Source organism: Haliotis rubra, unplaced genomic scaffold (genome assembly GCF_003918875.1).
Source record: "Haliotis rubra isolate DU_JTF1 unplaced genomic scaffold, ASM391887v1 Scf481, whole genome shotgun sequence".
Taxonomy (NCBI): domain Eukaryota; kingdom Metazoa; phylum Mollusca; class Gastropoda; order Lepetellida; family Haliotidae; genus Haliotis; species Haliotis rubra.
The window spans coordinates 754,716-824,963 of NW_025767170.1; the positions used below are offsets into that span (position 1 = coordinate 754,716).

Consider the following 70,248-nt stretch of genomic DNA (forward strand, 5'->3'; position numbering starts at 1 on the left):
AGTCATGGTTTAGTCGTAATCCGACAATGGAAATTGTTTAGTCATATATTGTAACCTTATTAGGCCAGACCAATTTATTTCTTGTTTTACGGGTCAGCCGGTCATATTTTTTCAAGAATACGGAAAAAAAAATGTAAATTAATTTTCCCCGCTCACAAAATGTAATCGTAATGTTGATGTGATATAAGTGAAATACTCTTGAAATCAGTGTGAAACCTAAACTCAGTCTAAACTCCAAAAGTCAACTTATTTTTTTTGAGTCAATATAAACAAACCAAAAAAAGAGTTAACATGGAAACTTACTTGGAATGTGACTTTTGCTTTGACTAGTGATTTTATAAAAAAAATTGCCCTCCTGCCTGTAGGTTTTCTGAGGACATTTTATTTTATACTAAATTATGACACTAGTGCTAACACCATGACAACTGGTCCACACCATCAATTAGGGTCCAACTAGTAAATCTAAAAATAAAAATCAACAAAAAATCATCTGTGGTCTGGAACACCACTAATTATTTCTTTCACCATAAATTCAAGCTATAAACACTCAAAAATCATTTAAATGCCCAAATTTTGAATTATGACATGGACATATTAATTTTCTATTTTTTTTATTTCCAAATTTTCAAAATAAATGTCAACCTTAAGTGCCATTATGTTTGCCATTAGACAAACTAGCATTGCCTTTGCCATCACAACCATTAAAATATTCCTGACGGATGACACACCAGTTTGAAATAATCAACTGGTTTCTCGTCATCAACAAATTAGCCTTCGAGCGCTTAAATACTGGCCATCTTGGCAAGAGCAACCATAACCTTAGGTTGTCTCCCCTGAGACCCATAATCAACCACGCTGCTTAAGACGCCACTCAAAAGAAACACATCTGAAGGCTTTCAATTTACTGCTTGCAGCTTGCAAAGATACAAACCTCTTCATTTTTTTCACAACTTTTTTTTTCTGAGTTTCAGGAATTCACTGTCTGTGTAGTAGAGAGTCCAGTCACATTTCTGTTGAATTAATTGTCATGCCACGGACTCCGGGTTGTGTCAAAAAGTGGCAATGTCATACTTAAAGAACTGTATTTTCGAGGAAACGTTTCCTTCCTCTGTCGACTCTGTATGATAATATGACAGTTGCCTTATCAATTTAAATTGCTATTGATCAATTCTCATTTAAAATGGCCTGACTCATGCAAGAAATTAACAGGAATTCCCTTTAAAAATTGGAATTTCAATGTCATAAGATTTTGACATGTTTGACAATGACCACTGCCTGAATTTCTGTAGAATTACTCAGCAACATGTATTTTGAGTAGTTTTTTCTCCAACTTAAAATTCACATCACCAGTTGCGGACTCAAATAGATTTCACGGAAATCTTGGATTTTTACAAATGTAAATTACATCATTTACAGCTGTTAACAGGAATTACCTTATCAAAGTCATTTTGTTCTGGATGACACCTTGACATTATAGAAATGACATGGATGAATTCAATGAAAAATGAATTAAAAAAAACACTTACATGGTGCTATCAATCATATATGTTAATACAAGAGTTCTTCACAACTGTCATGTGTGCACATGACTTGGTAGCAAACCCTTGAGGTACATACTGACCTGATAACATACCCAGAAATACGAAGAATGAGGGTCGAAAAACCTGTTTTTGTTTGTTTGTTTGTCGTCAAATGCTGTCACTCTGCAATATTTAATCAGTATGAGGCATGAATACACATGAGATGGGACTCAACCTCAACAAAAGTACTGGAATCTACTTGATTGAAAAAGTGTAAAGGACCACTTTCTAAATGACATTGTGTTTCTGAATCTTTCAACTGTGGGAGATTTGTCACTTTACACTTGTCAGAGGGATACAAAAAGTGTGTGATCTAGACTACCAGTTGTCAGACTTCCATTTTTATGGGAGCCATAGTTGCTGAGTGGGTTAGATTGCTAACTTTGTGTCCTGTTGATGTTGTGTGCTGTTGATAAGGCAATTCACTCTGACAGTGTGGGTTCTACTCCCAGATGGGATGTGCACATGACTTGAGAGCAAACCCTTGAAGTACTACATACTGACCCGATAACGATACCCCGAAATACTCAGGATGAGGGCGGAAGAATTTCTTTGTTTGTAAATATTTCATCTGCAACACTTCATCAGCATGAGACTTAATTACACATTGAATGTGACTCAACTTAAACAAAAATACTAGATTTTGTACTTTACTGAAAATGTTTATGGTACATTTGACCACTTTTTAAAATGTCATTGTGTATTCATAGCACTCGACTGTGGGATGTGAGGTGAGGTGAAATTGGGTTTAACGTCGTGCTTGAGATTATTTCGCTCATATGACGACATGCATGCGTGTATGTGTAAGTGCGGATGCTTGTACTAGCCCAGACTGAAGCTGGTTTTATAGTGCTAGCCCACTGAGATACCATGCCGCAGTGAAGCATGAATACCCCACTCAGACACATTATACTGACTCCGAGCTGACCAGTCCTTGTTGTACCCATTAATGCCGAGCGGCAGGCAGGGACCAACAAGTACCATATTTAAAGTCCTTTGGTATGACGCGATCGGGTATCGAACCCACGACCTTTCGCTCTCCAGGCGGATGCTCTAAAAACTGTGGGAGGGGTACACAAAGGAGGTGATCTAGACTACCAGTTGTCCGACTTCCATTTGTATACAAGCCAAGATGGCTGAGTGGGCTAGACTGCTGACTTAGTTGACTGCTGATTAGGTGATCAACTCTGAGAGTGTGGGTTCGAATCCCAGATGGGACTCAACCCCAAAAGTACAAGAATCTGTATTTTACTGAGAAAGTGTAACATGTCATATCAAGAGGCAACCAGTACAAAATCAACCCTGGACCAGACAGAAGATGATGTAATGGGCAATGTTAACCCAATCAGGTTATGATCATATACTACCAACAAGTCACCAACCCGGATAAGCTGAGCCTATAGTCACAACATGAATAGCAGCGACTGCTTAGTTCAATCCCATAACAATCTTGGGTATCTTCACATAACAGCATGCAGGTTACATGTACATATAGTTTTATTAAGGGGCTCTTAATTCATAAAGCTATTAGATTCCTTGCAATAGATTTTTGTTTAACAAAAGGGACTCCCTGTACAAGTATCAGTTTAAAATAGATTATCATGTGATTGTGGACATACATAGCTGTGTCTTTGCAAACAATTTATTACAGAATTGCTGAATGTGTAAATAAAGAAACTATCTACAGACAGCTTAGCATTCTAATACAGTTGCAGGGTCATAGAGTCATCCCATCGGACACATCTATACCTTGTCAACTTGTTAACATCTTTAGTCATGTGGACAAGGTGTCCAGCCTCGGATCAGAAGGTCCCTGGTTTGAATCTCATCATCAGAATTGGAAATGACGCAACAAGGTTTTTTGAGATGGAGTGGTTGTTGGTTGAGTGAGTGAGTGAGTTTAGTTTTACGCCGCACTCAGCAATATTCCAGCTATATGGCGGTGGTCTGTAAATAATCGAGTCTGGACCAGACAATCCAATGATCAACAGCATGAGCATCGATCTGCGCAATTGGGAACCGATGACATGTGTCAACCAAGTCACCGAGCCTGACCACCTGATCCCATTAGTAGCCTCTTACGACAAGCATAGTCACCTATTGTGGCAAGCATGGGTTGCTGAAGACCTATTCTACCCCGGATCTTCATGGGTCGGTTGTTGGTTGACAATAACTGATGGTGGTGAGTAAAATAAAATGAAGTCCACAATTGTGTTTAGGCATTGCAGTCAGCAAAATGGCAACTTTATGAATGCAACCTGTAAATAATTGAATGACATAAATGTTATTTATTTTTTTTGTTGAGATTGAATATTTTTGCGCTTAGTGTTTCAAGACAGAAGGAGCAAAACAATTCTTCAAAGAACTCCTTTGAGAACATATGGCAGATCCAGGGAGTGATTTGCAAGCGTATATCTGAAACCTTGGTACAGATTATCACAGGTATCACACATCAAAAGGTGAAAATTGGTTCCTTGTAGACATAAATTTCATCATCATGCTCGTGCTATTTGTTCCCCACATGGATACAATGTGTGTAGCCCATTTCTGGTGTCCCAAGCTGTGAGATTGCTGGAATATTGCGAAAAGCAGCGTAAAACTAAACTCACTCACTCACTAGTGCTATGTTTCCATAATGGTTCTTTCACCAACTACGGTACTTATAAATGAGTTTCATGTCAGGATAATATGTTCACATCAGTCCTTGGATGGGTGACCGTGTTTCGCAGCTTGACTCCTGAGAGTTTCTAGGACTTCAGTCCTGCCCCACAACGAAGCACATGTGACACATGTGGTCTCACCTTAGGCAAGTGAGTTTGTTCCAAATTGCCTCTGTCCACCCAGCAGAAAACGGGTACCAGGTTAGATAAAGTCATGTGACTATAACCTTCTAGCTCTTAACAGGCAGCTTTGGTTATCCGGGGTAATAAGAATCAGATTCTGATTAAGCGCCGCAAGCAATCACTTGGTGTTTGGAGACTGTGCGCTATAGAAGACTTATTATTATCAGTAAATGTTATGAAGTATATTAAGAAACACATCACATGCTATGGTAAAAAATTATACTGTTAAATGCATCATGCATTAAAACCTTCATATTTCACAAAATGAACAAATTACAGTGTTCCATAGAGATAAATCATTTTATTATTGTTCTTTGACGTTTTTAAAGCAGTCTTCTTTGACATTTCCAAATATTTTTAATCCATATTAATGGTAGGTTAATAACAGACTGACAGAATGACATAACTTATAGCAACAAATTTCAATTTTTCACTTATTTCTTGTACAAAACACATCAAACTATCACTGAGCTGACACGACTTGATAAGGAAATATGTACAACATATGGACATTTATGGAAAGATTCACATGTCCTTGAAACATAATCACCCGATATATCAGTTTGAGAAGGTCAGCCATCAGCTGCTTCACTTCCTCCTCGGCCAGTGGCAAGTTGGAGTGATGGAAGCTCGCAATTCAACAACATTAAAGTTGGATAAAAACAACATTTCAGAGTTGGTTCAAGCTTGCCTGCATCCCTTGGCAGCGAGAACTGATACAGTGGATGACTTGTCGCTTCATTACAGAATAAACTGCCATTCTGGACCGAACGATATTTTCTGACCACCTGATAGCCAGGACCCAATTGCGTTAATGTCTTCTAAATTTTCTCAAAATAAAATATCCTGTTCATGTCTCTGGCACGTGCTGTGCACAAACGTCATATTAATTTTGTCAGGGATTGTCCTTACAGCAAATGTAAAAGGCAATTCACACTACAAAAATAAATCAACTTCTTTAAACGTATTGATCTGGGACTATCACAAGGTATTGGAAACATCACCATTGAATGAGGCCCTGTTTGGGTGGGACTGATCTCGGTAATAGCATGTTGACACAGGAGAGATACATGGGACTCATTGTGACTTACTTGTGTTGGAATTGGCCTTTAATGACTCTCTCAGGTCATCAATAACTTTTGCGCGAGTACTTCCAGGAGACATGTGTGGCTCAGTCAACTGAAGTTGTGTGAGTTTATTGCTACACTGTCACACACTTCAACAGTGATCTAACTGCTAAAAATATGTCACACAGTGATCTGCTACAACTGTCACACTTCTAGAGTAATCTGAGAGATTCAACTGTCACACTTCTAGAGTAATCTGAGAGCTATAAATGTCACACTTCTAGAGTAATCTGAGAGCTACAACTGTCACACTTCTAGAGTAATCTGAGAGCCACAAATGTCACACAGTTATCTGCTACAACTGTCACACTTCTAGAGTAATCTGAGAGCTACAACTGTCACACTCCTAGAGTAATCTGAAAGCTACAAATGTCACACAGGGACCTGCTACAAGTGTCACACTTCTAGAGTAATTTGAGAGGTACAAATGTCACACTTCCAGAATAATTTGAGAGCTACAAATGTCACACAGTAATCTGCTACAACTGTCACACTTCTAGAGTAATGTGAAAGCTACAAATGTCACACAGTAATCTGCTACAACTGTCACACTTCTAGAGTAATCTGAGAGCTACAAATGCCACACAGTGATCTGCTACAACTGTCACACTTCTAGAGTAATTTGAGAGCTACAAATGTAACACAGTTATCTGCTACAACTGTCACACTTCTAGAGTAATCTGAGAGCTACAAATGTCACACTTCTAGAGTAATCTGAGAGACACAACTGTCACACAGTTATCTGCTACAACTGTCACACTTCTAGAGTAATCTGAAAGCTACAAATGTCACACAGTAATCTGCTACAACTGTCACACTTCTATAATCTGAAAGCTACAAATGTCACACAGTAATCTGAGAGCTACAAATGTCACACAGTTATCTGCTACAACTGTCACACTTCTAGAGTAATCTGAGAGCTACAAATGTCACACAGTGATCTGCTACAACTGTCACACTTCTAGAGTAATCTAGAGTATCTGCAACTGTCACATTTGACACACTTCTAGAGTAATCTGAGAGCTACAAATGTCACACAGTTATCTGCTACAACTGTCACACTTCTAGAGTAATCTGAGAGCTACAAATGACACACTTCTAGAGTAATCTGAGAGCCACAACTGTCACACAGTTATCTGCTACAACTTTCACACTTCTAGAGTAATGTGAAAGCTACAAATGTAACACAGTTATCTGCTACAACTGTCACACTTCTAGAGTAATCTAAAAGCTACAAATGACACACTTCTAGAGTAATCTGAGAGCCACAACCGTCACACAGTGATCTGCTACAACTGTCACTCTTTTAGAGTAATCTGAAAGCTACAAATGTCACACAGTGATCTGCTACAACTGTCACACTTCTAGAGTATTGTGAAATCTACAAATGTCACACAGTGATTTGCTACAACTGTCACACTCCTAGAGTAATCTGAAAGCTACAAATGTCACACAGTGATCTGCTACAACTGTCACACTTCTAGAGTAATCTGAAAGCTACAAATGTCACACAGTGATCTGCTACAACTGTCACACTTCTAGAGTAATCTGAAAGCTACAAATGTCACACAGTGATCTGCTACAACTGTCACACTCCTAGAGTAATCTGAGAGCTACAAATGTCACACAGTGATCTGCTACAACTGTCACACTTCTAGAGTAATCTGAAAGCTACAAATGTCACACAAGACTGAAATAAAATAATCAAGGTGACAAATGCAGAGGTTATTTACAGCAGCTACACTGAGACATTGAGGGTACAATACTGACGTTTAGCTTCATTTTAGTCAATTAGGGCACGCTGCTGACACAAAGGGATAAATGTTGAGGCCAATCTGTGATTTGATATTATTCAAAGGTGGAATTATAACAAACTTGTTAAAGGCTGGACCAGTCGATGATGGGGTTTGGAATATATACATACTTATATCGACAATTATATGCCAAGAAATCACTCCTCAGCTGAATTGCACTCAAAATGGCGTTCATGCTGCTTCTTTTTGTTCAGTCTATGTGTGTTATATATTTTTAATGTGATCGTTTCTTAAAATCCGGATCTTAAATAAATACAATCATCAAAAAGTGACATACTGAACACTTTTGCGCCGGCCATTTGATATTCTGTAGTGGGCGATTACAGCTTCTTTCAAACAAAGAAAAATGTCTTGTTCCCGAATATGACAAGATCGGCCATTTCAACAAAACCTTCGCGGGTGTGTTCAAGAATGTGTCTTGAAGTTTGTACGTTCTGCTCGTTTTAGAGACAATTAGCATTTAGAAGCAGTTTCCATCCACTGAATTTACCCACCTGACCTTGAAATTAAGGAGACAAAATTGAGACTGTGTTTCATATCTACTTCTGTGCATAAAGATTCAAAAATTCTCAGGTGATGTGATAAGGAGGGATGACTTCACAGCTATTTTGCCCTTTACATAGGAAACGGAATATGTTTCTGCAAGGGATAACTAGAGACTGTGTAATGCTTTAGCACAGACGTTTATATTTCAACAGGCTTCTCAAATCTATTGTAGTAGCACAATGCACCAAGTCAAGAATTGTAAAAATAATTCTTTGTGCTTTTATAGATGCTTCTTAACCGCCACTTTGTACATCCTTGATTGATGACGAAACATCACTTTTGATTACCCAATAAGGGAGTTGTTCATCCACATATCACTATCTTTAATCTGAAGTGTCCTCATGTCAACTGACGTAATAATGATGTAGTGAATATTGTTCCGACGTTTGGTAAAGGAAACAAAGCAGCAATTAGAGATCCAATCATCATGGCGTGACTCGATGAACACTGTATGAAAGTACAGCAGCAGGTACAAGGCGCAAACAATTTTTAAAAAGCAACTGTTTGGTAAATCCTTATGTGTTTCCTCTTTGTCACCACTAACGCAATCCCAACATGCGTTTTGCATAAGACGTGTTTGGCAATTGGTCAATGTAAAGAATATTGTGCAAAAAGCAAAGGAGTATATATAACTGGAGTATTGTGAGAATGCGGTTAACACCAATAAAACTGCTCGGATAATTTCAACAACATCACGTAGCCACGAGAAGATCCGGGTTAGGAGTGATCTCCTGTAACCAATGCTTGTCCTAAGAGGCGACTTACGAGATCGGGTAGTCAGGCTCGCTGACTTGGTTGACACATATACCAATTACGGATGACCAACGCTCATGCTGTTGAGCGAAAATTTGGTCCTGGACCCGATTATTTACTGACCACCGCCATATAGCTGGATTAACAGACATAGAAAGGAATATGCCCCAGCAAGTTTAGTATATATGTACCCTAGATTGTCTAAGGTGAACATTATGGTGGGCGAAGGAGCTGTCTCATGAGCCAGGCTGAGTGATCCAACGAGTTTGCCGGAGGTGGGGATCGAGCACACACCGGGTGTAAACAGATGCAACTTTACGTACAGGTGGCAGATTCCCCTTCAGTGCCGTCACAACCCCTAGAGCAATAATCACTACACAACCCCAGTACACAAAGTTAAACCCACGAATCCGTTATTAGTATTTGAACGAGATGGTACAATAAACACCTAGTTGCGGAATTTTGGCAACGTGCGAGTAAACCGACAAAGTACTGTGACAATGTGTCCCAGTCCTCACCCAGCTGCCAATGGGTACCCTGTAAGATGATGAAAGGCGCAATATCTCGGTGCGCCCTAGTGGCCGAGGAGTTGAGATTGATAATACGATGTGCCGTTGAGATTGAAATCTAGTGATCGAGAGGAAAACATATCAGCGCGCGAGAACATGCGGTACCAGGGTGCGTGAATTGATATTACGTTGCATAAATATCATAAATATCATATAATATAGAATAATGTCAAGGGCATTACCTAAAGTTGTCAATGGCAGCGAGTCGCACCACCACTTGAAAGGTCGATTGTTTTCTTTGTTAGATAATATATTAAGTGTTCGACCAGCCAATGCACTAGTTTATATTCTACCATAAACCCTGAATCGACCTAAAGCGTTGTAAGTATTATGCCTCTCCAACTGGAATAGATGATGACTAGCCAAGACCGTTCAACGTCAGAATGAACTTTTCGGTGGCTTTAAACGTCTTACTCAATAGTTTTCAGCGTAAAATATTTCCGTTGAAATATTAACCTTGTTGATGCTGTAATCCATATAACATTAATCAGAAGTTATTTCTCTTTCAGGTTTTTCCTCCGATCATTCACTTCTTGCCACCTGCGGTGCACCTGGTCACCAAAGCAATGCCATTCACCAGTATAAGTGAGTTTACAAACACACTCAGGCGAAGGATCAAAACGCCATTAGCTTAATTACTAATATTCAATATGGTTTCAAGGAAAATCGTGGTATGATTGGAAACCTATGTTCAGAAAGCGATTTGCATCTAAACAACACACAGTGTATCAAATTTCTTTGATTTGGGATTTTGGATTTGGAGAAAGCCTACGATACTACCTGGAAATATGGCATTCTTAATGGGTCTCACATGTTTTAGCTTAAAGGGGTCGTTTAATTCTTCTTTATATCGTAATGTATATCTTTATAACAGACAGGCAATTTCAAGTCCGATTGGGTTCATTTAGACAAACTTATACAAGAAAACAGAAGAAAAAAATAACTGGAAGTACATTTAAAAACCCTGGTCTGAAGGCAAATTGCATTTTTACTTAGCACAATTATGATAGTGCCATCATGCACTGGCTAACATCAAGAAATATATTATTTCCCCCAGCCCAAGAGGTTTAGACGTAATGACTGTAAATTGTTTGAACATTAACAAAAAGTATAAACTGGGTCAAAGGTTTGCCTGAACAATAATATACAAAAATATGGGAGATGATAATTCCTAGACAGTAGACAAGTAATTGATATCATAATCATTATGATGTATTTTACAGGGCCTCCCCAAACAATTGCATAGCTTCTAGCTTTTGTTTACTAGAAATGTCCAAATAGCGCAAATAAGCATTGCTTCTCCAAAAACCAAGATCGTGAATTACCTCGCCAGGTAAACCTACATCAAAGGCCCAACAAGAGCCACCTCGTCTATAAGAGTGCCCAGTAAGGCGAACAGAGATACCATCTTGCTGCAAGATGTAATTATCAACATCTAAGAACTTGTGATAGGTTAATACCTGACAGCTATTGTCACACAACAGGGGATGTGACATGTCATGATGGGTATGAAATTTAAGAACATTGTCGATGGCCGACACTGGATTGAGAGGATGGTCACAGATGGCCAGCTAGTAAACATAAACAATCTTTTCCCTAAACTGGAGAGTTTTTGTCCAATTCAAAGCAATAAGGTAGTATGTACCAAACTGTTCAATATAATCGGAGTCTGCTCCAGTATTACTGATGATTGACATCATGAGCGTCGGTCTACGCAGTTGGGATACGATGACACGCATCAGCCAATTCAGCAAGCCTGACCACCTTGATTCAGATAGTCACCTCTGGCGATCAATATGGATTGCTGATGGCCAAATCGAACCCGGATATTCGCTGAGGAAAATCACATTCACTCACGTTGTCAACGTAAAGTGCTGGGGTACTTCAGTACAATTCTTCTGCAGCATAGAAATCATTCGTTGAACATGCGAAATCAACACATCAACTATTTAACACCCAATTTGGACATATGATGACGGTGTTACGGTGGCCTGTGTCTGGACCTTAGACAATATAGCTGGACCTGTGTGTCTGGATCTTAGGCAATATGGTAGGGTCTGTGTCTCGCCCTTAGACAATATAGCTGGACCTGTGTCACGGATCTTAGGCAATATGGTTGGGTCTGTGTCATGACCTTAGACAATATGGTACGGGGTCTGTGTCTCGACCTTAGACAATATGATAGAGGGTCTGTGTCTGGACATTAAAGACAGTATGGTAGAGGCCTGTGTCTGGACGTCAACAATATGGTAGGGCCCTGTGTCTGGACCCTCGACAGTATGGTAGGGCTAATGTGTCCGGACGTCGACGGTATGGTAGGGCCTGTGTCTGGACGTCGACGGTATAGTAAAGGCCTGTGTCTGGACGTCGACAGTATGGTAGGGCCTGTGTCTGGATCTCGACAGTATGGTAGGGCCGCAATGATCTGGACATCGACAGTATGGTAGGGCCTGTCTGGACGTCGACAGTATGGTAGGGCCTGTGTCTGGATGTCGACATTATAGTAGGGCCTGTCTCTGGACGTGTCGACAGTATAGTAGGGCCTGTGTCTGGATGTCGACATTATAGTAGGGCCAATGTCTGGACGTCGACAGTATGGTAGGGCCTGTGTCTGGACGTCGACAGTATGGTAGGGCCTGTCTGGACGTCGACAGTATAGTAGGGCCTGTCTGGATGTCGACATTATAGTAGGGCCTGCGTCTGGACGTCGACAGTATGGTCGGGCCTGTGTCTGGACCTCGACAGTATGGTCGGGCCTGTGTCTCGACGTCGACAGTATAGTAGGGCCTGTGTCTGTGTCATGAGTTAAGAAATACAGTTCGCTCTACCACCATCCATTGTGTAATAATACACACCTTCGCCCTGAAATATAAAGTTAAAAGTACTACTAGTTAAAGCATTGGGACGCTACCCTCACCCATAATGTATGACGTAGTGGTGCTAATACATTGTGACGTAATGCAAAAGTACTGTCGGCGCCTTTGATCTTTCACCAAAGCATCTTAGAATACTGATAACAGCACTGCTGCGACACATTTAATCAGACAGGTGACGACAGGTGTTTGTCCCTGATGACCCTACACAGATGACAACACAACCTTATATTCCCAACACGTGCAGGTTACAAGACGTTGTTTCTATACAATAATCCCCATAGAGGCAGATTCCAGTGATGATGTGATCATATCTGTCTGAATTACTGACACTGTGATACAGGAGAGTTTTCAGCAGAACCTGTTTACTTGTGCAAGCTGATATAACAATTCTTCCCAGCGTCACTAGTAATATTGATTCGGCTATCTATTTGAATGGTAAATGTTGCGTTGTAACAATAATGGATTTCTGTGGCGCCTGGTATCCAACTCGAAACTGTCAACGGCGCATCACGAGGTCTAGGAGGTACTATCCTGTATAACCCAAGCTGCCTGTGAGGTTAGAAGGTCAATAGTCACATGACTTCTTCCACCGGGTACCCTTTTTCTGCTGGGTGAACAGAGGCAATTTTGAACAAACTGACTTGCCTAAGGTGAGCCCACATGTATCACATGTGCTTCGTTGTGGGGCGGGACTGAAGTCCTAGAAACTGTCAAGAGCCAAGCTGCCAAACACGGTCACCCATCAAAAGACTCTCCGTTAAGCACGTTTTCACCGAACCAGGGTAACATTATATGGGGATTACCCCGGAAACAACCTCAGACCAAACACTCACCAAACAGGACACACCATAATAACTTAACGTCGTATTAAATCGTATTGTCGTAAAAACGACATGTGACACTTTAAATATACCTTCAGTTTCTAAAATATTAAAATCATAATTGGGTAGACTTCGCCATAATTCGTGTAATGAGCTAATTTGTTTTCAATTTCAATGATGACTTAATTTGTTGGGGTCGGTTTTGTTAAACGGCACACTAAGGAACATAACTTCTTTGAGTGGTAATTATGAGTTCCTGTGTGCCAGTGCCGACCAGGTGTTTTGTGAGAGGGCGACAACAAAATGCGACAACACGACAATGTACCTTCTCGGATTCCATAGGTAAGACACCACGTTAGCTTGGTTACGTTCCGGGACAAAATAAGTGTTCGCGATTTGAAGAAAATGTTTAGATGCCTTCTTTCCAAAGAAAATGTTTGTCTGATAATTAAGAAACTGAATATTTAGATCAGTCACTGATTGAAGACATACAGTGATGTATTTTCGCAAAGCAAAGCTAACATCCAGCTATGAACTGTGGCTCAATGATACATTCTGGAAGAAAATAGCCATATTCGCGTAAGCGACACCAGGCAATGCCATCACACTATATACCTGAAGCGATAACACGAGACGAGAAAGCGATAAGGCTTCTCGGCCACAATATGTACCCAATATGAGAATCGAACCCGGGACTCGGTGGCTTTAGCCATGAGGCTACATCACTGCCAATTAATGTAAAGCCAATACAAGGCTTCCCCAGAATTCAGATCCATTGGGTCAGGGAGGCTAGTTTAGCGTTTCTATAAGCTATTATTGGCAACCGCCCCAAACACACACCAAACCAGGGAGTGGGGTTCCCACAGATTGTTGCCACACTGCATTAAACACAATCATCGGCCTTGCTGGGAGTCGCTTGAGCTGTGCTTGATCCCGAAGGAAATAAAGACATAAACATGCGTTGTCGTGAAGGAGTGAGTGAGTTTAGATTTACGCCGCACTCAGCAATATTCCAGCTATATGGCGGCGGTCTGTAAATAATCGAGTCTGGACCAGACAATCCAGTGATCAACAGCATGAGCATCGATCTACGCAATTGGGCACCGATGACATCCGTGAAGGATGTGTCAGTGATCACAAATACACATGGAGTCGTTGTCAGTTCATGTGCCAGGGTTAACATGGTAGTTACATGGATGTAAGTATTAGTTAGGCATTATTGGGAAGTAGTTACAAGATTGCATTTACAGTGCAGAAAATTGTCACAGAGTTACAACTACAAGGTACTTGTAAAGATTGTGGTTACATGGGTGTAGTTACATTGTAACATTAGAGCGGTAGTAGTCGCAGGGTTGTAGCTGCAGTTAATCTAGGACATGGCGTAGTCCTACTTCTCCCGCTGACATTATCGCTCACTGAGGTAACTGTGTCAGTATTTGTGTGTCCGTCTGTTCAACGACGTCTGGCTTCCGCTCCACCAGAGCAACGACGACTGTTATACGCTTCTGCTGTGGTTACACACTCATTGGCAATGATGTTGCTTACTGTCTACACTTATATATTTCGTAATGGCCGAAACGAGTTTCAGAGATACATGCTGATCATGTCAACAACAGATTCGCTGTGTGTAAAAATAGTTCCCCTTAACAGTGATTGCGTTATCGTTCTTACAACTTGAAGGTTATAAGATCAGTGTGGTAGCTGAGTGGTGGTGGTTGCAGGGTAGCATTTACCGGTACAGTGTAGTTACAAGGTCGTCACTACAGAATGACAGTTATAATTACATATTGTTTTCAGTAGTCACAATCAAACAGCTTATGATTTTCTTATATATACCTGCGTCATGGCTAACTTTAGCTGTCAATGTGTTATCATGATATATCACAGTGTCGGTGTCGTTATCATGATATATCACAGTGTCGGTGTTGTTATCATGATATATCACAGTGTCGGTGTTGTTATCACGATATATCACAGTGTCGGTGTTTTTATCATGATATATCATAGTATCGGTGTTGTTATCATGTTATATCAGTGTCGGTGAGGTGATCATGATATATCACAGTGTCGGTGTTGTTATCATGATATATCACAGTGTCGGTGTGGTTATCATGATATATCACAGTGTCGGTGTTGTTATCATGATAAATCACAGTGTCGGTGTCGTTATCATGATATATCACAGTGTCGGTGTTGTTATCATGATATATCACAGTGTCGGTGTTGTTATCATGATATATGACAGTGTCGTGTGTTTTTATCCTGATATATCACAGTGTCGGTGTTGTTATCACGATATGTCAGTGTCGGTGTGGTGATCATGATATATAAAAGTGTCGATGTTGTTATCGTGATATATCACAGTGTCGGTGTTGTTATCATGATATTTCACAGTGTCGGTGTTGTTATCATGATATATCACAGTGTCGGTGTGATGATCATGATATATCACAGTGTCGGTGTTGTTATTACGATATATCACAGTGTCGGTGTTGTTATCATGATATATCACAGTGTCGGTGTTTTTATCATGATATATCACAGTGTCGGTGTTGTTATCATGATATATCACAGTGTCGGTGTTGTTATCATGATATATCACAGTGTCGGTGTTTTATCACGATATATCACAGTGTCGGTGTTGTTATCATGATATATCACAGTGTCGGTGTGATGATCATGATATATCACAGTGTCGGTGTTGTTATCACGATATATCACAGTGTCGGTGTTGTTATCATGATATTTCACTGTGTCGGTGTTTTTATCACGATATATCACAGTGTCGGTGTTGTTATCATGATATATCACAGTGTCAGTGTGATGATCATGATATATCACAGTGTCCGTGTTTTTATCCCGATATATCACAGTGTCGGTGTTGTTATCATGATATATCACAGTGTCGGTGTGATGATCATGATATATCACAGTGTCGGTGTTGTTATCATGATATTTCACAGTGTCGGCGTTTTTATCACGATATATCACAGTGTCGGTGTTGCTATCATGATATATCACAGTGTCGGTGTTTTTATCACGATATCTCACAGTGTCGGTGTTGTTATCATGATATATCACAGTGTCGGTGTTGTTATCATGATATATCACAGTGTCGGTGTTGTTATCATGATATATGACAGTGTCGTGTGTTTTTATCCTGATATATCACAGTGTCGGCGTTGTTATCACGATATGTCAGTGTCGGTGTGGTGATCATGATATATAAAAGTGTCGATGTTGTTATCGTGATATATCACAGTGTCGGTGTTGTTATCATGATATTTCACAGTGTCGGTGTTGTTATCATGATATATCACAGTGTCGGTGTTGTTATCACGATATATCACAGTGTCGGTGTTGTTATCGTGATATATCACAGTGTCGATGTGGTTATCATGATATATCAGTGTCGGTGTGGTGATCATGATATATCACAGTGTCTGTGTTGTTATCATGATATATCACAGTGTTGGTGTTGTTACCATGATATATCACAGTATCAGTGTGGTTATCATGATATATCAGTGTCGGTGTGGTTATTATGATATATCACATTGTCTGTGTTGTTATCATGATATTTCACAGTTTCGGTGTTGTTATCATGATATATCACAGTGTCGGTGTTTTTATCATGATATACGCGTTATCACAGTGTCGGTGTTGTTATCATGATATATCACAGTGTCGGTGTGGTTATCATGATATATCACAGTGTCGGTGTTTTAATCATGATATACGCGTTATCACAGTGTCGGTGTTGTTATCATGATATATCACAGTGTCGGTGTCGGGTTTTATGTCTGATGAGCTGGACGTGTCGGTGAGTTGATTTGTTAATACTGGAGTTCTGTGTCCTCATCACTATTACCATCAATACGGTAGCTGAGTATTGAGCAGCTATTTAAACGACCAGACAGTTTTCTACTCAAATAAATCCCAAGTTCAGGTGAGACATAACTAACAGGTATGACAGGGTAGCAGTGCCCTGCACCCGATAGTACACCGGCGGCACACATCATCAGCGCTAATAATAGATGTAGCGATAGACTTGATCCTTGTATGGTTTGAGAGTAGACGTGATCTTGATAGATCCAACAGTGGATATATGAGTCATACAGCAGTGACCTATATCACAGGCTGCCCCCATTTCCTACTTCGCAGGACAGAAAATACGTAGGTACGTGTGATGTTTTAGTTGCCAGGACGTTGTTACAGGGTGTATGTAACATGTATGTGACCACAGTACCATGGTAGTTGCAGAACTTACAGTCAAATGACCCGCGTTTCTAGTTTCTGGCTGATAGTTACCTAATGTAATCAAATGCATGTAGTTACAGGGTTGCCCGCTCGGATACAATGTGTGAAGCCCATTTCTGGTGTTCCCCGCCGTGATATTGCTGGAATATTCATAACAGAGGCGTAAAACCATATTCACTCACTCAAACACTTAAAGGGTCGTATAAAATAACGATATTGAAGTTAAAGTTTGTTTGTTGTTTAACGCCACACTCAATCATACGCCAGTTATGTGGCGGCCGTCTGTAAATAATCGAGTTTGGACCTAACAATCCAGTGACCAACATAATGACCTCTGATCTACATAATTTGGATATGTGTCAACCAAGTCAGCGACCATGACGTCACCTCTTACGTTGCTGAAGGCCACTTTCTCACCCAGATCTTCACGGGTTTCATAGACAGAGTGAATGTTTGAGTTACAGGATGGAGTTACATGGATGTTGTTACAGAGTTGCTGTTGCTGGCTAGCCTTTCAATATCACAATGATACAATGTGGAGTTATGGGGTAACAAAATAGTAGTTACAGCGTCCTAACAACATGGACGTAAAATACCCGGGTATTAGTTGCATGGCAGTGTTACACTGTTACATTACATTAGTAACACGGGTGTAGTTGCAGAGAGATAGATACAGGTAGATATTTCAGGGTAGACGTTACCTGGCAGTGGTTACACTGTTACATGACATTAGTAACACGGGTGTAGTTACAGAGAGATAGATACAGGTAGATATTTCAGGGTAGAAGTAACCTGGCAGTGGTTACACTGTTACATGACATTAGTAACACTAGTGTAGTTACAGAGAGATAGATACAGGTAGATATTTCAGGGTAGAAGTTATCTGGCAGTGGTTACACTGTTACATGACATTAGTAACACGGGTGTAGTTACAGAGCGATAGATACACGAAGATATTTCAGGGTAGAAGATATATGGTAGTGGTTACACTGTTACATTAGTAACACGGGTGTAGTTACAGAGAGATAGATACAGGTAGATATTTCAGGGTAGAAGTTACCTGGCAGTGGTTACACTGTTACATGACATTAGTAACACTAGCGTAGTTACAGAGAGATAGATACAGGTAGATATTTCAGGGTAGAAGACAATTGGCAGTAGTTACACTGTTACATGACATTAGTAACACGGGTGTAGTTACAGAGAGATAGATACAGGTAGATATTTCAGGGTAGAAGTTACATGGCAGTGGTTACACTGTTACATGACATCAGGAACACGGGTGTAGTTACAGAGCGATAGATACAGGTAGATATTTCAGGGTAGAAGTTACCTGGCAGTGGTTACACTGTTACATGACATCAGGAACACGGGTGAAGTTACAGAGCGATAGATACAGGTAAACATTTCAGGGTAGAAGTTACCTGGCAGTGGTTACACTCTTACATGACATTAGTAACACGGGTGTAGTTACAGAGCGATAGATACAGGTAAACATTTCAGGGTAGAAAGTTACCTGGCAGTGGTTACACTGTTGCATGGGATTAGTAACACAGGTGTTCTTACAGAGCGAGACATACAGGTAGATATTTCAGGGTAGAATATACATGGCAGTGGTTACACTGTTACATGACATATGTGACACGGGTGTATTTACAGAGCTGTAGGTACAGAGAAATAGTTCAGGGTAGAAGTTGACTAAAATACCAAACATTTCGCAGCCCAAAAATAACACGACCAGTACACTACACATTTTCCACCTTAAACTGTAGAGGTATGTCATATGTTCCAGTTCTAAAATGTTTAACACCTTTCATAACTCATCTTTACAAACAGTCCCCATTGAACTAGTGAGTGAATGTTGTTTTGGACGCCAACCAGCAGTTTTCCAACAACACCCTGGCAGCTCCTTCTATTTACACAGCGTTAGAAATGTAACCCCTGAAGTGGGACACTTGTGAAGAGCATCCTCATCGTGGTGAGTGCTGGGTAACGCTGATAGCTCTTCCCCTGCAAAACATTTGCCAATATTGAGGTAGCTGTGTCCGTGCACAGGACTCTCAATTCTTGCCGCGGTATCATACAAGAGAGGGCTCGTTGTCTCTATGACATGTCAGAAGATGATATTGCCGCGGGGCCTGTTGATCAAGGTGTCACGGTTGTAGTGAGTGAGTTTAGTTTTACGCCGCACTCAGCAATATTCCAGCTATATGGCGGTGGTCTGTAAATAATCGAGTCTGGACCAGACGATCCAGTGATGAACAGCATGAGCATCGACCTACGCAATTGGGGACCCATGACATGTGTCAACCAGGTCAGCGAGCACCCGATCCCGTTGTTACTGAAGGTTCATTCTAACCCGGACCTTCACGGTTGTAAAACGTTTCACCGTCAAGAAAGAAGGTATCATTACAAAAACCAACATCAGGATATTTTGACATCGGAGTGTCCAGTCCACTCCAGAATCTGGTCATGGATCAAACTTTTTTCATGGCTCTGCGATCTGTCATCGTTGTGGTGAGAGCCATGAAAACACAGAATGTGAAAAAGATTTTAAGTGTGCTAACTACCATGGTCCACATGGTGCATCTTCCAAATCCTGCCCTGTCTTGCAAAAGGAGTAAAAAATAATGAAACTAAAATGCAAGAAAAAACTATCCTACTTTGACGCTAAATAGTCACTAGCCACGATTATGTTTTTGTCAGCACCTTATGTTTACCTGTTGTGAAAATAGGGTTACAGCCTATTGACACAGGCTCCTCTTGCCAGGCAAATATTGTGGTCTTTGTCAGTGTACCATTACGTGGTGTTTGATTATACTGAGTGTTCTATATCTGTAGGTCTGTTTTCTTATTAATTACCGCAGAACTACAATTGTCTATTTTCTTTCATTAAAAGTAACTAGATACACGAAATGGATAAGTTTTGGATACTAAAAGCAATAACACTTGAAAATTGAAAAGTAGCGATGGGCTAGTCTTCTGGTTAAAGTGTTCGCTCGTCACGTCAAAGATCCTGGTTCGATTCTCGCATGGGTACACAGTGTGAATCCCTTTTCTGGTGTCCCCCTCTGTGATATTGCTGAAAACGGCGTAAAACCATACTCACTCACTGAACATCGATCGAGATGAACAAACCGTGGAAACACAAGTAAAAAACATGTTGACATGTATGCATATTAGTCCTTCTTTGCGGTTTGAATCCAATGCCAATGGGACCATTATGTTAGCTGTATGAGACAAGATGTTTGTGGACTTACAACACTTCGGTGAAATCCCCGAGCGCTGCTATGCTCTTGATCCTACCACTTCAAAGATCACAGCACAACCAGTCCCAGTTTGAACTAACCCACACGAATACCCGACTCGCCCGATACCTGTAGGTGATATGTTATTTCATTTTCCATAAGACTGTCTGTGTCACCTTGACCTGGTGAACAATATCACATGCCCGGGATATCAGCACAAATGTAGGTCATTGAAATACGTGCCCCTGAAGGTTATCATTCAGGTCAGTAAACAGAACGTTTCGCAAGAAGACGAGCTATTTTTCATAATACCCACTTTCTATATAGAGACACATCAACGCACGCTCTGTCAGTGTGTCCACGGGTACGTCAACACCGAGGTAGGTATTTAGTCGTATATGGAGCTCATCCAATGTGACTCGACAAGCCATCAAAGGTTCGTTCAGTTTTAGCGACTACAGTATCCTGGGAACGTTGTCACAAAAGCTCTATGTTGAATATTACCCAGGACTCCAACACCAGACAATAATCTTAATGCAAGGACCCAGACTGAAGTAGGTTAGACGTACAGTGGAGGCTCGATACCGGATATACCATAAGTCACACAGACACAGCTCAGGTCTCCTTGTTTCAGTGTACCCTGATCGACACTGTCGTGCACACACTATTGTCTGAAGACGGTGTGTTGATCACAAAGTGTAGACTGGTATGTTTACAATTCTACAGTCGTATCAGTCAGTTCCGAGTAATTTTGGCTGCTGTGTCTCATGATACTGAGATGCTGAGACTTCCTTCTGTTCCAGGACAATCTAAAGAAGGACGATGTTATAGTGTTTATATATATGTCACCGAGACATGGGTGTATTTTGTACACTGAGTGAATGAGTTCAGTTGTACGCCGCACTCAGCAATATTCCAGCAAAATGGCGGCGGTCTGTAAAAAATCGAATATGGACCTCACAATCCAGTGATCAACAGCATGAGCATCCATCTACGCAATTGGGATACGATGTCGATCAAGTCAGCGAGCCAGACAACCCGATCCCGTTAGTCGTCTCTTACGACAAGCATGGGTTACTGAAGATCAATTCTAACCCGGATCTTCACGGGTTCTTTTTGTACTGCAACTTTATATGACTAAGTCATGTGCATTGTTTCAGATTCAAGCACAGCAAAAGAGACTTCTAAGCAAGGACAATGTTTGAGTGTTTAACTCAGTGGTGGCCCCAGTCTGTGGTAACCCAGGCTCTTGTTGTTGGGATAGTGGTTGGAGTGATCGCCTATAATCTCTTCAAGAAACGATACAACCTACCGCCAGGACCAAAGGGATGGCCGTTAGTTGGAAACCTTTTGGGTGAGTGACTTTAATATATTTTCAATGTGAATCTAACAACGATATTTCTACTTATCGAATGAATGGATTCAATCATATATTATTTCTCGAATTGCATTGAACGTTAAAGTCTGTGCTGTCAGAACTTCATATTATCTTTATACATGTAATTTGTGACTTGTTATCAGATTCTAATATGATCATTTCAACCCAGCTTTATCTTTTTTACACGTGCTGTTGTACAAGAACACGTGTTAATTCACATGTACTTAAGGGGCATGGGGGTAGCTTAGTAGTTAAAGCTTTTGCTTGTCACGCTGAAGACCCGGGTTCGATTCCCCACATGGGTACAATGTGTGGAACCCATTTGTGATGTCTCCCGCTGTGATATTGCTGGAATATTGCTGAAAGCGGCGTAAAACAGACTCACTCACTCACATGTACAAAAAATGTACGTCACACGTCTGTGGTGCAAAGATGACACGTATTCATATACGCACATGAGCATTAATTAAGTTCCGCCTGTGTCAGTGTTTAACATTTTAGTCCCAAAAGGCGATTATGCCTTAGTGTATTGGAGTGCACACGTAAAACACGTGTTTCACTCAATGTTCATGTTGGGGTTTAAATTTCATTATCGCAGTGTGCGCACTATTGAAAAGATGGCAGTACTATAACTATTGTCGGCATGGTAAAACTTTCGGAAAATACATGATGGCAAGACATTGTAATGTTTGACGGAGAGACGTCTTGTTGCAACATCGGTAAATATTTTTATTTCTAACATGCTTCGCTACAAGGTCAAAGACTCCGACAGTACTTTATCCGGAGATAAAGTACACCTTTTGCATTACGTCACACTGAAATGACGTCAGTACGCCATTCTAGTCTGCCCCTCGTCATCAAACGGGTTTGGTACCAATGTGCCTACAGTTCATTCTGCCCAATTTGGGCATACAGTCTAATGTGGGTATAATTACAACTGTAGGCAGATTGGGAATTGAAAAACACCCCATAGAATATAATGAATTGACCCAATGTACCCTTGCTAAACGACGTCACGCTTGCCGTAAGTTGTCATTGTGTAGTGCAGTCTCCTAAAGTGCAATTAACTCGGTTACCTCTCCGTTGTATGGTATATAGTTGCTCCAGGCGGCTAACATCACCCGAGGAAACATTACAGTTAACTTTTTACACGGAAACATTGCCTCAGCTTCACCAAGATTTAACCCTAAAGCTACAGTCTTGTAATTCTTAAATGTAAATACAACCATGTACATACAATACATACAAAAATCAAGTACAAGCAAGACAGGACTGATATGTAACCTAACCATGTGAGTACAAGCATAAAACTACCACGCTGATACTACAAGCCTGTAATTCTTAAACGTAAATACAACCTTGTAAATACAACCATATATGTACAAGTATGTTTGACAACATGTTGCTTGAAACATGTCAGTCCAAGCATACGACTACAGTCATGGCTACAACTATGTAACTTTCTAAGATGCCTAGCGGTTAGAACAATCGAAAAACAAATACATTATCAGACATTGTAAACCAAAAGTCACTGTGTTCTTTAATCTGATTGGTTGAAAAAACGTGATCAAATGGTATTTGATTCCCGGAAATTCTCTACGTATTAATACATACAAACATTGCTCACACCATTGTATTGTTACGTCGTCAGCTGTGGTGACGTCATTCAAATAATATTGTGACGTAAAGTCCGAATGACGTCACAAATCAGCAGTTCCAGATGCTACCATGGGAGACATTTCACTGCTGTACCCGTACTCGATGTCAATGAGTGCAGACACAAAAAACGTGTGTGGACCTTTGGGTTTACTTTTGGGTTTACAATGTCGATAAACATCATGTGTTGGCGAATTTCCGGGGTGTTAATGAGTATTTGAAGCACGGGAATATTTCATTTGAAACCTCCGGCTAACGCCGTCGGTTCAAAATAAATTCCCGTGCTTCAAATACTCAATAAGACCCGGAAATTGGCCAACACATGATGTTTATCTCCTAAATAAAGGCATATTATTTTATGACGTAACAATTGAATGACGTCATCCTGTCACTGCACCATTCTAGCGTGCCCCCCTCGTAATCAAACCATTTTACATTACGGCACAATGTAAGCGACGTCACGATGCATGTCAGTTGTCATCGCCTCGTACGGCCTCCTACAGTAAATTATTCCGTTGCATCCCGTTTCTTGGTTTGCAGTTGCTTCATGCAGCTAACATCACTGGTGGATTCACTACGTTTATGTTTTACGACGGTTAAAATGTCGCTTGACTACTCAGCTTCATCTGGATGTACTGATCTAAACTTACGTTGGTAGTAGAAATGCGACGTTCATATTGCCCCATATGGTTTACGTTCATGACAGATGTAATTAAAATAATTCAGAGAAGATATATAATCCGAACGTAAACCGTCATCAAACTGTTATCATTTGTTTTTCTGGTAACGTTCGTCTTAACGTAGGGGGGCAGACACATCAATAGAACAGCGCGCGTCCTCGTACTTTAACTATAATAGTTCAGGGCGAAAGTGTGCTTTATTACACTATACATGGTGGTAGAGCGAACTGTATTTCTTAAACAACCATGTAACTAGAAACAGGTAAATACTACAATCTAAATACTAAACAATGTAACTCTAACCCTGTAGTAACTACAATCTATGTGAGTGAGTAAGTGAATTTAGTTTTATGCCGCTTTTGGAAATATTTCACCGCCCCACAATCTAAGTACAGTTCCACAGGGGGTAAGCACTGCCCATGCCCAACCAAAGGTTGGTCATCATCAACTACCATTTCCCCGATAGACAGTCTATCCCGGTAGAGAGTCATAGATGGCCCAGGTATCTATATGAAATGAAGTTCTTGCTAAGCTTTCAGAATATTTCAGTGGTATTGCTTTAAAGGTTTGCGTAGATGGAAAAAGAGAAACATTGGACCAAATATGTCGTTCAATACACAGCTGCATGCTTCAAACCAAGGTCCTACCTCAGTTGATAAAGAACAGGAAACCATCTACCCGTACAGTACCTTTTCAACAACCCGTACAGTTGATTTGTTTACATGAGCAACTACCATCGATGCGTACAGCTATTGGTTTCGTTAATATCTCAGTTTGTATGTTTTGACAGAAGCTAAAATCTTGACACAGCGGCTACATAACCTCATTTAGCCTAAAAATGCACAATACGTGAAATGAATTCAATTGATTATGATTCAATTGACGTCGAAAGTGGTCGATTTCTCGGCTTTTCTGATTCGCGCCAAAAGACGTGTCAAGAAATGCTTCAAATGTAAATAAAATATAACGTGTCATGACCAAATGATATAGGGGTTATAATCCATGGCCAATGAGCTTATGAGACAAGTCGATTTCATAACATTTACTGTTTGGGAATATAAAAATCTTACAAAGTTTGGGACTCACTCTCTACCGAGATCGACTGTCTATCGGGCAAATGGTAGTTGATAACGACTAACTTCCGGTTGAGATGGACAGGGATTACCCCACGTGAGTTCTGTAACTACATTTATGTTACAACATGTATCTGACTGCAACCAATGTAACTACATCCGTGTATGTGCAATCACGTGACGACAACTATGTATATATATTATGTAAATACGACCATGTAATTAAGCATGTAAGAAGAGCCATGTAAGTAAAACCACATCAAGATGATGCTTTTTATCTCCAGAGGTGCGAGGGACTCTCCTGTTCCGAAAACTCCGCGACTGGAGCAAAACATACGGTCCAGTTATGACGATTCAGCTGGGTAAGATTACCTGCTTCACGATGGTACAACAATGTATCAGGTAGAAATGTGGAGTGCATCATCAAATTTATTGCATCGGTTACAAACATTATATCTGTTACAGTTAAAGTTTTTGCACGTACCATGGTACTCCGGTACCATAACTATTTAATAGTGATCTTTGAATGCATCCTTAGTTTTTGTGAAGACTTGGTACTATCACCCTTTGACAATGATCTTTTAATTCCTTATGTCTAAATGGATCCTGCGTTTGGAAAAAGGGTTTTGTTGCCTTTGTATCCATGTTAAATAATGAAGGCTGTCATGAGGATCCTGGACACTGGTGACCATGTATATTTCAACTACTTATGTAGGACGTATACAGCATACAGTCGAATACTGAGAACGTCGTGGTCTTCCATGACGGTCAATCGTGAATTGTGCAGAGATTCTCACTAATACCGCACCAGTAACTCTGTACCCCAAGGAGAATAATTATGTTACGTTTTGTTTGTTTATTGTTTTACGCCACACTCAGCAATATTCCAGCTGTATGGCGACATCAATGAATGGCGACAATCCAGTGATCAACAGCATGAGCATTGAGCTACACAATTGGGATACGATGACATGTGCCAACCAAGTCAGCAAGCCTGACCACCCAATCCTGTTAGTCGCCTGTTAGACAAATATGGGTTGCTGAAGACCAATTATAATCAGGATCTTCACGGGTCTTATATGCAACCTATTCGCTGATAAGAAGATATTCGTATTCACAATAACAGAAATGAACATAATGATTTTCAGGTACTCTCAAAGCAGTTATTCTGAGTCGAATAGATGTTGTAACGGAAGCTCTCATTACAAGACAAGCAGACTTCGCAGGAAGGCCGAATACATATCTTGGTAAGACATCATTCACCACATACATACTATAAAAAACCTATAATTCTACATTTGGGCAAATCGCCGAAAGTCTCTCTGTAGGTCCGAATATCAGTCGTTTTAAGATATCTTCATGTTAATTGTTTCCTTGCTTCCATTGCTTTCTCCACACACATACTTCCAACCAGACCATATAGTGTTTTATTGGGATTATAATATTACGCTTTAATATTGAGATATTTGAGTGGTCAGTGGACTACATTTCAAAACGGGCACTGAAATTGTGGAGAGTGCCTCTGTAAGACCGAATTAATTATCATTATTCAGTTTTCTTCATGCCAATTGTTTCCTTGCTTTCATTGTCTCGGAACACGACCCCTCATAAAACAATTATGGTTGTGCATATAGGGGTGTGGGGTTGTGGTGGTGCGGGTGGATGCATGGATGGATATGGTCATTTAACACTCTTTATTTATCCCCAGTATCTCAATTAACCAAGGGAGGAAAAGACATAGTCAACGCATCGTACGGCCCAACTTGGAAGTTGCACCGGAAAATTGCATCCAAAGCGCTCAGGTAAATTTTCACTTTTTATGCAAAGATGGCATGGGTTATACTTAGTTGCCAAATATGATAGTTTTCTTCAAACAGTGAATTCCAATTAATATTTAACTACGTTTTGACGTTACACAACCCCTGAAATCATATATTCTCAAATGTTTAAAATTTGAGGGGCATTAACACATGACCCAACTATTCAGTGAAATTACATGGATTTGGATGGAGCTTGAATCATTGATTAGAGAATGGGAATCGTTATGCCCAAAGTGTGTTAATGTGTGATACAAGGTTAGTCAAAATGCAATTTGATATATTTTCATATATATGTGTATCAGGCACTATCTCATGGGAGATAACCTCAGCTTGAAAGTGTCCCAATCACTCCACATCACTACAGCGTTGATGAGAAAGGAACAAGGAGCCTTTGATCCTTTCCCCTACCTGTCACTCTCGATCTCCAACATGATGACAGGAATGTTGTTCAATAAAATCAGGTAATTATATCTTTGCTTTTTTTTTTGTTGTTTATAGATATGATTTTAACACAGAATGTATTATTGTTCTTAGAGTCTCAGATATCTGAACTTTAAGTTAAAACACCTCACGCAATTTAATCTTCAATTGTTTCTCAAAAACACTGGATAACTTGTGTATTGAATATGTATTTGTTTGTGTGTGTGTGGTTTACGGAACAAATTTCATCAATGAGATATTTTTGTGTACGATCTTGTTAACCGAGCCTCATCTTATTAAGTTTGATTTCTTCTTTTGTTTGTGTGTTCGTTTGTTGTGTAACGCCGCAATGAGCACAATCCCAGCTGTTTGATTGCGGTGTGTATGTGTTCGTGTCCGGTGATCAACATCATGAGCATCGATCTACATAATTGGGATACGATGACATTTTTGAACTCAGCGAGCGTACCCACTCGAACACGTTAGTCGCCTCTTACGACAAGCATGGGCTGCTGAAGATATTTTATTCAGTAATGTTAAACAGAGGCAGAGTTCAGAGATACGAGTATGAACGACTTTAGGGTTTTGACGTCTTGACGCGTATGTTGTAGTCTCCCATGTACCTTCTAATGTACGTGTCAGAAATGCGTTATTATGTATAAAAGTCACAGATTACGCTCAAGGCTTTTTCCTGGTTGTCAGAACCATCAAGGGTTTCACCAAATGGAAACTGTGTAAAACCGGAACCGCATTACTCTGTCAACCGTCAAAGCTGAGTTAAACCAAACTCATCTGAATGTTTCTTTAATTCTAGTGAAAATGTAGACTCTGAATACTATAAAGCGTACGTCGTCACCCTGGACGATTTAATGAAAGAAGCTGGAGAAGGATTTCTGGAAGATTCAATTCCCCCGCTTCGTCTGTGCCCAACGCCTAGATTCAGACGTGTTACTCGAGCCTCCGATAAAATATTAGATTCCATCAAGAAAGAAATTGCAGCCCACAGAAAAACGTTCAACAAAGGTAAGCATCATCTAAGAGTTGAAGTTACTGTAATTTGTTGTCTACTATTGAAAACAGGAATAAACTAGACGTATATGCCGAATTAGGTTTGTGACCAAAAAGCTGAAAAGGTAACACTTGTCAATATATACTTAAAAAAGAAACTTCACGTGCAACTTTATCCCAAACATACCCTTATAGAACAATGTGTTGCTAGTGGATACATCTTTTATAGATGTAATGAGGGTACTCTAAAATAGGATTAGGCATTTGGGTGCGCTTGGTGCACCATCCACAGTCAACAGTAGCACGACTGGAACGCACGATGGGAATCATTTTTTGATTTCACAGGGACTAGCCGTCTGTATTGGAGCACGTTCAGTACCGCGTATGTCCCTGGTCGCCCTCACAACAGCATGGCAACGGGAGGTGTTTATCTCTCAAAGACTGTTAACATGTTTTTCCTTATCACCTCATTTCTGGGTCAGAAGCAGTTGAAATAGGCGGATGCGTCAGGTTTGACCTGGCCATTATGTTATTCTCCCATATTAACTACTACCCATTTTCAATATAAATCATTTCTTTTTGGTTCAGTACACAGGGGCGTGTCACGCTTAGAAACAGCGTTAGAGAGACATATAGGTATATAGACCCTACCCTAGTACTATATAAAAGGAAAGGGATGTAACGACGGAACCACCCCCTCCTCAATCTAAGTTAGATTTCACCACGTAAACTATTTACCCGCCGAGGCCTACGGATCAAAAGCGAGGTGATTTCCTACAAAATGAGCTATAAATGGTCACAATCGGATCATTATTTCAAAAGTTATACGCCACGACTCACCGAAAACAGCTACCTCCGCAATTCCAAGCCAAAATCATGGATCACCCAAGACAGCGAAAACTCACCTATTAAATTCGTTTATTAATTCCAGCCACGTTGACAGCACCTATGTAGGGCTAGATTCGATCGGCAGCGCCATTCTTCGGGTCTAAAAACTTATTGCAACATCTACAAATCATTTCCTCGACAGTAAGCAGACATTTTCTCCAAAACCATCGGCAATCATACTCACTTGTCGGCCATAGATGGCCTTGACATTCAAGTGATCTGAGCAGATCCGCAGAAACGAAATTGGGCCATCCGATTGGTGGAAAATATAGTATGCTGTTAGATTTTGACTGTTTGCTAATGGCGCGAAATATGAACTTTGCAATAATCCTTTATTTTGGATGATGTACGGAACAGTAAATTGTTAAGAATAGTTTTAGAGGTTGTAAAAATGCTTTCGATATTGATTCATTTTTAGGAAATTATATTTATAAATATTTAACCTCTAAAATTATCCTTACAAATTTACTGCTCAGGTCACTTAAACGTCAAGGCCATCTATGGCCGACAAGTGAGTATGATTGCCGATGGTTTTGGAGAAAATGTCTGCTTACTGTCGAGGAAATAATTTGTAGATGTTGCAATAAGTTTTTAGACCCGAAGAATGGCGCTGCCGATCGAATCTAGCCCTACATAGGTGCTGTCAACGTGGCTGGAATTAATAAACGAATTTAATAGGTGAGTTTTCGCTGTCTTGGGTGATCCATGATTTTGGCTTGGAATTGCGGAGGTAGCTGTTTTCGGTGAGTCGTGGCGTATAACTTTTGAAATAATGATCCGATTGTGACCATTTATAGCTCATTTTGTAGGAAAATCACCTCGCTTTTGATCCGTAGGCCTCGGCGGGGACTTAAAAATAGTTTACGTGGTGAAATCTAACTTAGATTGAGGAGGGGGTGGTTCCGTCGTTACATCCCTTTCCTTTTATATAGTACTAGGGTAGGGTCTATATACCTATATGTCTCTCTAACGCTGTTTCTAAGCGTGACACGCCCCTGTGGTTCAGTATATCTTTGTGTCTTGCCTGAACCATACTGAGTAATAATTTGGTGGAAAGGAAAATGTACGTTTTTCTAGTATTTTATTAATTTAGATAAAGAAGGAAAAAATATGAAAACATTCCAAAAATGCTACATTATAGTTGATACTCTCCATAATAAATGAATATGACGAGTAAGCTTCAAGAAGGCAGCGATAACTTGCGCTACTTCAAGAATGCCATGAAGACTTTCTGTAAATGTCACCATCACTGCCCTTAAACACCTATGTGTATTCTGCTTGTCGGGATCCTCCATAAGTAAAAAGAATACACTTTAGATCTGTAATCTGAAGGTTTAGTTTGACTGTGGCGTGATGGTTTCCTAGGACAGTTCATTTACTCGACTACAGACAGGGTTACAGACTGATCGATTGCTGAATCCTTTACAGATGAGATACAGGACTTCACAGATGCGTTGATACAGGCTCAGCAAGAAGCGGAGGAAGTGGACGATCCTGTCCTAATGTCACAGATTACAAACATACATATGGCCATGACAATCTTTGACTTAGTACTCGGTGAGTCATCTAGTTTATGCAAGACGTTCCACACGTTTCATCACAAAGAAAAGTACCGTGAAGATCCCGGTTAGAATTGGTCTTCAGCAGCCAATGCTTGTCGTAAGATGCAATAGGGGGGTCAGGCTCGCTGACTTGGTTGAAACATGTCATCTTATCGAAATTGCGTAGATCGATCACTGGATTGTCTGGTCCAGGCTCGATTATTTACAAACCGCCGCCATATAGCTGGAATATTGCTGAGTGCGGGTTTTAACAACAAACCAACCAACAACAAACAACATTATTCCGTAATGTTTCCACAACAGTTATGCTACACAACTATAAACATTATGATAATATGCCAAGGAAAACTGTTACTGACTGAGAACGGTTAGTGCTAGACAATATAGTGAAACACCATGTGGACATATATGTTTGTACCTTTCCGATCTCATTCCCTATCTCTCTTCCCGCTCAAAAGAAGTTGAATAACATCTTTTCACGTGCTGCTGTCCAAACTGAAACAAGAAAGTAACCCAGAAATCCACGTGCTAAAGAATTCATGAGCTAAAGAATTGAGCATGAAATAACGAAAAACAAACAGTGTTAACAATTACGGGTGTGTTCTGGTTTACAAATCAATATTATTTATGGGAATGAAATTACTATTGAGCACTCAATAGAGTGGAGGTACAAAATTCAGTGCCGGTGGAAAATGAAATAGCTGTGGTCATAGCAGGTAATGGTATTGACCTAGCAGCAGCAGGATTCAAGCTTCTTAAAAGGCATAGGATGGCTAGCTAGATTGTAAACAGATGGATTTCATAACATCGTCCGTCTAGGTGTGATGTGAGATAAGTGTGGCATACGCTTGCCCACTTATGTAGTTTATTTTACCTTCCACAAACTTCTATACTATGTTCGATAGGTCTTGAAGATTGCAGATTACCCTTGACTGCTGAAGCATCTGGAAAGAGTAACTTCTGCGTCAATGATTACCTTTGATAGTAATACATTCCTGATAACTAACAATTTTCAGAAGACAATGTTATGAATCGCTCATGAACCTTAAAAGAACATTGCATTCTCTAAAAAGGAATTTCACTGCCATATTACAACCCTCAATTAAAATAGTATGTTCGATGACTAAAGGTTATTGGTCATGGCCATGAGTCGGGCCTTTATAGTTGTCAAGAAGTTTATACTTAATTAACAGCTGGACTTCTCTTGAGAAGCATAGTTGTCAAGAAATTTATACATAATTAACAGCCGGAACAGACACCTCTCACGAAATACTAGGATGTCTCGTTGTGATAGATGGGGACGACACCCATCAGGTGCATATCCTAACAGGAGCAAGATAGAAAGCCATAAAAATCTTTGTAGTCTTTTACTGCTACTGAGATGTTGCACTAAGATTGTTCACTATGTTGACATTGCTTGTCTTGAATCACCATTTTGAAAACAATGAGTGAATCACAACTCTCACCGTTGCTTTAAAGGACACGTATCGCTCCTCTTTGAATTCATGGTATCATACATATATGTCATGTAACATTTCAGCTGGCACAGAAACCTCGAGGAACACGCTTCATTGGTGTCTCCTGACGATGGCTCTCCACCCTGACATCCAGAAGAAGGTGCACCAGGAGGTGGACTCCGTTATTGGTGCGTTGTAAGAAAGGCTGTTGCAATATTTAAACAATAACCTATAGCGGTCTTTAATGGCATTTATACGATCAAGAACTTGCAGAAACTGCAAACACAAACTGACAGGGATACCAAGCCAACACAAAACACAAACGCTTACAAAGCTGACTTTGAAAACATGTAGCATTAAAGAAACTGCAAGTGTGTATTTGGACGTGAATATAAAATGTGACCGCTTCGGTTTGGACGTTAAGAGTAAAGCGGTAGACCAGTGACGATGTGGTATAATGAATGGTAGTGGGCAGTAGTAAACACACAGTGTGAAATGTGCATCGATAGGTTTCTCCAAATTGCGAGGGGGTTGATGAAGGAAGTTGCAAGTGTATTGGTAGGTACACCCAGGGAAGCATTTCATCATCTAAGCTTCCTCTGAACCTCACCGACAAAGAATGGATAACACACATCAGGCTGACCATCTGATCTTTTCCCTACTTGATTCAGAAGATACCATCCACCTGAAGAAAGGGCAAGAACTATCCCAGAAATCAAGAAGTTGTCATCCATAAGATTTGTCTTGTATTACCATTATCCTGTATGTGAGTGAGTGAGTTTAGTTTTACGGTGCTTTTAGCAATATTCCAGCAATATCACGGCGGGCGACACCAGAAATGGACTTAACACATTGTGCCCATGTGGGGAATCGAACCCGGGTTTTCGGCGTGACGAGCTTACGCCCTAACCACTAGGCTACCCCACCGCCCCTATCCTGTATGTCCTTACATCATACACATGTGGTCCCATCGAGCCTCTTTTAAATGAATATGTTTGCATTTACTATGGCAAAGTATCATTTTTAGAACGGAATATTGCAAATAGCGGCGTAAACCCCACCTCCCACACGGTTTCTGTGAACATAGGATGCATAATGTTGTGTGATACCTGCCCAAGTAAAGCTGCGTAAGACCTTCTTGCAATGTGGTTAACTCATGACCTTGTCCATGGCTCCCTGACAGTGATATGTGCTGTGGTTGCAGGTCCTGATCTGAACGTGCACGTTTCGGACAGGGAGAACTTGCCATACACCGATGCAGTGATACATGAGGTCATGAGGTTGAGGCCAGTCGTTCCCATTGGCGTTGCTCACTCCACGCTGTGCGATACCACAGTTGGTAGGTATTACAGTTCGTTTCTCAAACGTGTGGAGGGTAGATAATAGTGTTTGATGAAGTCTAGGTTTCCTGCAACAATGGTCTTGTCACGTGGACATTACACGTGCCTGTCGTCGAGTTGTTGTCTCTGGTAGTCATGGCAGTGTGATACCTTTGATTGTTATGGTGATTATGGATATAACAATGATGACAATAGAAATCAGACGCTTGATTAAAACAAAGACAAGCGTCGAAGAAAAGTTATTTCCTTAAGTCTGCGATGTTTGTTATTGGAAGAAAAGGTAAATGTAAACGATGTTGTGTTGAAGTGCATTAGTTCGGTACTAAATATTGTGTATTTCGTAAATAAATTAATATATATTTTTATTTTTTGCATATCTGCTCTTCCGTCAAGGTTACATGTTTTACCTCACTATGGATGCCGAGTATGATGCTTCAGTATATGCTTCGATGATGATGATGTTAAATAGTTTTAATATCAAATGTGATTACGAATTGGTTTATGTCAGTTAAGATGTCTTTATCAAACCATTAGAAATTGGGATAGATGAATGTATTTCTTAAGATATTGATGATAATTTTCAGGTGGATACGATGTTCCCAAGGGAACAATGGTGATTATCAACCACGACGCCTTGCACTTTGACCCTGACCAATGGGAGGACGTCAATACGTTCAAACCTGAACGATTCCTTGACTCAGATGGAAAGATGGGTCCCAAGCCAGATAGCTGGCTTCCGTTCTCTGCCGGAAGGAGAGTTTGTCTCGGGGAGACAGTTGCAAAACCCGAGCTTCACCTCTTTCTTGCTGGAATACTGAGGGTTTTCACCATATCACTTGCCCCGGGGACACAGCACGACTTTGAGCCACAGAGTAAGGGGGCTCGGAATACTCCTGGGAGATACAAAATTGTCATGAAATCGCGAATTTAAGTTAGTGTTTTGTGTTCCATTTCGTGCAGAGTTTCAGTTTCATAGTTGGACAAACGACAGCAATATAATCACCAAGTGACCAATGCTGAGTTATTTACAGCTACACTGAGACATTGAGGGTATAATACTGACACGTTTAGCTTCACTTAGTCAGTTAGGGCAGCTGCTGACCCAAGGATAAATTTTGAAGCCAATCTGTGATTTCATATTCTTCAAGGTGGAATTATAGCCAACTTGTTAAGGCTGGACCAGTCGATGATGGGGTTTGAGGTATACATACTATATCGACAATTATATACTTGAAACCGCTCCTCAGCTAGTGCACACAAAATGGCGTTCATGCTGCTTCTTTTTGTTCAGTCTATGTGTGTCATATAGTTTTAATGTGATCGTTTCTTAAAATCTGATCTTTAATAAATACAATCATCCAAAGTGACAAACTGAACACCTTTTGCACCGACCATTTGATATTCTGTGTGCGCGATTACTTCTTTCAAATAAGAAAAATGTCTTGTTTCCAAATATACAAGATCGGCCATTTCAGCAAAAGCTTCGCAGGTGTGTTCAAATAGGTCTTGTATGTTCTGCTCGTTTTTTAGAATAATGTGCATTTAGAAGCAGTTTCCATCCACTGACTTTGAAATTAAGGAGACAAGTGAGACTGTGTTTCATATCTACTTCTGTGCATAAAGATTAAAAAACTCTCAAGGTGATGTGATAAGAGGGATGACTTCACAGCTATTTTGCCCTTTACACCAAACGGAATATGTTTCTGAGGATAACTGAGACTGTATATGCTTTAGCACACGCGTTATATTTAACAGGCTTCTCAAATATATTGTAGCAGCACAATGCACCAAGTCAATCAATTGTAAAAATAATTCTTTATGCTTTATAGATGCTTCTTAACCATATTTTGTATATCACTTGATTGATGACGAAACATCACTTTTGATTGCAATAAAGGAGTTGTTCATCCACATATCTTATCTTTAATCTGAAGTGTCCTCATGTCAACTGACGTAATCCTGTGTAGTGAATATTGTTCCGACGTTTGGTAAAGGAACAAAACTAATTAAGTCCAATCATCATGGCGTGACTCGATGAACACTGCATGAAAGTACAGCGAGGTACATGGTGCAAACATTTTTTTTTTAAAAGCAACTGTTTGGTAAATCCTTATGTGTTTCCTTGTCACCACTGTCAATCCCAACATATGTTTTATAAGACACATTGTTTGGCAATCGGCTTCAATGTAAAGAATATTGTGCAAAAGCAAAGGAGTATATATAACTGGAGTATTGCTGAATGCGGTGTTAAACAACCAACAAACTACTCGGATACCCTCAACATCACGTACACGAGAAGATCCGGGTTAGAATTGATCTCCTGTAACCAATGCTTGTCCTAAGAGGCGACTTGCGAGATCGGGTGGTCAGGCTTGCTGACTTGGTTGAGACATGTACCAATTACGAAGAACAATGCTCATGCTGTTGAGTACTAGATCTTCTGGTCCTGACCCGATTATTTACTGACCACCGCCATATAGCTGGATCAACAGACATAGAAAGGAATAATGCCCCAGCAAGTTTAGTACAATGTACCCTGGATTGTCTACAGGAACGATGCATTATGGTAAATTGTTTGAACATTAACTAAAAGTATAAACTCGGTTTACCTGAACAATAATATACAAACATATGGGAGAATAATAATTCCTAGACAGTAGACATGTAATTGATATAATAATCATCATGATGCATTTTGCAGGGCCTCCCCAAACAATTGCATATCTTCTAGCTTTTGTTTCCTAAAATGTCCAAATAAGCATTGCTTCTCCAAAAAAACCAAGATCCTGAATTACCTCGCCAGGTAAACCTACATCAAAGGCCCAACAAGCGCCACCTCGTCTATAAGAGTGTCCAGTAAGGCGAACAGAGATACTATTTTGCTGCTAGATGTAAACATCTAAGAACTTGTGATAGGTTAACACTTGACAGTTATTGTCACACAACAGGGGGGTGACATGTCATGATGGGTATGAAATTTAAGAACATTGAGAGGATGGTCCCTAATGGCCGGCAAGTAAACATAAACAATCTTTTCCCTGAACTGGAGAGTTTTTGTCCAATTTAAAGCAATAGGGTAGGAACTACCATACTGTTCAATCTGACCCATGGTCAGAACCCTTGACAAATTCTGGCCTTGTATAGCTAAGAAATTCCCTGTTCTAAGCATGCCAAAAATACAATAAGACATCCTGCCCTAGTAGACTCTGCCCAAGCGTGAGATTTAAGCCGTTGTACACCCTCTTTCAACTGCCTGATAACGCCCCCAATTAATTAATATACCCTTGTAACCAACACAGAAACCTGAGGTATTTCATCACAAAAGTGTTCTTACAACTACATTTGTTGATCATAGCAAGTGCACAAGTATTGTCAGTTTTTACTATGACCTTTTTGTTTGTCCATGCACAGTACTAGCAGGACGCTGCAAGCACAATTGCAAGGCACTCTTTAACATTAATATGCATTTGTTCAACTTGAGGCATATCACATAGGAAAAGTCACCACTGAAGTAACCACCATTAGATGAAGCATCTGTTTGCACAGTCCGAACGGGCTTGCTGTCCACAAATTTCTTTGATCCGTTAAAAGTTTTCTAAATCCAATCTGAAGGAGTCACTAAGTAACACCTTATCACTTCCTGATTTTAAGGTGTTCTTGAGGTCAATCATTCTCCTAAGAAAAGTTCTACCTCCCTGTATCACAGAGGCTGACCAGTTCAAATTTCCTATCAGGCTCTCTATCGGCCTTTTACTTGCTCTCTTCTTTGCAGCGAAGGCAGCTATTTCCTGTTCAAGGTATTTATCAAAACACCAAGAAAAACAAGCTTCTGTTTTGGCCCTTCAACCTTGTTCCAATTTATACGAAAACCTAACCATCTCAATACTTCAATAAGTTTTGCCAAGGCTTGGCCACATTCACTAGCAGTATCTGAAATAATGAAAAAATCATCCAAATATGCTATAACTCTGTACCCATTCCTCAGTTTCATTATTCTTCATATTGCAGCACTTAAACACTGGAAAGTTTTGGGGGACTTAGAAGCACCAAATGGAAGTTTTGAATCAAACGTACGTAGGTTTGCTTTCCCCTTTAAAATGCCAACACAACCCTGTTAGTGGGTAATTAATAGTGTGAATAGGTACAGATCTATATGCATTTTTAGGTCTATTTGGCAAGAAAACTACCATGTTTGATATGTTTAACTGCCTCACGGATATCCATATATTCACATTCAGTATTACATATAGCTGTTCATACTGTTGGTACTGGGAAGACTTCCATCAAGAGGAAGTCTGACTTTTGTTTCAGACTTAAGAACTGCAGGTTTTGAGTCACAAATAACATAGTTTCCAAGTTCAATCTCCTCCCTTATTTGTAATTCTGTTAGGTCTCTATGAAGATGGGCCGATCTATGATTAGCTGTACACATCATGAATGTTTACACCAGAGAGGTCTGCAAGATTAAACCCCTCTCTTACACCACACAAAGTAAAGTCCCTATCCTTGTTATCGGGAGGAAGTACACTTTTCGATGCTTCCTAGTTCAGTGTGTTGCTCCCTAGTGAAAGTTTTTTACATGTTATTCTCCTGTATGGGTCTGGCATGATGAGGGACTGGACTGGTGTGTTGCTGCATGCTGTGTCCCCTCTTCCCACACATGGTAAATGCGTGTACTAGTCTACACTGATCTTCCTTACAGTTGCCATAATTGTATCTTCTACAGATATCTGCTCCATCAGCTGTGAATGGACACCCTGGTCTAGATGCACCCCTATTGGTGCTACTAGTCTGGATATGACTGCTCTCCATCTGTTTCAGCATCTTAGTGGTACTAGTGTTTGGCTTTGCAATTAGCGGAAATTCTTTCACTTCCTGCAACGGGGGCCCCCCACCTAAGCTGCTCTCTTTGATGAATTGTTCTTTATTCCTGGTCGTACAGAATAACGCTAGGACAAATGTATTTGGATGAAAGTCTACACACATTTCGAATGTATCGTATGTAGTCATGAACCTCTTCAATACCAGCCTCTTTCAAATCAATCATTTCCTGTAGTATACCCAGACTTGCATATGACCACATTTCCAAAGTAACCTTGCCAAGTTTACTTTTGGGTTTGTTCAAATCAATTGTTGTTCAATAGAATTTGACTCACTGTCCAAGGAATCGGTATCTATCCAAAGATAATCACATATGTTTCGTTTCTTAGGCACTTTACCTCGGCTTTGAGTGGGTGTTTTCTGGCCATCCAACGACGAGTCTTCGTTGCGTTGACCTTTTGGTGTCCGCCATTTTGTCGTTGAGAGCTGTTGACCTCTGCGGCGTCTTCCGTAGCATGTGCTCTTTCCATCTTCTTTTTTCAGCCTCCCTACCTCCGCCTTAAACTCGTTCAGTCTGTCCTGAAGTTTAAGCTTCATAATTTCAGTCTCTAATTCCACACACTCCGATTTAAGATCCGAAATGGCAGTCACCTCGGATGCTCTGTGTGATGGCGACTGTTGCAATCTCGCGTCGGCCTTGTCACGGTTCAACAGCGGTGAAGATTGTAGGGTGGAAACATCAGACGCTCCCTTGAGTGCACCCAAAATATCCGGCATCTTTGCCCCCGCACATTTACGTATGGTTTTGGCATCTGCTTCTGCCATTTTTCTTGCAAAGGCGTAATTGTAATCTCACAAATTGCGTGCGTGTTCTAGCGTCGACATGAATTCCTACGTACAGCGTCCCCTAAAACAGGGGAGATAATTCAAAATGCTTTATATTTTTACAAATAAGAAAGGAGAGACAGCGGTCTAGGGGAGACAACTATTGCATAACTCTAAAACTCATTTTAACAAGTTACAATCTCACTTCTAATTCAAAGTGGGGATGGGATCAAGCTACCCTCTTACATGTACTTACACCGATCATTGGTCCACTCTAAACCATCGGATATGGTGGAGCCTGCAAAAGCAACCTAACACTATTATAGATTCTGTCCACTGCCAAGGTCTCTTACTGTCGTGGGTCCTTCAGAACTTCTGTTGAGAGTCTCTACGTCGAGGGCGATTACGGGGTAGCCTAGTGGTTAAAGCGTTCGCTCGTCACGCCGAAGACCCGGGTTCGTTTCCCCACATGGGCACATTGTGTGAAGCCCATTTCTGGTGTCCCCGCCGTGATATTGCTGGAATATTGCTCAAAGCGGCGTTAAACTAAACTCACTCACTCACTTAATCGTAGAATATGTGTTCCTCTAATGTTTGGCTAAACTGGAATACAATCGCCAACGACTGGAGGGATGATGTAACTCCAGATGGATCCACGCAGGTAGCAAAAGCAATGTAGTATGGTATGGTGATCTACCATCAGTTGTTGGCGATCTATAGCCAGTGTTTATATTGTAAGGTATCAATAGTAAGAAAGTTTTAGATTTATGATCTAGTTATATAACAAAATCTGTGATCATCTTCTGGTTTTCACTGCCCTTCGTTTTTAGACAGGTTTTTAGAATTAACATGTATTTAGAACTTCTTGTAGTCACGATATGGCAGAAATATTGCCGGTGTGACTGTAAATATTAACCCATTCCCTCACTGAAGCCACTAAACGTCCATAAATGTACTGGGAAAGATTATTCCATATCGGAGGAAGGAATTGGAGAAGTTCCTGCAGCTCTGTTGTTTGCCATTTGCAACATTGTATCTGGTTACCTCGCTAAATTCACGTTCCCCTCAATCGCATTGGCGTCCTTGCTGCAGCTGTAAACCCGACCCTTAACTTAAAGCCATCACCCACAACCACCAACCCACCCATCTACCCTCCAAAACGATTCCCTTCCAGAACATATGGCCTGATGAAACATTCATCTGTCACCTGCCGTCATCTCATCTGTCACCTGCCGGCATCTCATCTGTCACCTGCCGGCATCTCATCTGTCACCTGCCGTCATCTCGGTGAAGAAAGAAACGTTGTTCATGGATGAAGAGAACTTTTCTTCTCCACCCGCTCGGTCTCCATTACAGACGCTTTCTGCTCCACTGGAGACGTCGAACTGTTCTCTCAACCCGTGAAGGTCCGGGTTAGAATATTGGCCTTCAGTAACCCATGCTTGTCGTAAGAGGCGACTAACGGGATCGGGTGGTCAGGCTCGCTGACTTGGTTGACACATGTCATCGGTTCCCAATTGCGCAGATCGATGCTCATGCTGTTGATCACTGGATTGTCTGGTCCAGACTCGATTATTTACAGACCGCCGCCAAGTAGCTGGAATATTGCTGAGTGCGTTGTAAAACTAAACTCACTCACTCACTCGAACTGTTCTCGCAGATGCACAACTGTCGCCAGATATGGTACAGACTGTAAGGGATGTTGGTTGGAACCTGTGTTGGAGGTGCGGGGTTCGAATCCATTAGTCTTGACGTTGGGTCTTTACTGGTTGGCAGTCACCACTAGGGCGGATTATAACTTGATTAACTTTTTTGAGTGGTATTTTAGAAGTTGGACAATGAAGGCATATTCAGAACTTTTATGTACGTTTCGATACAGATTCTTGTACCGTTGTTAGGCAGGAGAGTAGCATGAGGAAGAAAGGATAATATATATGTCTATAACAACGAAACAACATTAACAACATAAACAACTAGGCAATAAGTGACTAAAGCCAGATAATTTACAAACAGATTAGAGGTGGAAGTCAAATATGTACAAATGAAAGGGATAGTTTAGTATGGAGAAGTTCACAGAGTTGATTGTGCTTGGTTGAGAAGTGCATCCTGGGCTGATGTGATGAAGTATCCTTGATCTTGGTTAATGGTGGGCTTTGACCGTCTCTTGAACAGCTTGGGTGAGTTTGCAAGAATATTAAAGTCAGTCCAGTTTATTGATGCTTGGGGCTTGGTTTGGTTTGTGATTTGCTGACGGAATTGGTCATGGGTGTATGGTGGTCTTCAACTCTGATGTTGATGGGATGTTTCGCCTATGTGGCTCTGTCAACAATCACAATTATATTTTATGTTTGCTGTTTAACGCCGCACTCAGCTATATTCTACTATAGGAAGGCGTGTGTATGTGTATGTGCGGCTGCTTGTACTAGCCCAGACTGAAGCTGGTTTTATAGTGCTAGCCCACTGAGATACAATGCCGCAGTGAAGCATGAATGCCCGACTCAGACACATTATACTGACTCCGAGCCGACCAGTCCTTGTTGTACTCATTAATGCCGAACGCCAGGCAGGGACCAACATGTACCATATTTTAACGTCGGGGTTCGACGCTGTCGGGGTTCGAACCCGCGACCTTCCGCTCTCTGGGCGGACTCTCTAACCACTACACCACGGAGGCGGTCATAAACATCATGAGCATCGATCTACGATGACATGAGTCAACCAAGTAAACTAGACAGTCGCCTCTTACGACAAGCATGGTTTGCTGAACACCAACTCTAACTCGGGTCTTCACGGGTCTTACATTTCATGATTAACTCATTTAAGGTCAATAATTTCTTATGGTTCTCACAGCATTTGTTAACACCATCACGAAGAAGAACTACCGTCAATGTTGAGTCAATACACCTATGCTGTAGGGGAAGGTAAAAGCTTTCAACATGACTGAACAATGTCCCCCTGAACGGCCTGTACACTGTTGACTGCAGGGACGGTGGGGTAGCCTAGTGGTCAAAGTGTTCGCTCGTCACGCCGTAGACCTGGTTTCGATTCCCCACATTGGTACATTGTGTGAAGCCCATTTCTGGTGTCCCCCGCCGTGATATTACTGGAATATTGCTAAAAGCGGCGTAAAACCCAACTCACTCACTCACTGTTGGCGGCAACGTCTTTGCTCCATATCTATTTCGAATTTGCGGACCTTGTTTTAGAATAAGGTTACAATAACACTATTATTCATTTCGAGTGGATTAAAGCAAACTGCCATATACTGCAGGAATTGAGCTCAGTCTATATGGTAAGTTGCAGCGCTTTACAGACTTACCAGCAAGGTCAGCATTTTTATTTTCTGTGCTTCTCATCGCCCGACCGACCCTTCTTATTGTACTGCCGACTCCAAAAAAACAAAAAAACAACACTTTTTTAGTTTATTCCAACACCGCTGACTCGATCCTAAAACGTACCGCCTCGTCATATAAAATGTTTATCTTTTAATCAGTCGCTGCCACAAGTCCTAAGAACGCGAGAAATTGAAATAAGAATTACAATAAATGAGAATTAATTTCAGATAATTTTGTCTTTATTAAGACTATTTTGTTATGTTTTTTCCCCGACTGACCGACCCAAGTTTTATAATTAGGTGGCTACGTGAACCACATAAACAAACTGATGACCCGTGCTGCTAGCACTGTTCAGTGTTGTCTGTCATGTCCTGAGGAGAGAGTTAGTAGGGGCATCAGTTTATCAATATCTTTGAAAACACCTATTACAAAAATATTAAATAGTGAAATCTTTGTAGATCAATCGATATCAATACAGAGTTTTGCAATTAATTTCAACATACATTTTTTTCAATTTCTTTCAATTATCCTGTATAAAGTGAGAGTTTGCCAGTTAGACACCAATTAGACAGGGCTCACATACATAGGAAGCTGACACAGTTTTAATGACTTAATTTAGTGCTTGAAGATACAAGTAGTACAACATGTATGTAAGACATATAGAGAGTGCCATGCATATCCTTCTTAACAAATTCAACTGATTATTCCTTTTTTTCATGGTAAGAAATACATACTTTGCTTGATAATTAATAACATGTGGGTTTTTTATGATAATAGCGGATAAAATTAAGAATATGTTGGATGTTCAATATAACAAAGTAACAATTTTCTCCAATCTGACAAAAAAGGACATATTAAGCAGAAATGTTACTCTGTTTCAATACAAGGAACAATGCATAGAGGATAAAATCGTTGGTCTTTAGCAATATGCAGTTTTCTACCTTCCTCTATGTTTAATCTGTGATTTGAACACCTAAATTTCGTAATGGCTATTCTATATAAAGTTACATTCACAACTGACAAATATTCTTCACAAGATTATTCCTTCTTTACAGATTGATAAACATTTTGTTTAGGAAAATGACCACTTTTTTAGAATAAATTGTTAGAATATAATATTCTTTTCTGTAAACCTCGGACAGAGCTATCAAACAGTAACATATTGTCAGCGAAGAGTAACATGAAATGTCGACAGACACCAAGGTCAATACAGCTATCTTCATCAACATCAAGAAATTCAGTAATATCATTAACATGCAATGGCAATAGCAGTAGTGATAGTTGGAAACCCCGTTTTACTCCGCTCTCACAGTCAAACAGGTGCGTGTAGACATCTTGCAATGATATACATGATTTTGTGTACATATTTCTAACTAATCTGCAGATTTTACCTTTCACATTGCCAGTCCAAAGTTTACACATCAAACTTGTTCTATTGATGGATTCAAATGAAGCTTTAAGATCAACGAAACAACAGTATATAGTCTGCCCTTATGTAAAGACAAATATTAGTGATCAGTGTACCTAAGGCAAATATATTGTGCTTGGATGAGTTAAAAGAGTTCATAAATTTTAAAAGCTTATCAAATGTTGATGACACTACTCCCACTTTTAAAGGGATATGAAAGAGATACTTCAAAACAGACCACATGTTTGTTTTCGTGTGTTATGCCAGTAGCAGACATCATGGCCGGTCTGTTGTCAAGGGACATGGGGATTTGTTTTATGTGGTAACATTCTATATTATAAGTCGGCACATTCTAGGTTGGAGTCGGCGGTGTTGGAATGAAAAAAAGGTGTAGTTTCGGGAAGTGAGAAACACAGAAAATAAATACGCTGCCTGATCTGTTTGCGTCCTTGGACCAGACGATCCAGTGATCAACAGCATAAGCATCGATCTACGCAAGTGGGATACGATGGCATGTTTCAGCCAAGTCAGCAAGTCTGGCAACCCGATCCCGTTCTGTGCCTTTTACGAGAAGCATGGGTTTCTGAAGACCAATTCTAACCCGGATCTTCTGCATGGTATTAAGGGAACGTCATAATTTTGTAATAACGTAATAGGCGTATATAACATTCTCATGCTGTATTGTGTTTTACTGTAGAAGCATTGCTACAAGTTAAGTGTTACAGATCCGTCAATCTTTCCTCTGTTACCTTGCAGAATGTTTTTCCATTGTGATGTCGAAGACGTGGGCATTCGTGGAAGGAATACAAGTACACAGCCACCTGAGATTATGCGACTAAAATGAATCGGGATAATCGCGGCACACGATGTCCAGACACGATTAGTTACAGACTGACATGATTTGGTTGGCATGTTGCTCAGTGTGGCGTTAAAAACAAATCAAACCAAAACAGACACCAACTGTAATATGACCTGTTTGAGACTGCTGACTACTCCATCAGGCGAGGGGGCGATGGGGTAGCCTAGTGGTTAAAGTGTTCGCTCGTCACGCCGAAGGCCCGGGTTCGAATCCCCACATGGGTACAATTTGTGAAGCCCATTTCTGGTGTCCCCCGCCGTGATATTGCTGGAAGATTGCTAAAAGCGGCGTAAAACCATACTCAGTCAGTCAGTCCATCTGGCGAGCAATAATGTCGTGGCATTATTTGTAAAGCCCTGGGACACAACCACACGTGGTTATCCTCACATTGACAGCAGACCATCATCTTGACTGCTGTACGAGGACAGCCCTCACAATTTGTTGGTCTTTTCGGAAAGTAGCACAATAGCATTAGCCTTAGCCCGGTGGTACTGGGATCCGTAACGGCACATCTAGCGTATGACAAACGTACTCAACAGTGGGCGTGCAGAAAAGTCTACAACTTTATAAAGTAGACAACTGTAAACAAGGTCCTGCAGGATGTTCTGGAACATTTGTAACACACAAACGGTTTGAGCTATTGTGCTCTACAGCCTTATTTCGCAAATATACTCATGGGTGGCTTCGCAGGTAAAGTCCAAAAAGCACGAGTTCATCAACTGTAAACACTGCTCCGAAGACTGAACTGGGTTATTTGGGTCACACCAAAGACTTGAGTGATTGAGTCTGGATCCATCCACCCAATTCCACTTCATACTGGCCACATCCAGATAGGCACCTATTGAGCGTCTTCCGCTCACATCGATACCTGCAGCATGAAGAAGTGTAACGAAACGTTTGTCTTAATTTGTCTTGGGTGGGTGGGTGGGTGAGTGAGTGAGTGCCTGAGTGAGTGCCTGAGTGAGTGACTGAGGGAGTGACTGAGGGAGTGAGTGAGTGAGTGAGGGAGGCAGTATACCAGCCATATCGTGACGATTGTCTTTTGGATGTTCAAAAGGGAGTTTCTATTTGTTACGACCACTTTCAAAATATTTCATCAAAACAGATTTGTTCATCATGATGGCAACTACTGTGTGAGCTAAGAGTCCTTGCTATTTTGGCACATAAACAGGAAAATGTTACGAAGGCTTTATCAACCGTAAACATTATTTTGACGTATGGACTGGCAAATTCATAAGGGATCTGGAGACTGCATTTGTTAAGACGTCTTTTTAAAAGACTGCATCAGACTATAATGACAACAGTAAAACATTAGTCATTACTATCACATAATATACTCTTTAAAAAAGTAGGGGTGTCTGAACTTTCAATTTCGATAGGAAGTACAAGCGTTAACAAACTTTTCAAAGACAGACATCTTATGAACGGGTTCGATTCCCAACATGGGCACAATGTGTGATGCCCATTTCTGGTGTCCCCCGCCGTGATGTTGCTGGGATATTGCTAAAAACGGCGTAAAACTAAACTCACTCACTCACTCACTCACAGCTTACAAAAAACATAATACACACTCACTCACTCACTCACTTTATCAATACCCCTAAACACAACGCAAGGGATGCACGTGCACAACGCAGTAGCCCCATACACGTGTATGGGGTGTCATCCTTGATTTTGATGGTTTTCAGGAAGGTCGATAATTCACTGTAGACCATTATTTTTGACAATCATCTTGCATCACACAGCTGTGAGTGTTTGTTTCTAGCCGGTTTATTTTTGTTTGAAAATGAAAATCGTACGTCATACACCAATCATATTTCAAGAGCAATAACTGTAGAGGCAACTAAGGTCATAAGGAAGTGCAAGTGGTGATGTGCCCTCAAAACAATATTTATTTACATTGATTGACTCAGATATATCTCCCAATTTTTTCAATCGTAATTAAAAATGAAGTTTATGACGTCAAGTGAAGCATACCATTTGCAACCATGAAGTCATCAACCAGCTGTATTTTGTCAAGTGTTGGCAAGGTCACCAAGTCTCCACCGTCCATCTGACATTTCGATCTTGACGCTGTATTATTCAGAGCGGAACTGGACACCCTTATGCACATGTCTCCTATCTGGCTGTATGGAGAGACACATTCGGCTGTTGGGCAAAAGAAAGACGACTGCATAAACAACATCACCACCGTTGTTTTCTTTATTCAACGGACTTCCATACCCGGCGCTTTTTGCGCTTACTGGGTGTAATTAATAATATCTTAAACCGCTGCTTTATTAGAGGAAATATGGCATGATATAGATACAAACGCATTTGATGATATATCTGTGAGCTTAAGGTTAAGTTTGATTAACTGGCCAAGTCAGATCGAACACTTCTAACTGTTTTAATCCTGTAAACACGTGAGTAAGTGAGTTTAGGTTAAACTTTAGTTTTACTCCGCTTTTAGCAATTCGGTGTGAGGAACGAACGCTTTAACCACGAGGCTGCTCCGCCGGTCCCTGGAGGTGAGGTGAGGTGAGGTGAAATTGGGTTTAACGTCGTGCTGGAGAATATTCCACTCATATGACGACGTGCATGCGTATGTGCATGTGCGGCTGCTTGTACTAGCCCAGACTTAAGCTGGTTTTATAGTGCTAGCCCACTGAGATACCATGCCGCAGTGAAGCATGAGTACCCCACTCAGACACATTAAACTGACTCCGAGTGATTGAGTGAGTGAGTTTAGTTTTACGCCGCACTCGGCAAAATTCCAGCTATATGGCGGCAGTCTGTAAATAATCGAGTCTGGACCAGACAATCCAGTGATCAACAGCATGAGCATCGATCTGCGCAATTGGGAACCGATGACATGTGTCATCCAAGTCAGCGAGCCTGACCACCCGATCCCGTTAGTCACCTTTTACAAGCATAGTCGCCTTTTATAACAAGAATGGGTTGCTGAAGACCTATTCTACCCCGGGTCTTCATGGGTCATACTGACTCCGAGCCGACCAGTCCCTGTTGTACCCATTAATGCCGAGCGCGAGGCAGGGACCAACAAGTACCATATTTTAACGTCTTTTAGTATGACGCGGTTGGGGATCGAACCCGCGACCTTCTGCTTACCGGGCGGACTCTCTAACCACCACACCACGGAGACGGTCCCGGCCCCTGAACAAACGTACACCAGCTACAGGGTAGTGAACGGTTGAAAAGGTTTACTTTAGTCAGCGGATTGTCAACAGTATCTACACTGGCTCCTCTGCCGGGACTCTTGATATGAAGCAATAGTTATTATTTTATTATATTGAATGTTCATATTGAGTCAAGCTCATGCTATAACTGTGAGGTTTAGGTTACTTTTGACACCGTTGGTGGGTTCTTCTGAGGATAAACAGACTGGGCTAAGATGGATCGATCACGGTGTATTGAGTGATTTGAAAAGCCATAGTCAATAGTATCTGTTGTGGCATTGTACAGTAAAAGTCATAACAGAGACCAATGAGAACATAATGTTAAGCGAAGCATGTGTAACTCTGGATTATTAATAAGCAACTCACAGCTCTTCCCTCTCTTTTTTCAAGGTTACAAACATTTAAAACGTATTCATATAATTCTCCTTATTTCATTGTAAGCATTGTCTAGAAAATGTCAGAATTAAATTTTATAACATTGCTACGATATTACAGCACTTTCTGAAATACCTACCATCGAGCAATTTTGAAGTCCTATGTCGGTCAGTTATTCCATATTTTCCGATAGTCCACCGATCAAATATTAGATCGGTAGATTTACCTCGGATACGCGCTCACAGAATAAATTACCACAGACAATGTATTTTTATGTTTTCAACGTTGTTATTTTAATAAAATAAAACATTCCGTTCTTCGTGTTGTTAAGCTATATAAGGTGCAGTACGACTTATACGCGAATTCCATTACCGTAGTCATTTGAATAAGTTATTGTCTTCTTTCATATGACACGAATACATACATACCCACAGGGTTTAAGTATGCAGTTTCCTTCCATTTTTTATATTTAGGTCCGCATATATAAGAACAGCGCCATCGTTGTACATTACCATAGTCATTTTACTAAGTCACTGTCTTGTTTTGTAGTTCACTAAAATGTAACTGTTTTGTAAAGAATTACCGTATCGTCTCTGTTCTAGGTTATTTCTTAACTTCGTATGTATCGGAATTGCAGGTTGCCAGTATCAACTTCACCTTCGAAGCACTTTTACCGTAATCACAAAAATAATCCACGGCGAAGCAAACTATTTCTCCAGAAAACAACTGTGCTATATCTTCCTACCCTGTAGATACGTACTTTTGTTCGGACCACTCTCTAATCCCACTGACCGTATTTGCCGAAATTATTGTGTTGAGAAAATAATTACTGCAATTACAGACTGAAATCCCATAGGGTCTAAGCTAAGCACTTCGCGCAGTTTACCGTCTATGCTCACCGTTTACCGTCTATGTATTTTGATTACTTAAGTCTATTCAAACACTACCAATAAATCCTTACCTTAGTCAACGCAATAGGAACAGCATACAGTAATTCAACTCTTGGGCACTCTTTCCCTACTGGTCCTATGCAATTGTCATGAATGTTTAACTTATCCGCGAGTTTATGTAATTTATCAATACCGTAGTTACTCAAATAAATACTGCATTATATGTATAATGTTTCTGTAAGCAGTTACCGTCCACCCTCTGTTAAACCACACGCTGCCTATATTACCTGACTGTATACAGAGATAATTTGACTGGACAGGGAGACATCAGTTGGCTGCAGGGACGATGTAGGAATTGTTCACCTTGTTGACGTTTGTGGAGGGTGTATACCTCATGTTGCCTGATTGTGAATGATCATGCTGGTGATAGCAGGTGGTTGAGGGTATAGACCTTTTCTGAAACTTTTGCTGAAATGACTTGCACTATAGCACTATATTAAAACGTTTCGTCTCGACAATATCCACCTCAAGGTAAAATAAACATGCTGTGATGCTTCAACACTGAATCGATGAAGGTTATTAGGGAACCCCAAGACGTTAAGGTCACATGCAACCAAAAAATCAAACATAATTAAAACACAATTATCACTTCTTCATGACATATTATATGCATTGCTGATTATGAAAAAACAAATAAACAAAATTATAAGCGTATAATCGCAAATCAAAAGTGCAATATTTTGTACTTGGGTTTACCTCCCTCGAAACGAAGCAGCCGGGATACCGAACCCAGTCAGAGCGGGTGGGTGTGCACTCAAGTGTAACGGCTGGTTCATTAGCAGATGCCGCCTTCACGGTCATTATGTGTGTATATATAGAAAGTTGGGTTTTATAAATACATGCTCATTTTTTTGTGTATAACATTTTGCAATCAACAGACATCATAACATGTCATGTGTTCAAGTATCACACCTGCCTGTCTGTGTAATTACATAATGTGACAGAGACCGAACTCGGGCCATAAATCAATGCGTTTTGTTTATGGTGTATAGCCTGATTGGTGTTAAGTTCAAATTGCATGTGGTCAGTGATCGCAGTTGTGTATTGAATATTGTCATTAGCAGACAGGCAGGCAGACACACAGGTGTCAATAAAACAAGACATTGAGTTTTGTCTGTGACAACGACATATCTATATCACAGTTAGAAATTGTGTCAACTCTAAATAATGACATTGCTTTTAAGTATCGAACTGAGAAAGTGACTCGGTAAGAAGAACGTGTGGTGAAATAGACAAGTGAAATTATATAAACAGTTTATTTACTGTCATAACATACAAAAAAGCTCGCGCCTGTGAGATATCAACAAAACATTATGAAAATAGCTCACACCAAAGCCTTCACCGAGTATTCACCAGACAGCCCGCTTCCAAGTTGCGCGAACCTATTTCACTGCGCACGTGCTATGAGCGCAGCCCAGCTGTTGAAACCCGTATTCCCCAGAAAAGTCTGGGGAAATTTAGTGAAACGTTTGAACTCCGATTTCGCGCGTTTTTTTTCATCGCGTTATTTTTCAACTTTATAAGTTGAATTTGCATTTTTTGACGCTATGTTTCGGTAAGTCCATACCGAAAGGTATCAGAATCTGCAAAGTTGTGTTTTACGTTGCATGAAAAGTAACAAAAACAAGCGGACAAAATACTCTTCATGAATATGTCAACTAGTTATGACTATGTCAAATGTTACATTGTTCTTCACATTGGTCTAACGAAAACATATATATGTAAACTATTCATTTAGTAGCATGCTTGTGTCAACAACAGACTGCCCGTGTGCTTCCACGGTTTTGATGTACTTCAGTAATGTTGATACAGGAGTGGTACTGTTGATTTATGTCATTAGGTACTTCAATACCCACAAAGTGGAAGGAGAGTATTAAAAGGTTTTAGAGGCCTGCTCCGGAAAAGAGCAGTACCACCAATTTCAGTCGAAGTCAAACTTGTTGCCGTAGAAACGCAAAACAAATATTTTATACAGACATCCAAAACTACCAACAGGCACCAGTTCACCACCAGACTTATTTATGTGCCAAGTTTGGTGAAGAAACATTGAACGGGTATAAAGTTCTGCTCCGGAAAAGAGCAGTACCACCAATTTCAGTCGAAGTCAAAGTTGTTGCCATGGAAACGCAAATGATATTTTGTTCAGAAATCCAAAACTATCAAAAGGCACCAGTTCACCACCAGACCTATCTATGTGCAAAGTTTGGTAAAGAAATATTGAACGGTTTTTTTAATGTTCTGCTCCGGAAAAGACGAATTTGCACGGACGGACGGACGGACGGAGTCTAAATAATAACGCGTTGCGGGGGATAACAATGTCATTTCCTACAAATGGCGTTGGCCCTCATTAGCTAAGGGAGGGGCGGCGGTATAGCATAATGGTTAAAGCGGCCGCACGTCATGCCGAAGACCCGGGTTCGATTCCCCACATGACAATGTGTGAAGCCTATTTCTAGTGTTCCACGCCGTGATATTGCTGGACTATTGCTAAAAGCGATGTAATACCCAAATTACTCACTCACTCCTACCCATGACGTCAACCCTTCTAAGCTTAGGTCAGTGTAAAACCTCCTTACGTAAACATATCAAACAAAACACACAGCGTCAAGGCCTTGGCTCTCGATATATGGTCATGTCATTTTATTGACTTACATTTTGATTCATATTTGAGTCGCATCGGCATTATTTTACCCATATAGCGACAAAGGGGTTCATATTCAGTTCCTTGAGTAAAACTATAGGTTTGTAAACAGTTGAGATTATTTGCCAGGGTACACGTTTCATTGTAGCGATCTGTAATCCATCATGTGGTGGCTATTTACATAACTCAGAACGCAGAACTTATAACACAGCGAAATTGAGAATTGTAACATAACGGTGTCTTCCTACGTGAACAAAAGGCTGAAAATAATTATAACCGGTCCAGTTTGTTTGTGGTCTCACCTGACGGGAAACCCTACTTCGTGTCAGACAAACATTTTGCAAACACATTAGCATTGAATATACACTAAGCGCCAAAAAAACCCGTTACCCTCCTACATTTATGAATTAATGAAAAACTATCATAGATATGTTAGAAGGTATTAGTTTACAAGAAAGCTTAAATACACAGCTTTATGCAAATCACGAAAACAAAAACTCAAATGCATTCATATTTAGGTGAAATGCATCTTTTTCAGAAGAGTTAAATGGTCCTATTTTCGTCCATGCCAAAATGAACCAATAACAGTGATTTATATGTCCAAAGGAAATGTTGAAATAAAATTCTGGTTTGAGACAAAGATAAACCACTTAAAGTTACCATTTTCCAACTCTTAAAACAAGAAACAACTGTTGTAGAGTGTGTAAAATTGTAAAATAATCATTTCTATGATTTCAGTCTGTTAAAACATTTTCTGCTGATTTGCATTAGTGAAAACAAGTAAAATATGTCTTTGATATTGTAAAAAAATGTTTAGGAACATCTAAAATTATCTTTGTTACCATTTTTGCTTGCAAAATAACATTTTTCCATTTTCTGTTTACACATAGCAATATCAATCGCCAAAACGCAGCAATATTCAAGCAGTATTTGCATCCATTTTACATGTAGAATGATTCCACAGGGTATAAAGAGAGCCTAGAATACATTATATGATACACAAGTACGAGAAATATGCTACTATTAACAGCTGAAGGGAGAGAAAGAACCATTGGGATGGTGCAGATGGGGTCGACATACAATGCCGTTGCCAACGCCCTCGGATGCAATCGTATCACGGTTATAAGACTTATTCAGGGCTTCAGACAGACTGGGGTCACCGTAGACAGACCAAAAGGTGGACGTCCACGCATCACAACGCCGTCGTTAAGGAAGGAGGGTAACGTTTCTTTTGGCGCTTAGTGTATTTTCCAAAGACAGGTTGATCAATAGTAATATTATGAAAATATTTAATAATATTTGACAATACATCCCATTCCTATTGTAAAAGATTTTGATGAAGCTCTCATAAGTCCTGTACGTGATTTTAAGATGGAGACAATTGTATTTTCAGGCCGGATACACGCTTACACGCGTGACATTTATCTGCATGATATAAATTACTGATTAATTGTGATTATTGTTATTCCTAAATCGGACCAGCTCATATTCGACTTGAAGTCCATTCTGCCGACAATGAAACATTAGAAAATGTTGCTGATGATACTGACAATTATTGTAATCTCCCAAGATGATTCTTATCAAGTATCAAAAAAGTGATATATACCTGGTAGGGACCGCAGCATTGGTAAGTTCCATAAAAGTTTCTAAAAGATTCCCATATTATGCATGAAGTTTCTGTGGAGTGTTGCATGAAAGAAGTGCATGTGTATTTTCTTTCTTTTTACAACTAAACACATGCTTGTATGCAAACGTGATACAATTCTGAATCAATTTCTAACAAATTTAGCTGCTACAAAATGTTATAAATAAAAGTATTTAATATATCTGCCAAAATAACCATGAATATGGCAGGAGTTGATCATATTGCCTTTTATGTACGGCATTATGTGAAATTTCACTTTCTCGCATTTTTGCTCAGTTACCTTTTTACTATATAACTTTCTTGCTATATTATGTCACTTTCCCACCTTGTTATATCGCTCTACAGCTTTCTCATTTAGAAGTATCACTTTCTGATCTTTTGATATCGATTTATCATACCGCGCTTTCCCGTCTCTAGTTATCGCTTTCTCGGCTGGTGTTATCACTTTATCGCGGCTTTAATTTGAGGGAGAGAAAACTTTTTTAAAGTTAAAAGTTCAAAGTCACGTGTCACTAAAATGCACAGTGTGGTCAATAGGTTTCTTTCTGCCTTGAAACATATACAGAGTTCTGAAGAAGTTCTCAAGGCTGGCTTTCCAGACCAGCATGGTTTTGCGCCAGCAACTGAGCCTTTTGTCATTCCTACTGAGTTAAGAAACATTGAGTGAGTTTAATTTTACGCCTTTTTAGCAATATTGTCACGGCGGGACACACCAAATACTTCAAGTTGCATCTTTATACGGTGTTCACGTTGTGTAAGAACAACATTCACTCACTAATCCTTTCTGTCTCAGTATCTTACCTTTCGTCAAGAACGTCTTCATTCCAGGGGAATCCAGATAAGTGATATCTGTGTGGACATCGTATGTGTTATGAATATAACACGCCCCAGAGTAGAAGGAAAAACTACGGCAGGTTTTATCCTGAAAACAAAGTCCTGCACAGTCAACAAATGTGTCGTAGGCCAATTCCCGTATCCAGTCGTTCCCAACTTTATCATCTAATTCCTCCATCCGAGTGAAGCGACGAACCACGGTATGGCTGTAGGCGCATTGAAGACATACTGAAACTAGTATGGTGATCCCAATCATCTCGAGCTCACTGTGGTCACTGTCACCGTTGCTGCCAACACGGCCTCTGGTATGATTCTTATCGTCAATAGCCTCAGGAGCGAGCAACTAATCAATTTCTGAACGTATCTCTGTGATCAACCTATTGTTGGCAAAGTATAGTATTGATAATAAACCGATTGGCGAGACCCGGCATGCTAATAGACACGTGACACTCTTTAAGGGGTTGATAACGACGTTGGTTTTGGTTGTTGTTTAACGCCGCACTCAGCAGTATTCCAGCTATATGGCGGCTAAGAACCGTTGGTCGAGGAGTGAGATTGGATGTGATGTCTTTAGGCAAGAGACTTTTGAAATATGCGTCGCTTCATCAGCAATAAATGGGTACCCGGTAGGATGGTGTGTCAATGTAACTGTAAACTGGTTGGTTAGTATTCTCCTCCGTACACACTGATCTGAAGACAGGGGCAATAATGCGTTTTAATGATTTGACTCAGTGACTGAAATCTGACGTATTATAAATAGACTTATTGTTACAACGATTTTTATTGTGTCATTACAGACTAAAATAGTTTACAGCAGATAGAGTTTAGGTGGTCCTGGCTGGTTTAGATCACCATCAGCTCAGGGATCCTAGCCCCCTCTTCACGCGGCCCAGACAGCGCATGGAACGTCTCCCAGGAAGTACTGCCTTGTCGAACCCACCGAGAACTAGGCGGAAAATAGGTCCCCAACACGGAAGCCTTCTTGAGTGTCAGAAGAGCTGTTCCTCTGCGTCAAGAGATCAGGAGATATCAAACCATTGTCATCGAAATAAAAAAAAGACAAAATCAGGTTCGTTGACGTAGATGTGGCTATGTACGGGCCTAAGAATTCCAAAGAATTTCATGGTTGTCACTTCCCATGACATCTTGCCAATCACCTTGCTGTCAAGATGGACAGAGACCCGTGAAGATCTGGGTTAGAATAAACCTTCAGTAACCCATGCTTGTCGTAAGAGGCGACTAACGGGATCAGGTGGTCAGGCCCGATGGCTTGGTTGACACATGTCATCGGTTCCCAATTGCGCAAATGGATGCTCATGCTGTTGATCACTGGATAAAACTAAACTCACTCTCTCAAGATGGACAGAAAATTCAATGATATAAAACAAAATCGTTGGTTTTATCACACATACATAAATGCACACACATACATACATACATGACATACATACATACATACAATGCACACACATACATACATACATACATACATACATACTGATGTTTTACATATAGGATTTAAGACCATTTCTCATTTTATTGATAAAATGATACAGGATTTCATGCACTCAAGTGTTGGGAAAAGTGCAAGAGACAAAGGTTTAAGTTTAGATACAACTCAAGGTTGGTTTAGAACACAAAGAATCAAAAACTACCTTGGAAATGACTCCATTTACCTTGACCTACATTACTTTCAACATCAAAAGCGTACCACTTTCACGCCTCACAATGACATTAGATTCTCATTTCATTAACATCTGGTAATCATTAAGGAAAGCTGGAGGATTATTTCGTGTCTTCAGAGAGTTCTCGTCAGATGCCCTTATATAATCACAAATCCAGAGACTAAGTTCAAGGCAAGCTCAAGTTCAGAGGGGGGAGAGTTTTTTCAATTATGTTCTGTTCTTGGAGGGAGAGTGTTTCTATGTGTTTGGGTTATTGGTAGGATTTGTGGTAGGATGGGGGCCTGCTGTATCTGGACGTTTTGTTCCAATTTGGATCATTTCACTTTGGCTGTGTTTTTCGGTACAGTCCCAATGCATTCATTGTTCTTTTAGCGGATAATTCTTATGAATGTGCAAAGAAGTTTGTCGCTTCTATCAGTAACCATCATCCACACCTGGACAACTGCACCAGTAGACACACATTGTGTTCTAGAGCGCCGATACTGACTCTATAGTATTGCCAGTGCTGCAACGACATTGCGAAACATTCTTCTCATTCCCCTAAGACCACCGTTTTGTTTCCAAAGTACTGAAAATGTATGTTACAATTATTGGCTAAACATATATTCTCTGCCTGTGGCTACCCGTGAAGATCCAGGTTAGAATTGGTCTTCAATAACCCATGCGTGTCGTAAGAGACGACTAACGGGACCGGGTGGTCAGGCTCGCTGACTTGGTTGACACGTGTCATCGATTCCCAATTACGTAGATCGGTGTTCATGTTGTTAATCACTGGATTGTCTTGTCCGGGCTCGATTATTTACAGACCGCCGCCGTATAGCTGGAATATTGCGGAGTCTGGCGTAAAACTAAACTCACTCACTCTGTCTGTGGCGAGTTTGTAATTTTTGCAAGAATGTATTCAATGTCACGTCGACAAAAGCATTCTTGGTTACAATAAGCAAAGGGACCCGAATATACAACAAATGACACGAATAGGATTGTCAGTATGGTCACCATCGGGTGTTCAGTATGTGTTATGGAATCATAATTCCAATAAAGCACTGTGTGAATAAAGGGAGTTTGTTTGTCTGGGGAGTATTCAACTTGCTATCAGAATCCCCGAGACTTAACATTCCATCAACATTGTATTATGAGAAAGCTATAAATGTGTGTGAGATTTAGAAGTTTTGCAGTGAAACATTTTCGTATTATATTACATGTTATAATTATATAATATGAAGCATAGCTGCAAATACAGTTAACTGTTTCAGATCTGTTGGAGTTTGTTCTCCATAATCATGCACAAAATAGTTTAATTCTAACATCGAACCCCTGGGCATTCCCAGTAGGGGTATTGATTCCCAGTAACCCATGCCTGTCGTAAGAGGCGACTGAATAGATCAGGTGGTCAGGCTCAATGACTTGATCGAGTGCAAGTCTTCGGATCCCCCTGGATGGGACAAACACACAACGGCATACTCCATTATATTCACATTGGCATAAATCTGTTTTTGAATGTTACTCGGAAAAAAAGATATCATTTCTGACAGATTTTAGGCTTTTGAGTACACAAATCTTCAGTCGGGACGTGACTTTATTTTCAAACAATGTGACAGTACACCGTGACACAATATTGACAACCATCCATACAGAAAAACCTATACAACCACCTTTACCACAACATATTTCACAAACATACTCATGGATGACTGGGCAGGTTAGGCTCTAAAGCAGATTGAACTGTTGAGTTTTACAACCTTATATCACAAATCACAAATGTATTAATGGCACAGGGAATGCGCCAAAGCAGGAATTTATCCACTTTTCTGAAGAATGGAGTGGAACATTTGTAACACACAAGACGCCTTACTGTTTTCAGTTCAACAACTTTATTTCACAATTACACTAATGGTTGTCTGTGCGTGAAGATCCACAAAGAAGCATTTATCAAGTGTAAACAAGATTCTGAAGGACGGATGGACTAGACTATTTGCATCACACCAAAGGCCTAATCGTTGTTAGTTCTACAACGTTATATTACAAATATACTCATGGCTGACCGTGCGGGAAAGGTCCACAAAGCAAGCGTTCATCAAGTGTAGACAAGACGGGTGGACTAGACTATTTGCATCACACCAAAGGCCCAATCGTTGTTAGTTCTACAACGTTATATTACAAATATACTCATGGCTGACCGTGCGGGAAAGGTCCACAAAGCAAGCGTTCATCAAGTGTAGACAAGACGGGGGGACTAGACTATTTGCATCACACCAAAGGCCTAAGCGTTGTTAGTTCTACAACGTTATATTACAAATATACTCATGGCTGACCGTGCGGGAAAGGTCCACAAAGCAAGCGTTTATCAAGTGTAGACAAGACGGGTGGACTGGAATATTTGCATCACACCAAAAGCCTAATCGTTGTTAGTTCTACAACGTTATATTACAAATATACTCATGGCTGACCGTGCGGGAAAGGTCCACAAAGCAAGCCGTTATCAAGTGTAGACAAGACGGGTGGACTGGAATATTTGCATCACACCAAAGGCTTGAACTTTTCAGTTCAATCTAATTTCGCAAATGTACTCGTAGATCAATGAGCATGAAAGATCCAAGAAGCAGGAGTGTTTCAACTGTAAACATTGTTCTGAAGAAACAAACGGATTATCTGGATCACACCAAAGGCTTGACCTGTTGAGTCCGGATCCATCCAACCAGTCCCACGTCATGCTGGCCTCGTCCAGATAGGCACCGATTGAGCGTCTATCGTTCACTTCGTAACCTGCAGCATAAAGATTTGTAACGAGACGTTTTTTTCTTTTTAAAGTTCTTAAGGGAGTTTCTACTTGTTTTGACCACTTTCAAAATATTTCAGCAAAAATAGAGTTGCTGATCGTGATGGCACCTACTATGTAAGCTGAGAGCTCTTGTTATTTTTAGCACAAAAACAGGAAAATGTTACGACGGGTTTATCCACATGATTGTTCTGAAGGATGAAATGACTCCTTTTGGACTCCATCGAAGGCTTGAGCAATTGAGTGCGGCTTAGTCTCATGGACTTCAGGGTTATCAACCTATGCTGATCGTAATTAGCGTCTTAATGGATCAGCGGATCAGGCTGGGTGACTTAATATGCATCACTAATCTGTAGGGGCCTGACACTATGATATGAAGACCGCCATCACTGATTTGACATAGCAAGACTGCAGCGTTAAACAACAAACAAGCGCATTAATTGCCTTATCTGATATGGAAAGTGGGTTAGTGATATATTTATGCTGCAGGTTGTGGGGACCTGTTTCTACCCAGAATACCTTCTGAGAGAACATTGTTGTCAACAGTAAAACATTACTGTCACTATCACATAATATGACATATACTGAAGCATACCATTTGCCTCCATGAAGTCTTCAACCAGCTGTATTTTGTCAAGCGTTGGCAAGGTCACCAAGTCCCCACCGTCCATCTGACATTTCGATCTTGACGCAGCATTAGTCAGAGCAGAACTGGACACCCATATGCATATGTCTCCTATCTGGCTGTATGGAGACACGCATTCGGCTGTGGGGCAAAAGAAAGACGATTGCATCAAAACATAACACCACAGATGTTTTTGGCAGATAAAGAAAAGTCAACGCACGGACATGTCTGTTTAAAGTTTGTATAATATACTTTTAATCAATAGTTTAGACTCACTTAAAACACTCACTATATATATATATATATATATATGTAGTATGACCAGAAATTATTGACCATTTTAGGAATATGTTTAATTGGATTTCTAGTATAAACAACCTTGACCCGCTATCAAGTGTTTGTTTTCATTCAAAAGAGACAACTCCGTTAATCCTTTTTCATTAGTTTGTGAAGAGTTATCCCCTTTTGTTTACTTGCTAGCAGACGACATTTTCAGTGATCCTCAGTATGGATGATTTAGAGAAGAGGAAGTTGATTTTAGAGTATTATAACAAGGACATCAGATCAGCTAAAGTGATTTCAAGTAGAACAGGCATCCCTTTGTCCACTGTTTATCGTGTTTTGAAAAATATTGCAAATGGATATGGCATTGAGCACCAGGGAGGCGCAGGTAGGCCCAGAAAATTGACTGTCGGTGACAGGAGGCGCCTTGGTATTCTTGTTTCTAAAAACAAACGAAGGAGTTTAGAAAACTTAATGCTGGATATGATTGATTGAATTACTGGAGTTATGTTCTGCTAAATATTCACATTAATACGTGAGTAATGAGTGAAAAAAAATTAAAAATTACAATCTTTAAATTCTCAATAATTTCTGGTTGTACTGTATATATATATGGTTACATCGAAGACTGATTTCTCCACTAACTTGGGAGAACCAACTGCAAACCTTATGCAAATGAATTCCACGAGGATCATGCATCAAATTGCTGAAAAGCATGTGCAAATATCGTGCATGTGAACAGCTACGTTTGGTGTAAAGTTTTGTTAAGAGTTCGCCAATTCTTACTGATAACAATACTCTTTTCAACGTTACGAATTTGTTTTACAATACATCAGTTCATGTGTAAACAGTACCTATAAACAGTATGGATTATTTTGCAAATTAAGTTTAGAACAGTTGCCTGAAGTAAGTGGCTATATTTACACTAGTGAGTCTAAACTTTTGATGAGAAGTATATATGTAAGTCTTGAAAACGCTTCCGGGGTCCAGTTTGTGGGCATAAGGAGACTTTGCTTTAACGCCATCATTTGTCTGTCATACAGACTCGGAAATAAATATACCCAATATACCCATGCAAGTCTAGAATGTGTGGCAAGTCTAGATTACCACAGTTTCAGTTTCTGAAAATGTAGAAAGTCACTCGGCTCTTTTTTATTGTATTGTATTTTATTTTAATTTGATAACTTTTTCTGTAAAATATGTTCATTTCAGAGATTAGCTGTTAGCAAACACGCATATGTTCACTTTGTTGAATGCAAAATCTAACAAGATCGATATATAAAAAAGACATCTATTGCTGTTTACTTTCGTTTGTGCAACACGCCAAAGAAGTTCTGCTGATTACATCTAAATTCTTAAAAACTTACTTGCCCCTTTTATGGGACGTGCTAACTTATAACCGGTCCAACTTGTCCAACTTGTTTCCGGAGGCAATAGACTGGAAAGCCAACTTAATATTAGAGACACATTTTACCCCCATATTACCATTAAATATATTTTCCTAAGATCATAAGAAATAATATAAAACTAGTTTTTTATTAATATTTTATCAATTATTCCATTCCTTGTCAAAGATTATAAGAGGAGGTAATGTACGCAACTTTAACGTGAACACGTGTATCTAATTTACCTGTATGTTTAAGAACACGTCCCTGTACATGTGTAACAGTTGGCTGCATAAAACAAATCCACCACAATCATTATAATGATCATTCGGGCCAGATTCGAAGTCCAAGATGTCCAACAATATAAATAGTGGCAATCATTTGTTAAAGTATAATCATATCTACTTGATTGTTTGTTTCTTTTGAATTTTTAAGGAACTTTTTGAGCTTTAAGATTAAAAAAGAATAGGATTGTATTATCCAGAATATTGGACAACGAATCTTCTTAAGTATCCTACACTATGTTTAAAGGTCATATGATATAACTTGCCAATGCCGGGGACCATGGAACTATGGAATAATTTGTAAAATATTAATATAAAAGTACTTTTATATTATTTCTTTTGATCTTAGGTAGAGTTGCATGTAATGGGCAAAATGTCTTTGGCGTGTTGCACAAAAGAAAGTAAACAATAAGAGACGTCTTTTTCATATATCGATCTTGTTAGATTTTACATTCAACAAAGTGAACACATGCGTGTTTGCCGACGTTTTAGAATTCTAAATCGATTTCTAAAAAAAAAAATTTTCCACAAAATGTTAAAAACAATTAAAATTAATTGATAGGAAATTACAGGAATTGATCACTGAAAATAAGCAAACCGTTTTTCATGCACAGCATTATTGGTAATACAAGTTTCTTGCTCTATCACTTTCTCTCTTACTTATCCTGTCACTTTTTTGCTACATCTCTTTCTCCCTTTTTCTCCCTTTTGTGTCACAATCAGACTCTATCGTTTTCTCATCTCACGTTATTGCTTTCTCTTTTTGTTCAACTGACATTCACTGAACAACGTTTTCTGTCGAGGTAGCTTACGTTTCTTCAAGAACGTCTTCATTCCAGGTGAACAAGGATATGTGACATCTTTCGAATCTTGTTATCTCGCTTTCTCTCTCTCTATGTTTTTCTAGTCTAAAGCTACCACTTTCTGATTTCCTGTTATCACTGTATCATCTTGCGATATTGATTTCTTGTCTCCTGTTCTTACTTTCTTGCGGCGAGAAAGTGATGTCCCCTCTCCGCAAACCATAGCTTTTGAAGTTACGTGCCTCTAGAATGCACAGCATGGTCAATACAAGCTCTGGTTACTTCCTGCCTTTAGTTCTGGTTGTCAATACAAGCTCAGGTTACTATGTGCCTTTACGTCGGAAGAAGTTCTCAAGATTGGCTTTCCAGTACAGCACGGTTTTCCAGCAAAAGCCTTTTTTTGCATTCCTATTAAGTTAAGAAATAGCGAGTGAGTTTAGTTTTACGCCATCTTTAGCAATATTTTGGCAATATCCCGGCGGGGGACACCAGAAGTAGGATTCACACATTGTACCCATGTGGGGAATCGAACCCAGGTCTTCAGCGTGACAGGCAAGCGCTTTAACCACGAGGCTACCCAAGCGCCCCTGAGAAATATTGCAGACAATTCCCGTTGCTTTCATACCAGTGCAGAATGAGAATCAACACAGCAAGTCACATTTTTAGAACTTTGTACACATTTTGGTAAGCAACGTTTATTCACTCATACTGGCTTAGCTTTCTTTGACATTGTCTTTATCTCAGGTTATTTAAACAAAACGATACACACACACACACACACACACACAAACATTTGTATAGCGCCGATACCCAGTACAACTGCTCAAAGGCGCTTTGTTTTCCCTCGATCATTGGATGTCCATCACAACGGCACATCTTCTTTTCAATCTCATACTCCCTGGGGTGCATACAATTCTTGCTGCCTACTAGACGCACCGAGTTAATGTGGCTTTCCCATCCTTACGAGGTACCCATTCACAGCTGAGTAGACTGGGACACATAGTCACAGTACTTTGTCCAAGTTTACTGCACGTTCATGTGGGCACCATCTGGTCATCTACCAACGGATTCGTGGGTTCTTTTAAGTGCACAGGGTTGTGTACTGTACACTAGGGGTTGTGACAACACTGAAAGAGTCTGCACACAAAGTTGACTCCAAGGTTTTTTACACCCGGTCACAGGTGGGCTCGATCCCGGCACCTCCCAAGCTCGCTGGATTACTAGCCTGGCGCCTTAGACAGTTCGCCCAAAACGATGAGTGAAGAAAGATCGTATAAGGAGCATACATACTCATAACTAAAATGAGAACAAACAGCAAATTGTATCTTTAAAACGGAGCACACATTGTGTTTAAAATAACATGCACTCACCATCCATTTCTTGTACCGTAGCTTACCTTTCTTCAAGAACGTCTTCATTCCAGGTGAACCAAGATATGAGATATCTGTGTGGACATCGTATGTGTTACGAATATAACACGCCCCGGAGTAGAAGGAGAAACTATGGCAGGTTTTATTTTTAAAACAAATTCCTGCACAGTCAACAAATGTGTCGTAGGTCAATTCCCGGGTCCAGTCGTTCCCAACTTTATCATCTAATTCCTCCACCCGTGTGAAATGACGAACCACGGTATGACTGTAGGTGTACTGAAGACATGCGGAAACTAGTATGATGAGCCCATACATCTTGCTCCCAGTACAGCCTCTGGTATGGTTCTATATGACGGTATCCCACGAGCAAGGAACAAATCGATTAGTTGAGCGTCTCACTATGAACAACTTAATATTTACAATTTAAGGATCAGTTACGCAATGTTGTTCACAGAATATAGCTGGATTGGTGGCCCTGTGTGGCAGCTTGACACTGATAGCGTTCCTTCTCCACACTAGTACATAAGGTAAATGTGGTGTCTCATGCGGGAAGAGATTTTGTTTGAAATATGTTCATCAGCAGTGAAGAGTACCTGTGTAGAATGGATGCCAACTGATCCAAAGATAGGGTTGATACTGATCTTGGCACTGATAGCGCTCCTTCTCCACAGTAGTACATAATTTAAATGAGGTGTCTCATGCGGCAAGATACTTTGTTTGAAATATGTTCATCAGCAGTGAAGATCAGAGTGCCTGGATAGAATGGATGCCAACTGATCCAAAGATAGGGTTGATACTGATCTTGGCACTGATAGCGCTCCTTCTCCACAGTAGTACATAATTTAAATGAGGTGTCTCATGCGGCAAGATACTTTGTTTGAAATATGTTCATCAGCAGTGAAGAGTGCCTGGATAGAATGGATGCCAACTGATCCAAAGATAGGGTTGATACTGATCTTGGCACTGATAGCGCTCCTTCTCCACAGTAGTACATAATTTAAATGAGGTGTCTCATGCGGCAAGATACTTTGTTTGAAATATGTTCATCAGCAGTGATGAGTACCTGGGTGGAATGGATGCCAACTGATCCAAAGATAGGGTTGATTACAATGTTGAGTGAGTGAGTTAGAATTTAACGTCACCTTGGCAATATTTCAGCCATATAGTGAAGAGAAATGTTTTACATAAACAATGAATTAAAGTTGCTAAATAATCAGTCATCGAAGGACTGTAAAATAACTAGAGTATCACAGATGGAGTCTAAAACTAGCATGAACATGAACATTATTTTATTTACGAAAGACAATACAATATAAAAACGGGCTATAGATCGCCAACAACTGAAGGTAGATCACCATACTAGGAACAATGGGGATTTACATTCCTTTTGCTACCTGCATGGACCCTAGCTGGATTTACACCATCCCTTATGCCGTTGGCGATTGTAGGAATATTTAGCAACAAATTAAAATGACAAGAATACTACGCTTAAAAACACTGGACGTGAAAATTTACTTTGAAAGTTTTTGGGACTGACGTACCCTCTCAGGAGGACAATAATTTTACACTACTTCAACCCCCTTTGAGGATACAGCCACTAACAATCTAAGCTGATAATCTACACAACCAATCATTATTTGGGGAATGGAATATGGCGGATATTTATTGTAATCATCATCAGTTGTAAAGTTTATCAGGAGGTCTGTGGCCTCGTATACTAGCCACATTAAGAAACTGTGCATTGTCAAAATATTATCCCAGTTGATAAGTACGATAACAATGTCAAAGGTACATATAAACGTTAATGGAGGGATCATGAGACCATAACAAGTCAGGAGAATTTCAACTGAAAAGTCTACAAGTCTACAAGCGGGACAGGGGTCAAACGACCATGTCACAAGCTCAATAACAGGTATGTCCACCATCGGCATTGAGAACAGCAGTGCATCGACGACGCATAGAGCCTATCAAACGTTCAAGGAAGGCTTGTGGGATGTCACGCCAGATTCTCTCAAGTTCTGTTGCAAGGTCAAGGACGTTATCTGGCGGATGAGGAAGACGGCGTAGACGTCGATCCATCTCGTCCCAAACATGCTCTATCGGGGAGAGATCCGGTGAATTTGCAGGCCAAGGCAGTAAATCAACGTTGTGGTGTTGAAAGAATTCAATAGCAGCCCTTGCCGTATGAGGGCGGGCATTGTCCTGTTGGAATGTTAACCCAGGGCCATGACGTTGCAGAAAAGGAATTGCCACAGGTCGAAGAATCTGATCCCTGTAGCCCACACCAGTTAAGTTGCCGTGAACAATCACCAAAGGAGTTCTTTGGCGCGCTGTTATTCCACCCCAAATCATCACGGAACCACCACCAAAGCGATTCCTCTCCAAGCCACAGGCCTGTGCATAACGTTCTCCCACGCGTCTATAGGCACGTTGACGTCCATCACTGTGGGAAATGTTAAACCTGGACTCATCTGTAAAAACAACATTTCTCCACCAAAACAAGGGTCTGCGGACATGATTTTGGCACCACAATCGGCGAGCTTGTCGATGACGTTGTGTCAGCATAGGCCGTATGGCGGGACGTCGTAGTCTGATCCCTTGATGACGTAAACGTTGTCGAACTGTGTTGGGGTGGAATCGATGACGTCATTTGTGTTCTGGTAGCGTCTCACCAGTGCAGAAATGGTGTTCCGGTGGCAGTGGAAATGTGCAGTTACTTGTCGTTGAGACATTCCCCAAAGGACCATCCCAATGGCCTAATGACATTGTGCAGACGTGAGCCTTGGCATGCTATGCGTTTCAATAGCCGTTTAATTTTTTTTGAACGATCGCAAGGGCAGGGGTTGAGCTTTCCAAAGTGACAGTATTGTGTGGCATTCATTTGCTCTGTTTCTCTTTCCTGGAATGCACGTGCAACAACGTATTGCACGTCTCAAGGACGAACCCACTGACGTCACGGAACGTGGCACGTGCATGCATGTTGGATACATGTCACTAAACTCTGACTTTGAATCTTTATGTGTCTACACAGGTTTGATAAATTTAGATTATAAAGTTTTGTATGCACAGTTTCTTTATGTGCCTAGTATAGATGTGGGTAATTTCAGATTTCAACGTGTATTTGCTGCAGGTCACGTCGTGGAAGGCAAAACATCAGGTGAGAGACTGATAACTCCAGAAACGGAACAATTTGTAAAGGAAGACCGAAAATCGAATAGAACCTGAGGCTCGTACCTGCATAAAATAGCGTCAGAATACAAGATACCAAGTGTCCTTCATTTTGAAATGTTAACAATGGGTCGTTAATCTTAGTGAGTAGAGCACATCGGTTGCTCAAGAAAGTGTCTCGTCTCAACTGCGTGTCAACCTCACTGTTATGGCTAACTTACTGTTACATTTCACCATGATCATGAGATTGGCTTTGGGGACATATAGTCCATCATTAGTTGTCCCGTATGATTATAGCCAGGGACGTTTTGACCAAAAAATCTTTGTTTTGGTTTTGACTCAAAACCCTACACAAAAAGTAAGGAGTAAATGTCATCGATCGAGATACGCTTTGAATTTATGGTCATTTTTTTTAGAAAATTTCAGCGAAATCGAAGCGTGATACCTTAAGAATATATATCAGTGAAAACTAAACAATGTTGCTTACATTCACGAGGAGCTGGTGAATGACAAAATTCACAGATGTAGGTGTTACGTTTATAGCTCCTGTTTTGGCAGAAATAGTTAAAACCCTCAATCTGTTTCATATTTTATCAGTAATAATCATTTTCTTACTCATCTCCGGCGTAAATTTGAGGTTTTCTTCATATGTTACAGTATCGAACGAGCGGAGGTAATTGTTTTTTGTTAACTTTGTTTGTTTGTTTATTGTTTAACGCCGCACTCAGCAATATTTCAGGTAACTGCTGTATGAAGTATATGATCGACCACGAAGGCCATGCTTGTATGCAGGCTACAGCAGTTGTAAGTTACTTATAACTTTATACTTCTTCGTTGTTCCGGGGCGGTTAAAGCATCTTTCTAGTCAGGCCGAAGACCTTGGTTCAGTTCCCCTACAAGGGCAAAATGTGTGAAGCCCATTTCTGGTGACCCACGCCGTGATATTGCTAGAATTAAGAAATAAGGTTGGTTGTGCATATGTACTTTTAGAAGTCGGACGTAGTGTAGGTTTCATTTGTTTGCATTCAATCTGACACAATTCCATATTCTGATGAATGAAAGAGAATAAAGAGAAGAAGACAGAAAGAAGAATGAATAAAGAATAATTTTAATAAGTGTGGTCTCTAACAGTATATGCAATTATACTTCAGAAAATATTTTTTTAGGAATTTTACTGTGTTTCATTCTTTGGCAATCATCGCACTGTACTAGATACTTCCCTTTATAAAACACTGTTTAAATAAACGTAACCTGTTAGCTGGCCCATTATCAATAGAATCCTTGGATGTCAAATACCAAAGAGGTACATGACGCCGTCATTTGGCGAAGTAATGCTTTCTCTTATTTTTAGAACGGTAAGGGAATGATCATCAATAACCACAGAGAAAAGAATGTCCAATTACAATATGTGACACAAAGAACGCTTCTTGAAAGAAGCTATCACACAAAAAGTTTGAGGAAGTTTTTGTTTACGTGTACAAGTGTTTCAGGACAGTTTGCATCTGCACACTTCATACATGACCATGACACCAGCTGCTGATTGCAACTTTAAACTTTGAACTAGAAAACGGTTTCCTTACCTCGGTTTAAATAACCCCTACCATCTACAACTTTTACTGAATTTTACAAAACTGCCTCCAGTTATCTTAAAAACTACTTTATAAATCCTTCATTTAATGTATAGTGATTCTACTTCATACGTCACGTTTAGACTGGGATCGAGACACTATTTTAATCTTCAAGTATAAATTACCAGAAAACTCTCCTATTTATAATGACGATGATAAAGATGGTATATCTGTATTATATAGAAGACTACATATCAACTATACGATGTGATTATCCTGTAGACCATATACTTCTGTCTGGAGACTTCAGTGCCAGGATGAAGGATTTTCTCGACTACATCCCTGATGACAAATTAGGTTGCATTTATGATTCAGCAGATGATGAGTTTGATACTCCCCAAACAAGCAGACTTTCATTTCCACAATAATTATGGCATTAAATTGTCTGAATTTTGTCAAACATTTGGAATCCATACCTTTAACGACCGGCTCCACAATAATAAATCTGGTGTGTTTACTTGTATCACTCACAATGGCTCCAGTGTTGTGGACTATATGATTGGAAGCTCATCATTATTCCACAAGGTTAGACATTTTTGGATAGGTAATCTGGACCATTCATGTCATTTTCTCCTCTACTGCACTCTTGATATTGCATGTGCTCTGTCTAACTCTGAATGTACCACAACGTCTAATACAGATGCTAATCAGCAGGCCACTACTGAGGAGGATTCATGGGTTAGGTATGTATGGTCTAAGGACTGTAATAGTCAGTTTGCAACAGAGTTTTGCCTGTTACACTAACTGACCTTGTGTATACCAATATTGATGAAGCAGTTAATCTCTTAGTTAGTGTGATACAGTATGGTAGCTTTGATAAAGCACAGGGACAGATCCCAGCACCCATGGTATGATGCAGAGCTGGAACAACTAAAACACAACAAATATTCTGCATTACGTGCACATAGAGACAATAATCAGGACTTGGATATATTTCGACAACTGCAGAAACTATTTAAAAAACATTCATATCCAAAAAGGAGAATTATCAGTGTAAGCAGAGACAGAAACTAGTGGATTCCAGCAGTGACTCGAGCCAATTTTGGAAATTATTGAAACGACATAGAATGTGTGACAGTCTTGACTCATCTATCTCATGTATTCAGTGGTTTAATCACTTTCTATCATTACTTTATGTTGACCAGCCTGATGTTTTACCTATTGTTTCACCACATGTTGTAAACGCTACTGATGTGTCAATACTTAATGCTGCTATTACTGAGCAGGAAGTTTTGTTTCACATTTTACATTCTCCTAACAATAGGTCCCCTGGACCTGATGTTATAGCAAATGAGTTTCTTAAAGCACCAAGTGCCGCCATTGTACCTTTTCTTACAGTACTGTTTAATCAGATATTTGACAGTGGTAATTTTCCATGTGGTTGGGGCAAGAGTATTATATGCCCTCTGTTCAAATCTGGCTGTAAAAGTAACCCAAATAATTATAGGGGTATATCTCTTATCGATTCTGTGTGAAGCCCATTTCTGGTGTCCCCCGCCTTGATGTTGCTGGAATATTGCTAAAAGCGGCGTAAAACCAAACTCAGTCAGTCAGTCAGTCTTATCGATTCTATTTGTAAAACATTTTCCTATATTTTGAATAAGCGTTTAAACTCATGGTGCGATGCACATGAAATTATTAATGATCCCCA

General features: G+C 40.2%; 2 protein-coding genes across 5 annotated transcripts; one reads left to right on the forward strand and one right to left on the reverse strand.

Moving 5' to 3' along the window:
* The first annotated feature begins 17,031 nt into the window (after nucleotides 1–17,031).
* On the forward strand, nucleotides 17,032–35,632 carry LOC124291105 (steroid 17-alpha-hydroxylase/17,20 lyase-like). 4 transcript variants are annotated; one of them, XM_046728009.1, is made up of 11 exons: nucleotides 17,032–17,109; nucleotides 21,598–21,791; nucleotides 25,509–25,586; nucleotides 26,373–26,471; nucleotides 26,933–27,026; nucleotides 27,347–27,505; nucleotides 28,279–28,487; nucleotides 30,789–30,917; nucleotides 32,463–32,567; nucleotides 33,584–33,718; nucleotides 34,304–35,632. In XM_046728009.1, exons 2-11 carry the CDS (start codon nucleotides 21,635–21,637, stop codon nucleotides 34,648–34,650), a joined length of 1,512 nt encoding a protein of 503 aa, XP_046583965.1. In that variant the 5' UTR covers nucleotides 17,032–17,109; nucleotides 21,598–21,634; the 3' UTR covers nucleotides 34,651–35,632. The 4 variants fall into 4 exon arrangements, with proteins under 4 accessions (XP_046583965.1, XP_046583963.1, XP_046583962.1 ...); XM_046728007.1 differs by lacking the exon at nucleotides 17,032–17,109 and adding an exon at nucleotides 20,739–20,817; XM_046728006.1 differs by lacking the exon at nucleotides 17,032–17,109 and adding an exon at nucleotides 20,824–20,873.
* A 23,162-nt stretch (nucleotides 35,633–58,794) lies between these two features.
* LOC124291111 lies at nucleotides 58,795–64,089 on the reverse strand. Its single transcript, XM_046728011.1, has 3 exons — nucleotides 63,828–64,089; nucleotides 59,648–59,818; nucleotides 58,795–59,039 (listed from the first exon to the last, which is right to left on the reverse strand). Exons 1-3 carry the CDS (start codon nucleotides 63,847–63,849, stop codon nucleotides 58,816–58,818), a joined length of 417 nt encoding a protein of 138 aa, XP_046583967.1. The 5' UTR covers nucleotides 63,850–64,089; the 3' UTR covers nucleotides 58,795–58,815.
* Nucleotides 64,090–70,248: the final 6,159 nt, after the last annotated feature.

What these genes read in the sequence shown, in the direction of transcription:
- LOC124291105 (XM_046728009.1), top strand. Translation starts at nt 21,635, where the DNA reads ATGTTTGAGTGTTTAACTCAGTGGTGGCCCCAGTCTGTGGTAACCCAG. An exon ending in ATTGCATCCAAAGCGCTCAG is followed by an intron (nt 27,027 to 27,346) that starts GTAAATTTTCAC and finishes TATGTGTATCAG; the next exon opens with GCACTATCTCATGGGAGATA. An exon ending in GGAGGTGGACTCCGTTATTG is followed by an intron (nt 32,568 to 33,583) that starts GTGCGTTGTAAG and finishes CTGTGGTTGCAG; the next exon opens with GTCCTGATCTGAACGTGCAC.
- LOC124291111 (XM_046728011.1), bottom strand. Translation starts at nt 63,849, where the DNA reads ATGAAGACGTTCTTGAAGAAAG. An exon ending in GAAGACGTTCTTGAAGAAAG is followed by an intron (nt 59,819 to 63,827) that starts GTAAGCTACGGT and finishes TTTGCCCCACAG; the next exon opens with CCGAATGCGTGTCTCCATAC. An exon ending in AGACTTCATGGAGGCAAATG is followed by an intron (nt 59,040 to 59,647) that starts GTATGCTTCAGT and finishes TTTATGCTGCAG; the next exon opens with GTTACGAAGTGAACGATAGA.